Consider the following 72,089-nt stretch of genomic DNA (forward strand, 5'->3'; position numbering starts at 1 on the left):
ATCATGTGGTCCCTGAGCCCCACGACAGAACATCTCCTGTCCCCAGAAGGATACCATGCTCCTCGACCTGTGCGAAACCCTCAGGGTAGGAGAATCCTGCATGGCACGTTAGTAACCAGCACATTCTAAGATCTCCTTGATAATAAACCAGCATTGTGGCCCATATGCCAGAAGTCCCCTTAACTTAAGGTCTTGGTACTTGGCCCCAGAGCCACCAGAACGAAACTGCCATTTTCCTCAGCTGCAATGGTCAACAGAGTATGCTTTCTAGGCATCCATGCTGGAGAGCTCTGCTTCACTAACTTTCCACATGGGGGAACCTAGAGCAAACAAACCAGACTTCACGAGCCAAGTAGAAGGAAACCTTACTGTTTGGAGCAGCTCAACAGGCCTCAGCATATGAACTCCTCCATGGCCTCTTGATGCCACCCTTCCATTGGTTGTTCATCATAGACACAAACACTAGTGTGAGCAAATATCTGACATCCTCCCTTATTCTGGTGCTGGATGTCTCAAATAAACCGCTGCACATTGGAACTGCCTTCCATTTGGCACTGAATTGAACCATAGCTTTTGTTTACAATTCTATCCTCATCCGACTGGTCCCCTCTTGATAGGAGATTCTGGAGTCACAACGCAAAATTCTGCCTTCACCTATAGAGAGAAGCACCTGGTCAGTCTGGTCAGAAACCACACATGAGGATCAATCTGCTTGGCCCTCGAGGGAACCCCAATTTATAGTTTTCCCTAGCCACTAGTGCTGTGTCTGAGAGAGCCTGATCCCGTCCTAGTGTCAGTCACCCGAGAGTGTGCCACAAATCTAGCATTTGGGATTGCCATGACCCAAGTACGTCATCTCTATTTATGCATTTATCTCAGACACCTGTCTCCAGACCTTTGTTGGAATCCCTGCCTATGGCGGAACCTGAAACACAATGGAGAACTCCTCCTTCCCCATGACAGGAGACCTGGTTGTTGGGATGGGCGTCCAAACCCTAAAGTGGGAGCCAGCTACATGGCCAATGAGATCACGGCCACTCCTGAGGGTCGCAGTGCACAAACAGGCATTGTGACCCTCAGCCTGACCATGTTTTCAAACAAGCCCTCTCAGTTGCACCAACATGATTCCACACTGCAGGCCTGGTATGCTCTTAAGCCCTAATTCTAAACCTTGGTGGGATTTTCCAAGGACCCAGATCCAGATCTCATCTCAGGAATCCCTGTTTTTGGCCACCCCTAAGATGGAAAACAACACTCTTCCCTTCCCCAAAAAAGCCACCAAACTATGTAGAGCCTCCAGGATCCAAAGTGAGGTACCGTCTCCCTTGGACAAAAGAGATCACATCTGCATCCAGAGTCCATTTTGGACACACAATCCAGATAGAAAAGTCTCTGTTATCGCCTTCCAGTCACCCTAATTACAGTTCCTGACGAGCTGCACTCCAGGTCTATGCATTGGGCCTGAGTTCATGCTTTCCACTAACCCTAAGCATTTGTGTTTGAAGATTTCTCTCCCAAAATCATGGTTCATATGCTCTCTAGGATAGGGTCTCTGGATCCACACCACAGGACTGTGCCTGCCATCCCCAAGGAAACTGTGCCCGTCAAAGCTGACCAAACCTGCCAGATTATAAGAAACATGCAAGGCCCTGAGCCCACGCCAATATTATAGGCAGCGCTGGAAGCAAATATCAGTATGAAACACCCTGATCACCTACATCCAAGCAGACAGCCAAGTCAATGTTTCTGGGTCAGAAGATTGAACCTGGCATGCCCCTAGGATCTCATTGGAACCCTAGATTAGGTTTTCAGGCATCTGTCTTCAGGGTCCTGTTCTGGAAAACCAACTTAGGATACAACATGTGGTCCCTGAGCCACACAACAGAACATCTCCTGTCCCCAGAAGGACATCGTGCCCTTCGACCTGTGCCAAACCCTCAGGGTTGGAGAATCCTGCACAGCACCTTAGACACCAGCACATACGCTAGTTTTTGTGTTGCTCCAGACCACAAGGATTACATCTGCAGGACAGTCAGGTCCTGTTGAATAGCTCCAGGACATCCCATATGGAAGAACTGGAGAGCAGTGTTCGCAGGATGGATGCCTGTACAGTATACATCACATTCCCATTGGCTATTTGCGACAAGACATGTTAGATCTGCTGGCTCTGGGTTTCTTTCTGCGGGGACAGTTTAGTCCTGTTGGATGGCTCCAGGACGTCCCATTCGGAAGGACTGGAGAGCAGGGTTCGAAGGATGGATGCCTATATATCATAACTTGCATTCCCATTCGCTCTTTCCGACAAAACATGTTAGATCTTCTGGCTCTGGGGCAAGCTACCCAGGGGGCTGAGTTGAAATGGACTCTCCTGAGAATGGGTCGTAATTTGGGATTGTGTCTGTGGAGACCTTGGAATGTGCTGGTGGCTCAGGGGCCTTGCAGAATTCGCCTAACTGAAGGGTTTGATACGGATCCAATAAAAAACTCCCCATATGGAGAGGAGAGAGGTTCCGTTTGGTGCCTCAGAAAAGCCCCATATTCTGGTCTTCAAACTATTTCCAGGAGAGACACCTGGAAAACAAAACTAGGGTTCACATTAGGGCCTAGGTGCCTGTCCGTTTCAATCTTCTGTCTCTGGGGGCACTGTCCGAGTGTCTAAGAGGAGATAGTTGCTCAGCTGGTGTCAGAGTGCCTTTCTTAGTACAAGGCAGCCTACACTATTGGCATGGCCTGGGAGGCCTTGGAGGTTTCTCCTAATCTGTAGGGTTGTGGCCAATGGATTAAGCACAGTTTTCTTGTAGAGGACAGGCAGAGTCCTTCGGTGTGTCTCCATTGGCCCTAGCCTGAAGGGTGTGTGGGTTCAGGCTTTGGGCACAGAAGTCTGAAAACAGAAACTCGGGTTAGGTGTAGCACCGCGGGTATGGCAGGCCAGATCCACAGACCAAGAGGGGAGCTCCTCGGCTTATGAAATAAAGGCCAATTGGAGGCAGTCACACCAGCTTTTGTCTCTGGATGTTGTGTCCACCATAGCCGTGGAATGTAGGGGTGGCCTTAGGGGTATGGAAGAGTCTCCCTCTTTGAGGAGTTGGGCCAGCTCCAAAGATTTTGGGGTCATTTTGTGGGAAGGGTGGAATCCTGTGGTCTAGCTCAGGTGTTTCTCCAGGAGAGGGACTCCAGATCACAAGCCTGGGTATTAGCGACTGGAAAACTCTAACTCTGGTGAGCTTTGAGAGCATAGGAGCTTGGAAAACCCAATATCCAGGCCCTGAGAGGCCTTACTTTGGCATGGGGCTCACGCTGACGGTCACAATGCGAGTTTGTGCCCAAGTCGGCACTCAAATTTGTGCTTGGCCTCAGGGGCCATGAAGGTTTCTCCTACCCTGAAGGTGAGATTCCATGCCATCAGCAAGCTTTACAGCCATGCATATGAAGAGTTCTGATTTGTGCTTCATGTACCCACTTGTGCGGGGATTTGATATAATTTCTAGGTTCAGATGTCTGAAAACCCAGGTTGGGAAGAGATGACGGACTAAGGCCATGACGTGTCCGATGTGCTGGGTGTGCAGCCAGCTGTCTCCTTGTCTGCCAGGATGTCTGGCCTCAGACTATCAGACAGAGCATTAGTCCCCAGGGCAGCCTATCCAATTGGGGTGCGGGTGAGACCCAAACAGGTTGATCCTCATTTGGGGTTTCAGGAGAGCCCCATAGGGCAACGTTTTTCTTCTTGTGGGCTGGCATAGGACTGTGTTGTGGTTTCGGAATTCCCAGTCTGTAGGGATTATTTGCCAGGAGTGTGAGGAAGGAAGTCTGAAACAAAAGCTAGCATTAGGTTTGGGGCCGAGGGCACAGCATGCCCACTCTGTAGAGGCTGAATCGAGATCTCCTGAATCTGAGGTCAGGGCGAGTATCAGACGTTGCCTCAGGCTGGAGTTTGTGTCCATGATGGCCCTTACTGAAGGGGTTGGTGGCGTCATAAGCCAGGGAGGTTTCTGTACGATGGGAGTTGTGAGCTGCTCCAAACCTCAAGGTTTCCTTCTGCAGGACAGTCGAGTCCTATTGGATGGTTCCAGGACGCCCCATACAGAAAGACTCGAGAGCAGATGTCTAAGCATGGATGCCTGGAAATGCCACCTCACATTCCCACTGGCTGCTCAGGGCAAGGCAGGCTCAATCTGCGAGCTCTTGGGCGAGATATCCAGAGAGCTGAGTGGAAATGGACTCCCCTGAGGATGAGTCATAATGTGGGTTGGTGGCCATGGAGACCTTGGAATGGGGCGGTGGCTCAGGGACTCTGCAGGATTCTCCAACCTGAAGGGTTTGACACAGTTCCAAGAAGGAAGCTTCCCATGTGGAGACAAGAGGTGTTATGGTTGGTGCCTCAAGAAAGCCCCATATACTGGTCTTCGAACCCAGGCCTCTGAGGAGTGACACCTGGAAACCAAAGCAAGAGTTGAGATTAGGGCCTAAGGGCCTGTCCAATTCAATCTTGTGGCTCTGGAGACATCTGAGTGTCTGTGTGGAGTTAGTTGCTCATCTTTTGTAAGGATGCCCCTGTTGGTCCAGGGTGACTTACAGTAGTGGGATGTCTTGGGAGCCTTAAGGTTTCTCCTATTTTGTGGGGTTGTGAACAATGGAATGGGCACAGTCTTCTAAGAGTGAGTAGGACAGTCCTGTGGTGTGTCTCCAGGGGCCCCAGCCTGGAGGCTGTGTGTGCCATGGCTGTGGGGACAGATGTCCAAAAACACAAACTCGACTGAGCTCTGGGGCCAAGGTTATTGCAGGAGTGATCTACAGTCCGTGAGGGGAGCTCTTCTCGATTAGAATGGAGGGCGAATGAGAGGCGGTTGTTCAGGTTTATGTCTCCGGATGTTGTATTCACGATGGTCGATTAATGTAGAGGTGGCCTCATGGGCCCTAGAAGAGTCTCCCTCTCTGGTAATTTGCCCAGCTCCCAAGAGATTGGGGTCATTCTGTGGGAAGGGAGGAGTCCTGTTTTCTGCCTCATGCATCCCCCCAGTAGAGGGATTCTATAGCTGAACACTGGGTACTGACAACTGGAATACCCTCCCTCTGGTTATGTCTGGAGGCCTATCGACATGGCAATCTCCATATACGGGCTCTTGGTCCAGCCACTGAGAGGCATTACTTGAATAGTGGACTCACGCTGAGGGTCACAAGGTGTGTTTGTGCCCAAGGCGGCACTCAATCATAAGTGGGGCTTCATTGAGCATGCAGGTTTCTCCTACACTGAACCTTGGACATACCAACCTCAAGGTTTCTTGCAATGGGGAAGGAGGAGTTCTGATTTTTGCATCACGTTCAACCCTGGGCAGTGATTGGAGATAATGTCTAGGTTCTGAAGCCTGAAAACCGAGGTTGGGAAGAGATGACGACCTAGGGCCATGGCGTTCCTGATGTGTTCAGTTTGGGGCCAGTTTTCTAGGTGTTGTTCAGGAGGTCTGCGCTCAGGCTGTGGCAGACAGGGCATTAGTGCACAGACAGGCTGTATAATTGGGGTACAGTCAAGTGGCGTGCAGAAGATAATCATTTGGGGTTTCTCGGTAGCCCCATAGGGCAAATATTTTCTTCTGGAGGGCAGGAAGAGTGCTGCATTCTGGCTTTTGGGCCAGGAGCGTGAGTACGTAAGTCTGAGAACACAAGCTTGGCTTTCTTTTTGGGGCGAGGGCACGGCAGGCACACTCTGCAGAGCTGAATCGAGATCTCGTGCATCTGAAGTCAGGGTGAGGTTCAGACGTTGGCTCAGGTTGAAGTTTCTGTCCATGATGGCCCATCATGAAGGGGAGTCATCAAGAGGACATGGGGGTTTTCTCATGATGGGAGTAGTGAGATGCTCCAAACCACAAGGATTTTCTGTGGGTCAATTGAAACCTGTTGGATGGCTCTAGGACATCCCATATGGAATGACTCCAGAGCAGGGTTCTAAGGATGGATGCCTGGGCAACCCAACTCACATTCCAGTTGCCTCCTAGTGAAGGAAACGTTTAATTTGCTAGCTCTGGCGTAGCAACCGATGGGGCTTAGTTGAAGTGGATTCTCCTCAGGATGGGTCCTAATGTGGGTTTGTGTCCATGGAGATCTTGGAATGGGGTTTTGGCACCGGGGCCCTGAAGGATTCTCCTAACCAGAGGTTTTGACACATCTCCAATGAGCTAGTTTCCCATGGGGAGACAAGATTTGTTCTCATTGGTGCTTCAGTAACCCCCCATATGCCGGCATTAGAAACCAGAACTCTGAGGAGAGATGCCTGAAAACCGAAGCAATGAATATGACTAGGGCCTAGGGTCCTGTCCAGTTTAATCTTCTTCTCTAGGGTCATCTGTCTATGGGTCTGAGTGATGGTAGTTCCTTGGCTGGTGTCAGATCACCCCTGTTTGTCCCGGGCAGTATACACTATTGGGATGGCCTCTGTGACTTTGGAGTTTTCTCCTAATTTACAAGTTTGTGACCAATGAAATGGGCAGAATTCCTTTTGGGAGGGAAGGCACAGTCCTGAGGTGTGGATCCAGGGGCCCAAGCGTGGACGGTGTGTTGGTCATAGCTGTGGGGACAGAAGTCTGAAAACAGAAAGTTGGCTTAGTTTTGGGGACTTAGGTATGGGAGGCCCGATCTACAGATCTTGAGGAGAACGCTTCAGGATATTAACAAAAGGTGAGGGTGAGGTGCTTGGTCAGGCTTTTGTCTCTGGATTTTGTGTCACCGATGGCCATGGAATGTCGGTGTAGCCCATGGGCCATGGACGAGTCTCCCTCTCTGGGGATTTGGCCCGATCCGAAGATTTTGGAGTCATTCTGTGGGATAGGAGGAGTCCTTTCTAATTTTTTACCTCAGGTGTGCAACTAAAAGAGGGATTCCAGAGAGAGCCCTGGGGAGGGGCGAATGGAGAACCTGAACTCTGGTTAAGATTGGGGGCCTAGCGGCATGGCAAGCCCATATGCAGGACCTTGGTCCAGCCAGTGAGAGGTCTTACTTGAATAAAGGGCTCACACTGCATGTGTTTGCCCAACACAGCCTTCAAGCATGGGCAGGGACTCATGGGCTTTGCTGATTTCTCCTACACTAAACTTTGGACAACATGCCAACCACAAGGTTTCTTGCCATGGGGAAGGAGGAATTTTGATTTCTGCATTACATTCACCCCTGGGCAGTGATTGGAGCTAAGGTCTAAATTCTGAATCCTGAAAGCCGAGTTTGGGAAGAGATGGTGACCTAAGGCCATGGCGGGTCCCATGTGCTCAGTGTGTGGTCAGCTGTCTGGGTGTTGGTAAGGAAGTCCGGGCTCAGGCTGTGTCAGACAGTGCATTAGTGCCCAGGTTAGACTATATAATTGGGTACAGTTGAGTGCTGTGTAGGTTTATCCTCATTTAAGATGTCTGGGAAGCTCATTAGGGCTACATTTTTCTTCTGGAGGGCAGGGAGAGAGCTGCCTTGTGGCTCCGGAATTGCCAAACTTGAGGGCTTCAGGGCCAGGGGTGTGAGGACAGAAGTCTGAGAACACAAGCTAGACTTATGTTTCAGGGCGAGGGCACAGCAGGCACACTATGCAGATCTGAATCGAGATCTCGTGCATCTGAACTCAGGACGAGGGTCAGACGTTGGCTCAGGTTGGAGTTTCTGTCCATGATGGCCCCTTCATGAAGGGAGCTGAATCTCTAGGCCATGGAGGTTTTCCCACATTGGGAGTTGTGGGATGCTCCAAACTGCAAGGATGCCTTCTGTGGGACAATTGAGACCTGTTGGATGGCTCCAGGACGTCCCCTTTGGAATGACTCCAGAGCATGGTTCTAAGGATGGATGCCTGGGCATCCTGCCTCGCATTCCAATTGTCTCCTAGCAACAAGAGAGGTGCAATCTGATGTCTCTGCGAGAGAAACTGGACGGGGGGGCTTTGTTGAAATGGACTCTCCTCAGAATGGTTCCTAATGTGTGTGTATGTCCATGAGGACCTCGGAATGGGGTGGTGGCACCAGGACCCTGAACGATTCTCCTAAGCTTTTGACACAGCTTGAACGTACAATTTTTCCTGTGGAGACGAGATTTTTTATGATGGGTGCCTCAGCCAACACCCATATGCTGGTATTGGAAAGCAGGCATCTGAGGAGCCATGCTTGGAAAAAAAAGCAACGGATCCGATTATGGCCTAGGGGCCTGTCTAGTTCTATCTTCTTCTCAAGGGACATCCATCTATGTTCTGAGTGGAGGTAGAGGCTCAGCTGGTGTCACACGACCCTTGTTTGTCCTGGGAGGCCTACACTATTGGGATGGCCTCGGGGACTATGGAGGTTTTTCCTAATTTGTACGATTGTGGACAATGGAATGGGCAGAATTCCCATGGACAGGGAAGCACAGTCCTAATGAGTGGCTCCAGGGCCCCCAGCATGGGGGTGTGTGGGCCAGGACTGTGGGTACAGAAGTCTGAAGACACAAACTCAGCTTAGGTTTGAGGACGTAGGTATGGCAGGCCTGATCTACAGACCGTAAGGAGAACTTTTTGGGATAAGAAGAAAGGGCGAATGTGAGGCACTTATTCAGGCTTTTGTCTCTGGATTTTGTGTCAAAGATGGCGGTAGAATGTCGGGGAGGCCTCTTTGGACATGGACGAGTCTTCCTTTCTGTGGATTTGGCCCGATCCCAATGGTTTTGGATCAATCTGTGGGATGGTAACATTCCTTTCAGTATTGTTACCTCAGGTGTCCCACCAAAAGAGGGATTCCAAAGCAGAGCCCTAGGGAGGGGTGAATGGACAACCTGAACTATGGTTAAAAATTGGGGCCTAGGGGCATGGAAAGCCCAATATGTCATCCCATGGTCAAGCCACTGAGAGGACTTACTTGAGGACTGGGCTCACGCTGAGGGTCACAATGCATGATAGTGCCCGTCACGGCACTCAAACATTACTGGGGCCTCATGGGCCACACTGGTTTCAACTACACTGAACGTTGGACAACATGCTAGCCACAAGATTTCTTGCCATGGGGAGGGAGTTCTGATTTGTGCATCATGTTCAACCCTGGCAGTGATTGGAGATAACGTCTAGTTTCTGAAGCCTGAAAACCGAGGCTGGGAAGAGATGACAACCTAAAGCCATGGCGGGTCCGATGTGCTCACTGTGTGGCAAGCTGGCGGGGTGTGGGTCGGGAGGTCCAGGCTCAGGCTGTGACACAAAGAACATTAGTGTCCAGGGCAACCAGTATAATTGGGGTACAGTCAGTGGCGTGCATGTTGATCCTCATTTGGGGTTTCTGGGTACAATGTTTTCCTTCTGGAGGGCAGGCAAAGTGCTGCATTGTAGTTATGGAATTGCCAAACTGGGTGGCTTGTGGGCCAGGAGTGTGAGGACGGAAACCTGAGAACACAAGCTAGGTTTAGGTTTCTGGGCGAGGGCACGGCAAGCACACTCTGCAGAGATGAATCAAGATCTCGTGCATCAGAAGGCAGGGCTTGGATCAGACGATCACTCAAGTTGGAGTTTCTGTCCCTGATGACCCCTTCATGAAGGGAGGGGGGATCACGAGGCCACGGAGGTTTTCCCACGAAGGGAGTTGTGAGATGCTCCAAATTGCAAAGATTCTTCTGGCGGACCATTGAGAACTCTTGGTTGGCTCCAGGACTTCCCATACAAAAGGATTCCAATCAGGGTTCTAAGCATGGATGGCGGGGCAGCCCGGCTCTCATTCCAATCGTCTCCTAGTGACAAGACAGGTTAGATCTGCTGGATTTGGGGGATCAACCAAGGGGGCTGAGTTGAAATGGACTCTCCTTCAGATGGGACCTAATGTGGGTTTGTGTCCATGGAGACCATGGAATGAGGCGGTGGCACCGGGGCCCTGAAGGGTTCTCCTAACCAGAGGCTGTGACACAGCTCCAACATGTACGTTTCTCACGTGGAGACGAGATTTGTTCTGATAGGTGCCTCAAGAAACAGCCATATGCTGGTATTGGAATCTAGGCCTCTGAGGAGAGATGCCTGGAAACCAAAGCAATGGATCCGTTTAGGGCCTAGGGGCCTGTTCGTGCCAATTTACATCTAGGAACATCTGTCTATGGGTCTGAGTGCAGGTAGGTGCTCAGAGGGGCTCAGATTGCCGCTGCTTGTCTTGGGCAGCCAACACTATTGGGATGGCCTCGGGGAATTTGGATGTTTATCCTATTTGTAGTGTTTTGGCCAAAAGAGTGGGCAGAATTCCCTTGGAGAGGATAGTTACAGTCCTCATGTTTGGCTCCAGGGGTCTGAGCCTGTAGCGTGTGTGGGCCAGGGCTGTGGGGACAGTTTTCTGAAAACACAAACTCGTCTTAGGTTTGGGGTCGTAGGTATGGCAGGACTGATCTACAGACTGTTAGAAGAACTCTTTGGGATATGACCAAAGGGTGAGTGTGAGGTGCTTGGTCAGGCTTTTGTCTCTGGATACTGTGACACCGATGGCCGTGCAATGTCCAGGTGGCCTCATGGGCAATGGACGAATCCTCCTCTCTGGGGACTTGGTGGGATCCCAAGAGTTTGGGGTCATTCTGTGGGATGGGAGGAGTCCACTTTTTTTTTTTTTTTTTTTTTATCTCAGGTGTTCCACCAAAAGAGGAATTCTAGAAGAGAGCCCTGGGGAGTCGTGACTGGACAACCAGAAATCTGGTTAAAAATTGGGGCCTAGGGGCATGGCAAGGCCATTATGACGCCTAATGTTCTAGCCACTGAGAGGACTTACTAGAGGACTGGGCTCACGCTGAGGGTCACAATGCGTGTTTATGCTCTCGCAGCACTCAAGCATGGGTGGGCCCTATGGTGAACACTGGTTTCTCCTACACTGAACGGTGGACAACATGCCAACCACAAGGTTTGTTGCCATGGGTAAGGAGGAGCTCTGATTTCTGCATCACATTCACCCCTTGGCAGGGTTTGGAGTTAAGGTTTAAGTTCTTAATCCTGAAAGTCTAGGTTGGGAAGAGATGACGAACTAAGGCCAGGGCAGGTCCAAAGTGCTCAGTGTGCTGTCAGCTGTCTGGGTGATGGTCAGGAGGTCTGGGCTCAGGCTGTGTCAGTGTATTAGTGCCCATGTTAGACGATATAATTTGGGTACAGTAGAGTGCCGTGTAGGTCTATCCTCATTTGGTGTGTCTGGGAATCTCCATAGGCAACATTTTTCATCTGGAGGGCAGGCAGAGTGCTGCATTGTGGGTCCAGAATTGCCAAACTTGTGGGCTTGGTGGTCAAGAGTGTGAGGACAGAAGTCTGAGAACACAAGCTAGACATAGGTTTCAGGGCGAGGGCAAGGCAGGCACACTCTGCAGAGCTGAATCGAAATCTCGTGCCTCTGAAGTCAGGGCGTGGATCAGACGTTGGCTCAGGTTGGAGTTGCTGTCCATGATTTCTCCTTCATAAAGGGGGGGGGATCACAAAGCCATCGATATTTTCCCACGTTGGGAGTTGTGATATGCTCCAAACCGCAGGTTTCCTTCTGCAAGATATTTGAGACCTGTTGGATGGCTCTGGGACGTCCCATAAAGAATGACGTCAGAGCAAGGTTCTAAGGCGGATGCCTGGGCAGCCCGCCTCGCATTCCAATTGTCTCCTAGTGACAAGACAGGTTGGATCTGCTGGCTCTGGGGGAGCAACCAAGGGGGCTGAGTTGAAATGGAATCTCCTGTGAATGGGTCCTAGTGTGGGTTTGTGTTCATGGAGACCTTGTAATGGGGTGGTGACACCGGGGCCCTGAAGGTTTCTCCTAACCAGAGATTTTGAGTCAGCTCCAAAGAGCAAGTTTCCCATGTGGAGACAAGATTTTTTCTAATTGGTGCCTCAGGAAACCCACATATGCTGATTGGAAACCAGTCAGAAAGGGCATTAGTGCCCAGGGAAGCCTGTATAATTGTGGTATAGTCAAGTGGCGTGCAGGTTGATCCTCATTTGGGGTTTCTGGGTAGGCCCAGAGTGTAATGGTTTTCTTCAGGTGGGCAGGCAGAGTGCAGCATTGTAGTTACGGAATTGCCAAACTGGAGGGCTTGTGGACCCGGAGTGTGAGGAAGGAAATCTGAAAACACAAGCTAGGCTTAGGTTTCTGGTCGAGGGCACAGCAGGCACACTTTGTAGAGCTGAATTGAGATCTCGTGCGTCTGAAGTCAGGGGTGAGGATCAGACGATGGCTCAGCTTGGAGTTTCTGTCCCTGATGGCCCCTTCATGAAGGGGGGTGGATCATCACGAGGCCATGGAGGTTTTCCCACGATGGGAGTTGTGAGATGCTCCAAACCACAAAGATTCTTCTCTGGGACCATTGAGACATTTGGTTGGCTCCAGGACTTCCCACACAGAACTAGCAGGGTTCTATGGATGGATGACTGGGAAGTCCACCTCTCATTCCAACTGTCTCCTAGTGACAAGACAGGTTAGATCTGCTGGATCTGGGGGAGTAACCGAGGGGGCTGAGTTGAAATGGACTCTCCTGTGGATGTGTCCTAATGTGGATTTGTGTCCATGGAGACCATGGAATGAGGTGGTGGCATCGGGTCCGTGAAGGGTTCTCCTAACCAGAAGCTTTAACACAGCTCCAACACGCAAGTTTCCCATGTTGAGACGAGATTTGTTCTGATGGGTGCCTCAAGAAATAGCCATATGCTGGTATGGGAATCCAGGCCTCTGAGGAGAAATGCCTGGAAACCAAAGCAATGGATCTGATTAGGGCCTAGGAGCCTGTTCTTTCCAATTTACCTCTGGGGACTTCTGTCTACAGGTATGAATACATGCAGGTGCTCAGATGGTCTCATATTACCCCTGTTTGTCCGGGGCAGCCAACAGTATTGGGATGACCTTGGAGACTTTGGAGGTTTATCCTATTTGTAGGGTTGTGGCCAATGGGATGGGCAGAATTCCCTTGTAGAGTGCAGGTACAGTCCTCATTTTGGCTCCAGGATCCTGACCCGTAGGGTGTGGGGGCCAGGGCTTTGGGTAAAGTTTTCTGAAAACACAAACTAACCTTAGGTTTCGGTTCGTAAGTATGGCAGGAATGATATACAGACCGTGAGGAGAACTCTTCGGGATATGAACAAAGGGCGAGTATGAGGTGCTGGCTCAGGCTTTTGTCTCCGGATATTGTGTCATTGATGGCCGTGGAATGTCCGGGTGACCTCATGGACAATGGACAAGTCTTCCTCTCTGGGGATTTGGTGGGATACCAAGAGTTTGGGGTCATTCTGTGGGATGGGAGGAATCCGTTTTGTTTTTTTACCTCAGGTTTCCCACAAAAAGAGGAATTCCAGAGCAGAGCCCTTGGGAAGGGCAACAGTACAACCAGAAATCTCATTAAAAATTGGGGTCTAACATCAAAACGCAATGAAAAATGAAATAAGTCTGTATTTGAAGGAAGAGTTTTCCTGGTAGAGGGAACTGCAAATGTAAAGTCCCTGAGATAGGAGTGTGTATGGTGAGTTTGAGAAATAGGAAAAAAAATGCCTGTAAACCTATAATGAAGGGTTTGAATCATGAGAGATAAGGTCAAAGAGTTATCAGGGGATTAAATCATGTAGGGCTTCAAGGACCATAATGGAAACTTGGATTTTACTCTCAATAAGATGGAAAACCACTCGAGAGTTTTGAGTGGAATGACATTATCAGATCATCTGGATTCTGCATAGAGAATAAACTGTAGGGGCAGGGTGGGGAGAAAAGGTGGAATCATCAGGAATTCAAGCAAGAGATGATTGTAGCTCAGATCTGGGTAGTGGTCATGAAGGAGCTATGGAGTTACAGATCCTGGATTGAATATTAAAATAAACTAATTTAAAAAAAAATTGGGGTCTAGGGGCATGGGAAGTCTATTATCACGTCTAATGGTCCAGCAACTGAGAGGACTTCCTAGAGGACAGGACTCAAGCAGAAGGTCACAATGCATGTTTATGCCCTGGCTGCACTCAAGCATGGGCGTAGCCTCATGGTGAGTGCTGGTTTCTCCTACACTGAACGTTGGACAACATGCCAACCACAATGTTTCTTGCCGTGGGTAAGGAGGAGTTCTAATTTCTGCCTCACGTTCACCCGTTAGCAGGTTTTGGAGTTAAGGTCTAAGTTCTGAAGCCTGAAAATCTAGGTTGGGAAGAGATGATGAGCTAAGGCCATGGCGTGTCTGATGTGCTCTGTGGGCGGTCAGCTGTCTGGGTGTTGGTCAGGAGGTCCGGGCTCAGGCTGTGTTGGACAGTGCATTAGTGCCCAGGTTAGAATATATAATTTGGGTACAATAGAGTGCTGTATAGGTCTATCCTCATTTGGGGTGTCTGGGAAGCTCCATAGGGCAACATTTTTCATCTGGAGGGCAGGCAGAGTGCTGCATTATGGGTCCAGAATTGCCAAACTTGAGGGCTTGAGGGCCAGGTGTGGAGGACAGAAGTCTGAGAACACAAGCTAGACATAGGTTTCAGGGCGAGGGAATGGCCACACATTCCGCAGAGCTTAATCGAGATCTCATGCATCTGAAGTCAGGGCGAGAATCAGACGTTGGCTCAGATTGGAGTTCCTGTCCATGATTTCACCTTCATAAAGTGGGGGGATCACAAAGCCATCGAGGTTTTCCCACGTTGGGAGTTGTGAGATGCTCCAAAATGCAAGGATTCCTTCTGCAGGACATTTGAGACCTGTTGGATGGTTCCGGGACATCCCATATGGAACGATGTCAGGGCAGGGTTCTAAGGATGGATGCCTGGGCAGCCCGCCTCGCATTCCAGTTGTCTCCTAGTGACAAGACAGGTTAGATCTGCTGGCTTTGGGGGAGGCAACCAAGGGGGCTGTGTTGAAAAGGAATCTCCTGCGGATAGGTTCTAATGTGGGTTTGTGTCCATGGAGACCTTGGAATAGGGCGGTGGCCCTGGAGCCCTGAAGGATTCTCCTAGCCAGAGATTTTGAGATAGGTCCAAAGAGCAAGTTTCCCATGTGGAGACAAGATTTGTTCATATGGATGCCTCAGGAAACCCTCATATGCTGGTATTAGAAACCAAGCCTCTGAGTAGAGATACCTGGAAACCAAAGCATTGGATCCAATTAGGGCCTATGGGCCTGTCCGGTTCAATCTCCTTCTCTAGGGACATCTTCTATGGTATGAGTGTGGGTAGTTTCTCAGCTGGTGTCAGACCGCCCCTGTTTATCCCCACGGCCTACACTATTGCAATGGCTGCAGGGACTTTGAAGCTTTCTCCTAATTTGTATGATTATGGACAATGGAAGGGGCAGAATTCACGAGGAGTGGGCAGGCAAAGACCTGATGTGTTGTTCAATGGGCCCCAGCCTGGAGGGTGTGTGGGCCAGGATTGTGCGGTCAGATGTCTTAAATCACAAACTCAGCTTAGGATTTGGGATGTAGGTATGGAAGGTCCAATCTACAGACCGTGAGGAGAACTCTTCGGGATATGAACAAAGGGCGTGTGTGAGGCACTTGCTCAGGCTTTTGTCTCTGAATTTTCTTTCAACGATGGCCATGGACTGTAGGGGAGGCCTCATGGTCTATGGACGAGTCTTCCTCTCTTTGGATTTGGCCCCATCCCAATTGTTTTGGGTGAGTCTGTAGGATGGGAGGAGTCCTTTCAGTTTTGTTACCTCAGGTTTCCCAGCAAAAGAGGTATTCTGAGACAGAGCCCTTTGGAAGGTCAAATGGTAAACCCGAACTATGGTTAAAAATTGGGGCCTAGGGGCATGGCAACCCCAATATGCCGTCTCTTGGTCCAGCCCCTGAGAGGCCTTACTTTAGGACTGGGCTCACGCTGAGGGTCACAATATCTGTTTGTGACCAACGCGGACCTCAAGCATGGGTGAGGCCTCATGGCGCATGCTGTTTTCAACTACACTGAATGTTGGACAGCATGTCAACCACAAGATTTCTTGCCATGGGGAAGGAGTTCTGATTTCTGCATCTTGTTCAACCCTGGGCAGTGATTGGAGATAAGGTCTAGGTTCTGAAGCCTGAAAACTGAGGTTGGAAAGACATGACAATGTAAGGCCATGACGGGTCTGATGTGCTCAGTGTGCGGCCAGCTGGCTGGGTGTGGATCAGGAGTTACAGGCTCAGGCTGTGTCATAAAGGGCATTAGAGCCCAGGGCATCCTGTATATTGTGGCATAGTCAAGTGGCGTGCAGGTTGATCCTCATTTGTGGTTTCTGGGTAGCCCCAGAGGGCATTGATTTTCTTCTTGAGGGCAGAGTGCTGCAGTGTAGTTCTGGAATCGCTAAACTGGAGGGCTTGTGGGCCAGGAGTGTGAGGAAGGGAGTCTGAGAACACAAGCTAGGTTTAGGTTTCTGGGCGAGGGCACAGCAGGCATACTCTGCAGAGCTGAATCTAGATCTCGTGCATCTGAAATCAGGGTGAGGATCAGACGATCGCTCAGCTTGGAGTTTCTGTCCCTGATGGCCCCTTCATGAAGGGGGGGGGTGATCACGAGGCCATGGAGATTTTCCCATGATGGGAGTTGTGAGATGCCTCAAACCGCAAAGATTCTTCTGCGGGACCATTGAGACCTGTTGGATGGCTCCAGAACTTCCCATACGGAACGACTCCAAGCATGGTTCTAAGGATGGATGGCTGGGCTGCCCGCCTCTCATTCCAATTGTCTCCTAGTGACAAAACAGGTTGATCTGCTGGATCTGGGGGAGCAACCGAGGGGGCTGAGTTGACATGGACTGTCCTGTGAATGGGTCCTAATGTGGGTTTGTATCCATTGAGACCTTGGAATGAGGCTATGGCACCGGGGCCCTGAAGGCTTCTCCTAACCTGACACTTTGACAAAGCTGCAAGGCACAAGTTTCCCATGTGGAGATGAGATTTGTTCTGATAGGTGCCTCAAGAAACACCATATGCTCGTATTGGAATCCAGTCCTCTGAGGAGAGATGCCTGGAAACCAAAGCAATTGATCTGATTAGGGCCTAGGGGCCTGTTCGTTCCAATTTACCTCTGGGCACATCTGTCTTTGTGTCTGAATGCAGGTAGGTGCTCAGATGGGCTCTGATTGCCCGTTTGTCCGCGTTAGCCAACTCTATTGGGATGGTCTTGGAGTCTTTGGAGGTTTATCCTATTTGTAGGGTTGTGGCCAATGGAATGGGAAGAATTCCCTTGTAGAGCGCAGGTACAGTCCTCAGGTTTGGCTCCAGGGTCCTGAGCCTTTAGGGTGTGGGGGCCAGGGCTTTGGGACAGTTGTCTGAAAACAAAAACTCGGCTTAGGTTTCGGGTCTTATTTGTGGCAGGACTGATCAACAGACCGTGAGAACTCTTCATGATAAGAACAACGGACGAGTGTGAGGAGCTTGCTCAGGCTTTTGTCTCTAGATATTGTGACACCAATGGCCGTGGAATGTCCAGGTGACCCATGGGCAATGAATAAGTCTTTCTCCTCGGGGGATTTGCCCCAATCCCAAGAATTTGGGGTCATTCTTTGGGAAGGAAGAGTCCATTTTGTTTTGTTTTGTTTTGTTTACCTCGGGTGTCCCACCAAAAGAGGAATTCCAGAGCAGAGCCCTGGGGAGTGGCAAATGCCAAACCCACCTCTATTTAAGAATGGGGGCTTGGGGCATGGTAACCCCATATGTGAGCTTTTGGTCCAGCCACTGACAGGTCTTACCTGGGGACAGGACACACGGTGAGGGTCACAGTGCGTTTTTGTGCCCAATGCAGCCCTCAAGCATGGTCGTGGCCTCATGTGCCACGCTGGTTTCTCCTACACTGAATGTTGGACAGCATGCCCACCACAAGATTTCTGGCCAAGGGGAAGGAGGAGTTATGATTTCTACATCATGTTCACCCCTGGGCAGTGATTGGAGATAAGGTATAGGTTCTGAAGCCTGAAAAACGAGGTCGGAAGAGATGACAACTTATGGCCTTGGTGGGTCCTATATGCTCAGTGTGTGGCCAGCTGTCTGGGTGTCGGTCGGGAGGTGTGGGCTCAGGCTGTGTCAGACAGGACATTAGTACCCAGGGTAGACTGTATAATTGAGGTCTATTCGAGTTAAATGCAGGTTGATCCTCATTTGGGGTTTCTGCATAGCCCCATAGGGCAACGTTTTTCTTCTGGAGGGCAGACAGAGTGGTGCATTGTGACTCCGGAACTGTGAAACTGGAAGGCTTGTGGCCCAGGAATGTGAGGAGGAAAGTCCGAAAACAGAAGCTAGGCTTATGTTTCAAGGCGGGTGCATGGTAGGCACACTCTGCAGAGCTGAATCAAGATCTCGTGCTTCTGAATCAGGGTGAGGATCAGACGTTGGCTGAGGTTGGAGTTTCTATCCATGATGGCCCTTTCATGAAAGGGACGGGACATCATGGGGCAAAGGAGGTTATCCCACAATGGGAGATTTGTGATGCTCTATGCAGTAAGGGTTCCTTCTGCGGTATAATTAAGACCTGTTGGATGCCTCCAGGACCTCTCATACGAAATGACTCCAGAGCACGGTTCTAAGGACAGATGCCTGGGCAGCCTGCCTCGCATTCCGATTGTCTTCTTGTGACAAGACAGATTCGATCGGTTGGCTGTGGGGGAGTAAAGAGCATCCTGCAATGGGCTACAATGTGGGTTTGTGTCCATGGAGCCCTTGGAATGAGGCAGTGGCACTGGGGCCCTGAAGGATTCTCCTAACCGGATGTTTTGACACAGCTGCAATGAGCACGTTTCCCATGTGGAGACGAGATGTGTTCTGATGGGTCCCTCTAGAAACCCCCTTATGCTGATATTGGAAACCAGGCCTCTGTGGAGAGATGCCTGGAAACCAAAGCATTGGATTTGATTAGGGCCTAGGAGCATGTCAGGTTCAATATTCTACTCCGGGGACATCTGTCTATGGGTCGGAGTGAAGGTATTTGCTTAGCTGGTGTCAGATCACCCCTGTTTGTCCTGGGCAGCCTACACTATTGGGCTGGCCTCGGGGACTTTGGAGGTTTCTCCTAATTTATATGGTTGTGGCCAATGGAATGGGCAGAATTCCCTTGGAAAGGGCATGCACAGTACTGTGGTGTGGCTCCAGGGGTCCAAGCCTGGACAGTGTGTGGGCCAGGGCTATGGGTACAGAATTCTGAAAACACAAACTCGGCTTAGGTTTTGGGACATAGGTATGGCAGGCCCAATCTATAGACCATGAGGAGAACTCTTTGGGATATGAACAAAGGGCGAGTGTGAGGCGCTTGCTCAGGCTTTTGTCTCTGGATTTTATGTCAATGATAGCCATGCAATGTCAAGGTAGCCTCATGTGACATGGATGTGTCTCCCTCTCGGGGGATTTAGCCCAATCCCAAGAGTTTGGGGTCATTCTGTGTGTTGGGAGGAGTCCGTTCTGGTTTTGTTTTGTTTTCTCTTTACCACAGATGTCCCACCAAAAGAGGAATTCCAGAGCAGAGCCCTGCATGGGGCGACCAGACAACCTGACCTCTAGTTAAGATTGGGGGCCTAGGGGCAGGGCAAGCCCCATATGCGGGCTATTGGTCTAGCCACTGAGGCGTCTTACTTGATGACAGGGATTACGCTGAGTGTCACTATGTGTGTTTGTGCCTAATGCTGCATTCTAGCATGGCAGAGCCTCAAGGGACATGCTGGTCTCTCCTACACTGTTCATTGGACAACATAACAAACACAAGGTTTCTTGCCATGGGGAAGGAGGAGTTCTGATTTCTGCATCACGTTCACCCCTTGGAAGTGTTTGGAGTTAAGGTCTAAGTTCTGAAGCCTGAAAAGCTAGGTTGGGAAGAGATGACAAGCTAAGACCATGGCGGGTCGGATTTGCTCGTGTGTGGTCACCTGTCTGGGTGTCTGTCGGTAGGTCCGGGTTCAAGCTGAGTCATACAGAGCACTAGTGCCCAGGGTGGACTATATAATTGGGGTTCATTCGAGTGGCGTGCAGGTTGATCCTCATTTGGGGTCTCTGGGTAGCCCCAGAGGGCAATGTTTTTCTTCTGGAGATCAGGCAGAGTGCTGCATAATTGCTCCGGATTTGCCAAATGGGAGGGTTTGTGGGCCCAGAGTGTGAGGACTAAAGTCTGAGAACACAAGCAAGGCATAGGTTCGGGCGAGGGCACTGAAGGCACACTCTACAGAGCTGAATCAAGATCTTGTACACCTGAAGTCAGGGCGAGGATTTTCTGTCCAAGGTGGCCCCTTCAGGAAGGGGGGTGGGGCAACACGAGGTTATGGAGTTTTTCCCTCGATGGGAGTTTTGAGATTCTCCAAACCACTAGAATTCCTTCTGTGGGAAGGATGAGAAATGTTGGATGGCTTAAGGATGTCCCATACGGAACTCCAGAACAGTGTTCTAAAATTTGACGCCTGGGAAGGCCACTTCATATTCCAATTTTCTCCTTGGGACAAGAGAAGTTCAATCTGCTGGTTCTGGGGGAGCAACCGAGGGGGGTGTATTGAAATGGACTCTCCTGCGGATGGGTCTTAATATGGGTTTGTGTCCATGGAGACCTTGGAATGGGGCGGTGGCACTGGGGCCCTGAAGGATTCTCCTAACTGGAGGTTTTGACACAGCCCCAACATGCAAGTTTCTAAAGTGGAGATGAGATGTGTTCTGATCGGTGCCTCAGGAATCCCCCGTATACTGGTATTGGAAACCAGTCCTCTGTGGAGATGCCTGGAAATCAAAGCAATGGATCCGATTAGGGCCTAGGGGCGTGTACAATTCAATCTTCTTCACGGGGGACATCTGTCTGAGTTGACACTATTGGGATAGCCTCAGGCACTTTGGAGGCTTCTCGTAATTTGTACGGTTGTGGCCAATGGAATGGGCAGAATACCCTTGGAGAAGGCATGCACAGTCCTGAGGTGTCACTCCAGGGGCCCCAGCCTGGAGGGTGTATGGGCCAGGGCTGTGGGGACAGAAGTCTGAAAACATAAACTTGGCTTAAGTTTGGGGACGTAGGTATGATAAGCAGAATCTACAGACTGTGAGAAGAACTCTTTGGGATATGAACAAAGGGCTGGAGTGAGGCGCTTGCTCAGGCTTTTGTCTCAGGATTTTGTGTCAACAATGGCCGTGGAATGTCGAGGTGGCTTCATTGGGCCATGGATGACTCTCCATCTCTGGGGATTTGGTCCAATGTCAGGAGGTTGGGGTGATTATCTGGGATGGGAGGAGTCCGTTCTGTTTTTTTACCTCAGGTTTCTCACCAAAAGACGGATTCCAGAGCAGATCCCTGGGGAGGGGCAAATGGACAAACCGACCTCTGATTAAGAAAGGGGGACTAGGGCCATGGCAAGCCCCATATGCGGCTCTTGGTCCAGCCACTTACAGGCCTTACTTGAGGACAGGACTCACGCTGAGGGTCACAATGCGTGTTTGTGTCCAATGCAGCTCTCACACAAGGGTGGGGCCTCATGGGCCATGCTGGTTTCTCCTACACTGAACGTTGGAAAACATGCCAACCATTAGGATTCTTGCCACGGGGAAAGAGGAGTTCCGATTTCTGCATCACATTCACCCCTGGGCCTTAATTGGAGCTAAGGTCTAGGTTCTGAAGCCTGAAAAATGAGGTTGGGAAGAGATGACGACCTAAGGCCATGGCGGGTCTGATGTACTCACTGTGCGGCCAGCTGTCTGGATGTCTGCCGGGAAGTCCGGGCTCAGGCTGTGTCAGACAGGGCATTAGTGCTCAGGGTAGACTGTATAATTGGGGTACAGTAGAGTGGCGTGCAGGTTTATCCTCATTTGGTGTTTCTGGGTAGCCCCATAGGGCAACATTTATCTTCTGGAGTGCAGGCAGAGTGCTGCATTGTGGCTCCGGAATTGCCATCCTGAGGGCTTATGGGCCAAGAGTGAGAGGACGTAAGTCAGGCAACACATGTTAGGCGTAGGTTTGGGGGTGAGGGCACGGCAGGCACACTCTGCAGAGCAGAATCGAGATCTTGTGCATCTGAAGTCAGGAAGAGGATCAGACATTGGCTCAGGTTGGAGTTTCTGTCCATGATGGCCCCTTCATGAAGGGGGAGGGCCATCATGAGACCATGGAAGTTTTCCCACGATGGGAGTTGTGAGATACTCCAAACCGCAAGTATTCCTTCTGCAGGACAATTGAGACCTGTTGGATGGCTCCAGGACATCCCATAGGGATGACTCCAGAGCAGCGTTCTAAGAATGGATGCCTTTCTTAGGTTCGATCTGCTGCCTCTGGGAGAGCAACTGAGGGCGCTGAGTTAAAACAGACTCACCTGCGGATGGGTCCTAATGTGGGTGTGTGTCCATGGGGACCTTGGAATGGGGCGGTGCCAGCAGGGTCCTGAAGGTTTCTACTAACCAGAGGTTTTGACACAGCTCCCATGTGCTAGTTATCCATATGGAGACGAGATTTGTTCTGATGAGTGCTGCAGTAAAGCCGCATACATGGCTATTAGAAACCAGGTCTCTGAGGAGAGATGGCTGGAAATCAAAACAATGAATCTGATCAGGTCCTTGGGGCCTGTCCAGTTCAAACTTCTACTCTGGGGATATCTGTCTCTGGGTCTGAGTGGAGGTAGTTGCTCAGCTGGTGGCAGATAGCCCCTATTTGTCCCGGGCAGCCTACACTCTTAGGAAAGCCTTGGGGATGCAAGAGGTTTCTTTTAATTTGTTCTGATTGATGTCACCGCAACATTCCACCGCCATTGTTGACACAAAATCCAGACAAAAACCTCCATGGCCTCGTGATCACCCCCTCCATTCATGAAGGGGCCATAATGGACAGAAACTCCAACCTGAGCCTAAGTCTGAACCTCGCCCTGACTTCAGATGCACGAAATACCGATTCAGATCTGCAGAGGGTGCCTGCCATGCCCTCGCCCCAAAACCTATGCCTAACATGTGTTCTCAGACTTCTGTCCTCACACTCCTCACCCACAAGTCATCCAGTTTAGGAATTCAGGAGCCACAATGCAGCACTCTGCCTGCCCTCCAGAAGAAAAACTTTGCCATTGGGGCTACCCAGAAATGCCAAATGAGGATCAACCTGCACAGCACTCGAATGTACTCCAATTATACAATCTACCCTGGGAACTAATGCCCTGTCTGACAGAGGCTGAGCCTGAACCTCCCCACCAACACCCCGACAGCTGGCTCTACACTGAGCACATCAGACCCGACATGGCCTTAGGTCATCATCTCTTCACAACTTCGGTTTTCAGACTTCAAAACCTAGACCTTAACTCCAATCATTGCCCAGGGGTGAATGAGATGCAGAAATCGGAACTACTACTTCCCCATGTCAAGAATACATGTGGTTGTCATGTTGTCCAATATTCAGTGTAGGAGAAACCAGTGTGCACCATGAGTCCCCACCCATGATAGAGCCTAATGAGTGTATAAACACGCATTGTGACCCTCATCGTGACTTCTGTCCTCAAGGAAGGCCTCTCAGGGGCTGGAAGATTAGAAGGCATATTGGGCTTGCCATGCCCCTAGGCTCCAATTTTTAACCAGATTTCTGGTTGTCCAGTCCCCCCCCCAGGGCTCTGCTCTGAAATCCCTCTTTTGGTGGGACACCTGTGTTAACAAAACTGAAAGGACTCCTCCCATCCCACACATTGACCAAAAACAATTGGAACAGGGCCAAATCCACACAGGGAAAGACTCCTCCAAAGCCCATGAAGCTTCCCCGACATTCCACAGACATCGTTGACACAAAATCCAGAGACAAAAGCCTGAGCAAGTGCCTCACATTCACCATTTTGTCATATCTCAAAGAATTCTCCTCACAGGCTGTAGATCGAGCCTGCCAAACCTACAACCCCAAACCTAAGCTGAGTTTGTGTTTTGAGACATCTGTCCCCACATTCCTGGGCCACACACCCTCCAGGCTGGGGCCTCTGGAGCCACACATCATGTCTGTGCCTGCCTACTCCACAGAAATTCTGCCCATTCCATTCTCCATAATCGTAAAAATTAGGAGAAACCTCCAAAGTCCCTGAGGCCATCCAATAATGTAGGCGAACCAGACAAATAGGGTCGGTCTGACAACAACTGAGCAACTACCTCCACTCATACCATAGAGAGATGTGACCAGAGAAGAAGATTGAAGTGGACAGGCCCCTAGGCCCTAATCGGATCCATTGCTGTGGTTTCCAGGTATCTCTCCTCAGAGGCCTGGTTTCCAATACAAGCATAAGGGAGTTTCCTGAGGCACCAATTAGAACAAATCTTGCCTCCACATGGGAAACATGCCCTTGGGAGCTGTCTCAAAATCTCGGTTAGGAGAATCTTTCAGGGCTCCAGCGCCACCACCCCATTCCAAGGGCCCCATGGACACAAATCCACCTTAGGTCCCATCCACAGGAGATTCCATTTCATCTCAAACCCCTTGGTTGCTCTCCCAGAGCCAGCAGAACAAACCTGTCTTGTCACTAGGAGACAATTGGAATGCGAGGCCGGCTGCCCAGGCATCCATCCTTAGATTTCTGCTCTGGCGATGTAACGTATGGGACATCCTGGAGCCATCCAACAGGTCTCAAATGTCCTACAAAAGTAATCCTTGCATTTTGGAGCATCTCACAACTCCCATCGTGGTAAAACCTCCATGGCTTTGTGATGCCCCCCCCCTCTTTGTGAAGGGGAAATCATGGACTGGAACTCCAACCTGAGCCAACGCCTGATCCTCTCCCTGACTTCAGATGCATGAGATCTCCATTCAGCTCTGCAGAATGTGCCGGCCTTGCCCTCGCCCTGAAACTTATGTTTAGCTTGTGTTCTCAGATTTCCATCCTCACACTCCTGGACCCCAAGCCCTCAAGTTTAGCAATTCTGGACCCACAATGCAGCACTCTGACTGCCCTCTGACTGCATCTCTAGAAGAAAAAGGTTGCCCTATGGAGCTTACCAGACACCCCAAATGAGGATAGACCTACAAGGCACTCTACTGTACCCATATTATATAGTCTTAACTGGGCACTAATTCACTGTCTGGCACAGCCTGAGCCCGGACCTCCTGACCAACACCCAGACAGCTGACCACACACTGAGCACATTGGACCCGCAATGGCCTTAGCTCGTCATCTCATCCCAACCTAGCATTTCAGGATTCAGAACTTAGACCTTAACTCAGAACCCTGCCAAGGGGGGAACATGATGCAGAAATCAGAAGTCCTCCTTACCCATCGCAGAAACCCTGTGGTTGGCATGTTGTCCAATGCTCAGTGTAGGAGAAACCAGTGTTCACCATGAGGCCAGCTCATGCTTGAGTACTGCGAGGGCAAAAACACGCATTGTGACCCCGAGCCTGAGTCCTGTCTTCCAGAAAGTCCTCTCAGTGGCAGGACCATTAGATGTCATAATGGGCTTGCCATGCCCCTAGGCCCCAAATTTCACCAGATTGATACAAAGCGAAGGTCAAGCAAAATTTTATTTTGCGCCAAGCATCAGGAATCAAACGACCAGTCAGAGCTACCTCTTACGAAAAGGCGGTGACGATGATCCCAACAAGGTCACTTCCAAGAAGGCCACTCCGGACGAGGCCGCTCTAGATGACGCTGCTCCACAGATGAGGCCGCTCCATGATTGGAGCTGTTCCCAAGAAGAGGCCACTCCCAAGACAAGGCCACTGCTCAATGAAGTTGATCCCCGGACAAGGCCGCTCCCAAGAAGAGGCCGTTCTGGACAAGACCACTTCCTGGATGAGGCCACTCCCAACGACGAAGAAGCAACGATGACAGCAACAATGACAAGGAGGACAACCCGGATGACACAGACTCTGCTTCCCACGATGCTACTCTGACCAGGCTTCCACCTGGAGGAAGCCACCACTGCTGACAAGGCCACTTGTGGTTCGGGGTGGCGAGGCAATTTGCGGCGAGGCTGCTGGTGTCTAGGGGCCATTGGCATCTCAGGGCTGCTTGCGCCTCGGGACCACTGGCATCTAGGGGCTGTAGGCATTGGGACCACTGACCACTGGACGGCTGGCATCCAGGGGCTGTAGGCGTCGGGACAGCTGGACTGCTGGTGTCTCGGCAGCTTGGGGCTGCTGAAGGCAGGGCCGCCAGAGGCTGCAGGCTCCAGGCGGCAGGTGGCGGCTCGGGGCCGCCAGAGGCGGAACTGCCAGAGGCGGGAACGCTGGAGGCTGGAGGCTGCGGGCAGCGGCTCAGGGATGCTGGAGGCGGGACCGCTGGAAGCTGGAAGCTGCAGGCGGCTGGAGACTGCAGGTGGCAGCTTGGGGCTGCTGGAGGCATGAAGCTGCGGGCAGGGGTTCGGGGCCGCCTGAGGCTGGACCGCCAGAGGCGGTTATAGCTCTTACAAGAGCTGTTACAGCTCTTCTATTCCCCGTTGACTCCCCTGCTCTCCGCCGACTCCACCGCTCTCCGCTGACTCTCCGCTGACTCTCCTGCAGCCGCACCATGACAGCCTGGCAGAGTAACCTTTATGGGGGTGGTTGAGCCCTGTCCCTACACAGGTGGCCAATTGAATTCCAATTTCCCCAGTGGATATACATACACCTCACTGATTGGATGTCTCCACTCAGTCTGTCACAGCCTTACATTCAGGGTCCACAAGCAAGTTCCTCTGGGAGGGGCCGACCCTTACACAGTTACCCCTATCCAGCTACCCAGGGCACTGCTCTGGAATCCCTCTTTTGGTGGGACACTGAGGTAAAAAAAAAAAAAAAAAAACAGATTCAACCCATCGCATGGAATGACCCCAAACTCTTGGGATCGGGCCAAATCCCCAGAGAGGAAGACTCGTCCATTGCCCGTGAGGCCACCCAGACATTCCACAGCCATCGGTGACACAATATCCAGAGACAAAAGCCTGAGCAAGCGCCTCACACTTGCCCTTAGTTCATATCCTGAAGAGATCTTCTCACGGTCTGTAGATCATTCCTGCCATACCTACGACCTGAATCCTAAGACAAATTTGTGTTTTCAGATAACTGTCCCCACAGCCCTCGCCCACACACCCTATAGGCTCAGACCCATGGTGCCAAGCCTGAGGATTGTACAGGCCCTCTCCAAGGGAATTCTGCACATTCCATTGGCTACAACCCTACAAATAGGATAAAACTCCAAATTCCCCGGGGCCATGCCAGTGGCGTAACTTGCCCAGGACAAACAGGGGCAATCTGATCCCATCTGAACACCTACCTGCACTCAGATCCATAGGCAGATGTCACTAGAGGTAAATTGGAATGAACAGGCCCCTAGGCCCTAATCAGATCCATTGTTTTGGTTCCCAGGCATCTCTCCTCAGAGGCCTGGATTCCAATACCAACATATGGCTGTTTCTTGAGGCACCCATCAGAAAAAATCTCGTCTCCACATGGGAAACTTGCTCTTTGGAGCTGTGTCAAAACCTCTGATTAGGAGAATCCTTCAGGACCCCGGTGCCAAAGCCCCATTCCAAGGTCTCCATGGATAAAAACACACATTAGGACCCATCCGCAGGTGATTTCATTTCAACTCAGCCCCCTTGGATGCTCCCCCAGGGCTAGCAGATTGATCTCCTAGCAACAAGAGTTGCTAGGAGACAATTGGAATAAGAGGCGGGCTGCCTAGGCATCCATCCTTAGAACCCTGCTCTGGCTTCGTTCCATATGGGACATCCTGGAGCCATCGAACAGGTCTCAAATGTCCTGTAGAAGGAATCCTTGCTTTTTGGAGCATCTCACCACTCCCAACTTGGGAAAACCTCGATGGCTTTGTGATCCCCCCCTTTTTGAAGGGGAAATCATGGACAGGAACTCCAACCTGAGCCAACGTCTAATCCTCGTCCTGACTTCAGATGCATGAGATCTTGATTCAGATCTGCAGAGTGTGCCTGCCTTGCCTTCGACCTGAAACCTATATCTAGCTTGTGTTCTCTTACTTCCGTCCTCACACTCCTGGCCCCAACTCTTCAAGTTTGACATTTCCGGACCCACAATGTAGCACTCTGCCTGCCCTCCAGAATAAAATGTTGCCCTATGGAGCTTCACAGAAACCCAAATGAGGATAGACCTACACGGCACTATATTGTACCCAAATTATATAGTCTAACCTGGGCACTAATACACTGTCTGACACAGCCTGAGCCCAGATCTCCTAAGCAACACCCAGACAGCTGACCGCACACTGAGCACATCGGACCCGCCATGGCCTTAGCTCATCATCTCTTCCCAACCTAGCTTTTCAGGCTTCAGGACTTAGACCTTAACTGCAAACCCTGTCACGGGGGCAACGTGATGCAAAAATCAGTACTCCTTCTTACCCATGGCAAGAAACCTTGAGGTAGGCATGTCTTCCGAAGTTCAGTTTAGGAGATTCTAGCGTTCTCCATGACACCGGCCCATGCTTGATTTATGCCAGGGCATAAACATGCATTGTGACCCTCAGCGTGAATCCTGTCCTATAGTAGGTACTCTCAGTGGCTGGACCATTAGACATCATAATGGGCTTGCCATGCCCCTAGGTCCCAATTTTTAACAAGATTTCTGGTTGTCCTGTAGCCCCTCCCCAAAGCTCTGCTGTGGAATCCCTCTTTTGGTGGGACACCTGAAGCAATAAAAAAACAAAACTAACTACTTCCATCGCACAGAATGACCCCAAACTTTTGGGATTGGACCAAATCCACAGAAAAGAAGACTCGTCCATGGCCCATGAGACCTATACAACATTCCACGGCCATCGTTGACACAGAATCGAGATAAAAGCCTGAGCAAGCGCCTCACCCTTGCCCTTTCTTCATATTCTGAAGAGTTCTGCTCACGGACTGTAAATTAGTCCTGCCATACTGCCATACCTATGAGCCAAAACCTAAGCCGAGTTTGTGTTTTCAGATACTCTCCCCACAGCGCTGGCCCCCATACCCTACAGGCTCAGGCCCCTGGAGCCAAACCTGAGGACTGTACCTGCCCCTCCAAGGGAATTCTGCCCATTCCATTGGCCACAACCCTACAAATAAGATAAATCTCCAAAGTCCCCGAGGCCATCCCAATAGTGTTGGCTGCCCAGGACAAACAGGCGCAATCTGAGCCCATCTGAGCACCTACCTGGACCCGTAGAAAGATGTCCCCAGAAGTTAATAGGAATGAACAGGCCCCTAAGCCCTAATTGGATCCTTTGTTTTGGTTTCCAGGCATCTCTCCTCAGAGGCCTGGATTCCAATATCAGCATATGGGGGTTTACTGAGACACCCATCAGAACAAATCTCATCTTCACATGGGAAACTTGCGTGTTGGAGCTGTGTCAAAGCCTCTGTTTAGGAGAACCCTTCAGAGTCCCAGTGACACTTCCCCTTCCAAGGTCTCCATGGACACAAACCCACATTAGGACTCATCCACAGGGGAGTTCATTTCAACTCAGCTCCCTCGGTTGCTCTCCTAGAGCCAGAATATCAAACCTGTCTATTCGCTAGGAGACAATTGGAATGCGAGGCGGGCTGCCCAGGCATCCATCCTTAGATCCCTATTCTTGCGTCGTTCTGTATGGGATGTCCTGGAATGATCCAACAGGTCTTCATTGTCGATCAGAAGGAATCCTTGCAGTTTGGAGCATCTAACAACTCCCATCATGGGTAAACTTCCATGGACTTGAGATGCTGACCCCTTCATGAAGGGGCCATAATGGACAGAAACTCCAACCTGACCTAGGTCTGAACCTTGCCCTGACTTCAGATGCACAAAATCCCAATTCAGATCTACAGAGGGAGCCTGCCATGCCTTTGCCCTGAAACCTAGGCCTAACATGTGTTGTCAGACTTGCGTCCTCACACTCCTCGCCCTCGAGGCATCCCGTTTGGGAATGTCGGATCCAAAATGCAGCATTCTGTCTGCCCTCCAGAAGAAAAACTTTGCCCTTGGGGCTACCCAGAATCACCTAATGAGGATAAAACTGCACGCCACATGACTTTACCCCAATAATACAATCTACCCGGGGCACTAAAGCCCTGTCTGACACACCCTGAGCATGAACCTCTCGATCAACACCCAGACAGCTGGCTCTATACTGAACACATCGGACCCAACATGGCCTTAGGTCATTTTCTCTTCCCAACCTCGGTTTTCAGACATCAAATCCTAGGCCTTATCTCCAATCACAACCCAGGGGTGAATGAGATGCATAAATCAGAACTACTACTTCCCCATGGCAAGAATACTTGTGGTAGGCATGTTGTCCCACATTCAGTGTAGGAGAAACCAGCGGGCCCCACAAGTCCCCGCCCATTCTTGAGTTCAACGAGGGCATAAACACGCATTGTGACCCTCAGTGTGAGTTCTGTCCTCAAGGAAGGCCTCTCAGTGGCTGGACCATTAGAATGCATATTGGGCTTGCCAAGCCCCTAGTCCCCAATTTATAACTAGATTTCTGGTTGTCCAGTCACCCCTCCCCAGGACTCTGCTCTGGAATCCATCTTTTGGTGGGAAACCTGAGGTAACAAAACTGAAAGGACTCCTCCCCTCCCACAGATTGACCAAAAACAATTGGGATTGGGCCAAATCCACGGAGAGGGAGACTTGTCCATGTCCCATGTCGCCTCCGCGACATTCCACGGCCATCGTTGACACAAAATCCAGAGACTAAAGCCTGAGCAAACGCCTCACACTCGTCCTTTCTTCATATCCCGAAGAGTTCTCCTTACGGTCTGTAGATTGGGTCTGCCTTACCTACGTCCCCAAACCTAAGTTGAGTTTGTGTTTTCAGAAATCTGTCCCCAGAGTCCTGGCCCACACACCCTCCAGGCTGGGGCTCCTGGAGCCACACATAAGTTCTTTGCCTTCCCATTCCATGGGAATTCTGCCCATTCCATTGTCCGTAATCGTATAAATTAGGAGAAACCTGCAAAGTATCCAAGGCCATCCCAATAGTGTTGGTCGCCTGGAAAAACAGGGGCGGTCTGACACCAGCTGAGCAACTACCTCCACTCATACCATAGACAGATGTCGCCAGAGAAGAAGATTGAACTGGACAGGCCCCTAGGCATTAATCAGATCCATTGCTGTGGTTTCCAGTTATCTCTCCTCAGAGGCCTTCTTTCCCATACCAGCATATGGGGGTTTCCTGAGGCACCAATTAGAACAAATCTTGTCTCCACATGGGAGTCTTGCTCTTTGAAGCTGTCTCAAAACTTCTGGTTAGAAGAAACCTTCAGGGCTCTGGTGCCACCGACCCATTCCAAGGTCTCCATGGACACAAACCCACATTAGGACCCATCCGCAAAAGATTCCATTTCAACTGAGTCCACTTGGATGCTCCCCAAGAGCCAGCAGATCAAACCTGTCTTGTTGCTAGGAGAAAATTGGAATCCAAGGCGTGCTGCCCAGGCATCCATCCTTAGAACTCTGCTCTGGCGTTCTGTATGGGATGTCCTGGAGCCATCCAACAGGTCTCAAATGTCCTGAAGAAGGAATCCTTGCTTTTTGGAGCATCTCAAACTCCCAACGTGGGAAAACCTCGATGGCTTTGTGATCCCCCCCACTTTTTGAAGGGGAAATCATGGACAGGAACTCCAACCTGAGCCAACGACTGATCCTCGCCCTGACTTTAGATGCACGAGATCTTGATTCAGATCTGCAGAGTGTGCCTGTCTTGCTCTCGCCCTGAAACGTAAGTCTAGCTTGTGTTCTCTTACTTCCGTCCTCACACTCCTGGCCACCAAGCCCTCATGTTTGACATTTGCGGACCCACAATGCAGCACTCTGCCTGCCCTCCAGAATAAAATATTGCCCTATGGAGCTTCCCAGACACCCCAAATGAGGATAGACATGCACAGCACTCCACTGTACCCAAATTATGTAGTCTAACCTGGGCACTAATACACTGTCTGACACAATCTGAGTCCAGACCTCCTGACCAGCACCCGGACAGCTGACTGCACACTGAGCACATTGGACCCGCCATGGCCTTAGCTCGTCATCTCTTCCCAACCTAGCTTTTCAGGCTTCAGAACTTAGACCTGCACTCCAAACCTTGCCAAGGGGTGAACTTGATGCAGAAATCAGAACTTCTCCTTAATCATGGCAAGAAACCTTGTGGTGGTACAAAGTTCTGTGTGGGAGAAACCAGCATTCACCATGAGGGCTCGCCCATGATTGAGTGCGGCGAGGGCATAAACAAGCATTGTGACCCTCAGCGTAAGTCCTGTCCTCAAGGAAGTCCTCTCAGGGGCTGGAAGATTAGAAGGCATATTGGGCTTGCCATGCCCCTAGGTCCCAATTTTTAACCAGATTTCTGGTTGTCCAGTCTCCCCTCCCTAGGTCTTTGCTGTGGAATCCCTCTCTCAGTGGGACACCGAAGGTAAAAAAAAAAAAAAAATGGATTCCTCCCACCCCACAGAATGACCCCAAACTCTTGGGTTCGGGCCAAATCTTCAGACAGGAAGAATCGTCCATTTCCCATGAGGACACCCGGACATTCCACAGCCATCGGTGACACAATATCTAGAGACAAAAGCCTGAGCAAGTGCCTCACATTTGCCCTTTGTTCATATCCCAAAAGTTTCTCCTCACAGTCTGTAGTTCAGTCCTGCCAAACCTACGACCTGAAACCTAAGCCAAGGTTCTTTTCAGACAACTGTCCCCACAGCCCTGGCACACACACCCTACAAGCTCAGGTCCCTGGAGCCAAACCAGAGGAATGTACTTTCCCTCTCTAAGGGAATTCTGCCCATTCCATTGGCCACAACCCTACAAACAGGATAAACCTCCGAAGTCCCTGAGGCCATCCCAATAGTGTTGGCTGCCCAGGACAAACAGGGGCAATCTGAGCCCATCTGAGCACCTACCTGCAATCAGATTCGTAGACAGATGTGTCCAGAGGTAATTGGAATGGACAGGCCCCTAGGCCCTATTCGGATCCATTGCTTTGGTTTCCAGGCATCTCTCCTCAGAGGCCTGGATTCCAATACCATCATATGGTGTTTCTTGAGGCACCCATCGGAGCAAATCTCGTCTCCACATGGGAACTTGCACATTGGAGCTCTGTCAAAGCCTCTGGTTAGGAGAACCCTTCAGGGCACTGGGCCACCATCTCATTCCAAGGTATCCATGGACACAAACCCACATTAGGACCCATCCGCAAGAGAGTCCATTTCAACTCATCCCCCTCGGTTGCTCCCCCAGATCCAGCAGATCTAACCTGTCTTGTCACTAGGAGACAATTGGAATGAGAGGCAGGCTGCCCAGCTATCCATCCTTAGAACCCACCTGGGAATCGTTCCATATGGAAATTCCTGGAGCCAACCAACAGGTCTCAATGGTCCCACAGAAGAATCTTGGCGGTTTGGAGAATCTCACAACTTCCATCATGGAAAAACCTCCATGGACTCGTGATCCACCACCCCCTTCATGAAGGGGACATGAGGGACAGAAACTACAAGATGAACCATCGTCGGATCCTCACCCTTGACTTTAGATGCATGAGATCTAGATTCAGCTCTGCAGTGTGAGCCTGCCGTGCCCTCGCCCAGAAATCTATGCCTAGCTTGTGTTCTCAGACTTCCGTCCTCACACTCCTAGCCTACAAGCCACCCAGTTTGGCAATTCCAGAACTCTAATGCTGCACTCTGACTGCCCTCCAGAATAAAAACATTGCCCTTGTGGCTACCCAGAAACCCTAAATGAGGATCAACCTGCATACCACTAGACTTTATCCCAATTATAAAGGGTGCCATGGGAACTAATGCCGTTTTTGACACAGCCTGAGCCTGGACCTCCCGGCCCACACCCAGCCAGCTGGCAGCACATTGAGCTCTATGGACCTGTCATGGCTTTAGGTCGTCATCTCTTCAAAACTTGGTTTTCAGACTTTAGAACCTAGACCTTATCACCAATCACTGCCCATGTTTGAACATGATGCAGAAATCAGAACTCCTTCCCCATGGCAAGAAACCCTGTGTTTGGCACGTTGTCCAACCTTCAGTATAGTTGAAACCAGTGTGGCCCATGAGGCCTCGCCCATGATTGAGGGCCTCCTTGGTTAGAAACATGCATTGTGACCCTCAGCATGAGCCCAGTCCTCAAGTAAGGCCTCTAAGTGGCTGTACCAAGAGACGGCCTATTGGGCTTGCCATGCCACTAGACCCCAATTGTTAACCATAATTCAGGTGGTCCATTCGCCCCTCCCCAGGGCTCTGCTCTGAAATCCCTCTTTTGGTGGGACACCTGAGTTAACAAAACTGAAAGGACTCCTCCCATCCCACAGATTGACCCTAAACAATTGGGATTGTGCCAAATCCACACAGAGGAAGACTCGTCCATGGCCCATGAGGCCTCCCCGTCATTCCACTGCCATTGTTGACACAAAATCCAGAGACAAAAGGCTGAATAAGCGCCTCACCCTCCCTCTTTCTTCATATCCTGAAGAGTTCTCCTCACAGTCTGTAGATTGGGTCTGCCATACCTACGTCCCCAAACCTAAGCTGAGTTTGTGTTTTCAGACTTCTGTCCCCACAGCCCTGGCCCACACAACCTACAGGGTGAAGCCCCTGGAGCCACATATCAAGACTGTGCCTGCCCACTCCACAGGAATTCTACCCATTCCATTGTCTACAATCGTACAAATTAGGGGAAACCTGCAAAGTCCCCAAGGCCATCCTAAGAGTGTAGGCAGTCCGGTACAAACATGAGCGGTCTGACAACAGCTGAGCATCTATCTCCACTCACACCATAGATGGATGTCCCCAGAGAAGAAGATTGAACCGGACATGCCCCTAGGCCCTAATCGGATCCATTGCTTTGGTTTCCAGGTATCTCTCCTCAGAGGCCTGGTTTCCAATATCAGCATATGGGTGTTTCCTGAGGCTTGGTTGCGTGAGTGCTGCGAGGGCAGAAACACGCATTGGGATTCTCAGCGTGAGGCCTGTGCTCAAGTAAGGCCTTTCAGAGTCTAGAACAAGAGACGGCATATTGGACTTGCCATCCCCCTATGCCCCAATATTTAACCAGAGGTCGGGTTTTCCAGTCGCCCCTCACCAGGGTTCTGCTCTGGATTCCTTCTTTTGGTGGGAAACCTGAGGTAACAAAACAGGAATGACTTATCCCATCCCACAGATTTACCCAAAACACGTGGTATCAGGCCAAATCCACAGAGAGGGAGACTGGTCCATGGCCCATGAGGCCACCCCGACATTCCACGGCCATTGTTGACACAAGATCCAGAGACAAAATCCTGAGCAAGCGCCTCACACTCACCATTTGTTCATATCCTGAAGAGTTCTCCTCATGGTCTGTAGATCATGCCTGCCATACCTATGTCCCCAAACCTAAGCCAAGCTTGTGTTTTTAGACTTCTGTCCCCACAGCTATTACCCACACACCCTCCACGCTTAGGCCCTTGGAGCCACACATCAAAACTGTGCCTTCCCTTTCCAAAGGAATTCTGCCCATTCCATTGGAAACAACCTTGCAAATTAAGAGAAACCTCCAAAGACACCGAGGCGATTCCAGTAGTGTAGGCCGCCGAGGACAAACGGGGCGTTCTGCCAACAGCTGAGCAACTACCTCCACTCAGACCCATAAACAGATGTCCACATAAAAAAACGATTGAACTGGAGAGGCCCCTAGGGACATCCCACTACTCTAAGCCACACTGGACAAACAGGGACATTCTGAAACAAGCTGATCAACTATATCTATGCAGACAAGCAGGCAGATGTCTGCAGAGGCAGAAGACTGAACCAGTCAGGTCCCTAGCCTTAATCTGAACTCTTCCTTTCGTTTCCAGGTGTAACTCCTCAGAGGCCTGGGTTCGAAGAACAGCATAATGGGCTTTCCTGAGGCACCAAACAGAACCTCTCTCATCTCCACATGGGGTGCTTTCTTATTGGAGATGTATCAAACCCTTCAGGTAGGCAAATTCTGAAGGGCCCCTGAAACACCAGCACATTCTAAGGTCTCCATTCACACAAACCCACATTATGACCCATCCTCAGTAGAGTCCATTTCAACTCAGCACCCTGGGTAGCTTGCCCCAGAGCCAGCAAATCAAACATGTCTTGTCGCAAATAGTCAATGGGAATGCGAGGTATGCTATACAGGCATCAATCCTTCAAACCCTGCTCTCCAGTCCTTACGTATGGGACATCCTTTTAGCCATCCAAAAGGACTCGACTGTCCTGCAGAAGGAAATGTTGTGGTTTGGAGCAACTCACAAACTCAGTGTGGGAAAACCGCCTTGGCCTCATGAAGCCCCCGCTTCATGAAGGGACCATCACAGACACAAACTCCAGTATCATCCAACGTTGATCATCACCCTGAATCCAGATGCAGGAGATCCCGATTTAGCCTCTGCAGAGTGGGCCTGCTGTTCCCTTTGCCCCAAACCTCAGCCAAGCATGCTTTTTCAGACTTCCTTCCTCACACTCCTGGCCAATAAGCCCTCGAGAATGGGAATTCTGGGGTCACAACGAAGCACTCTACCTGCTCCCCAGAAGAAGAACATTGTCTATACTGTTGCCCAGAGACCCCAAATGAGGATCAAACTGCTTGGACCTCGGCAACACCCTAATTGCATAGGCTACCCTAACCACTAATGCTCTGTCTTACATAGCCCGAGCCCAGACCTTCCAACAGACACCGAGACAGCTGGCTGCAAACCAAGCACATTGGACCCGCCAAGGCCTTAAGCCATCATCCCTGCCCAACTGGGTTTTCAGGCATCGGAACCTAGACCTTATCTCCAGTCCCTGCACAGGGGGGAACCTGACACACAAGTCAGAACTCTTCCTTCCCCATGACAAGAAACCTTGCTTTTGGCAGTGAGTCAAACCTTCAGTGTAGGAGAAAACTGCATGGCCCATGAGTCCACGCCCATGCTTGAGGGCCGCCTTGGGCACAAACACGCATTGTGACCCTCAGCGTCAGTCCCTTAATCAAGTAATGCATCTCAGTGGCTGGAGCAAGAGCCCTCATATGGGGCTTGCCATGCCCATAGGCACCCAGGCCTAACCAGATGGCGGGTATTCCAGTTGTCAGTACCCTCTGCTCTGCTCTAGAATCCCTCTACTTGGGGGACACCTGTGGAAGAAAACAGTACTCTTCCCTTCCTACGGAATGACCCCAAACACTTGGGAGCTTGTCCAATCCCCAGAGAGGGAGACTTCCTCGGCCCATGAGGCAAACCCTACATTAAACGGCCATTGTGGACACAACACCCAGAGACAAAAGCCTGAGTGAATGCCTCTCAATCGCCCTCCTTTCATATCCAGAGGAGCTCCCCTACGGACTGAAGATCAGGCCTGGCATAACCTTGGACCCAAACCTGAGCCAAGTTTGTGTTTTCGGATATCTATCCCCACAGCCCTGACAAACACAGCTTCCAGGTTAGGTCCTCTGGAGCCATACCACAGAACTGTGATTGCTCTCTCCTAAGAAACTGTGCCCATTCCATTGGCCACAACCCTTCAGAAGAGGAGAAATCTCAAGGCCCCTGAGAATATCCCACTACTGTATGCTGCCCTGGACAAAGAGGGGCATTTTGACACAAGCTGAGCAACTACCTCCATGCAGCCATGCAGACAAATGTCCTCAGAGACAGAAGATTGAACCAGACAGGCCCCTAGGACCTAATCTGAACTCTTGCTTTGGTTTCCAGTTGTAACTCCTCAGAAGCCTGTGTTCAAAGTCCAGCATATGGGACTTTCCTGAGGCACCGCACAGAACACCTCTCGTCTCCACATGGGGAGCTTACTTGTTGGAGCTGTGTCAAACCCTTCAGGATGGAGAATCTTGCATAGTCCCTGAGCCACTGCCACATTCGAAGGGCTCCATGGCCATCAACACACATTATAACCTATCCCCAGGAGAGTCCATTTCAAATCAGCCCTTTGGGAAGCTCGCCCAAGAGCACACAGATTGAGCCTGCCTTGTCCCGAATGAACAGTGGGAATGTGAGGTGGCATTTTCAGGCATCCATCCTTAGACCCGTGCTCTCGAGTCTTCCCGTAAGGGGCGTCCTGGAACCATGCAATAGTACTCGACTGTCCTGCATAAGAAAACTTTGAGGTTTGGAGTGGCTCATAACTCCCATCGTAGGGAAACCTCCCTGGCCTCATGAAGTCCCCACCCCCTTCAGGAAGGGGACTTGATGGACACAAACTCTAGCCTGAGGCGACCTCTCATACTTGCCATGTCCTCAGATGCAGGAGATCTCGATTCAGCCTTTGCAGAGTGGGCCTGCCGTGCCCTCGGCCCCAAACCTAATGCTAGCTTGTGTTTTCAGACTTCCTTCCTCACATTACTGGCAAACAATCCCTCTAGACTGGGGATTCTGGAGAAATAATGCAGCCCTCTGCCTACTCACCAGAAGAATAACATAGCCCTATGGGGCTCTCCAGAAAACCCAAATGAGGATCAACCTGTTCAGGCCTCGACCGCACCCCAGTTGGATAGGCTGACCTGGGCACTAATGCTCTGTCTGGCACAGCCTGAGGCCTGACGTCTAGATAGACAAGGAGACAGCTGGGTGCACACCCAGCATAATGGACATACCATGGCCTTAGGCATTGATCTATTCCCAACCTGGGTTTTCAGACATCTGAACCTAGATATTATATCAAATCCCTACACAGTTGGGTACCTGAAGCACAAATAAGAACTCTGCCTTCCCCATGGCTCTAAAGCTTTCTGTTGGCATGGATTCACACCTTCAGGGTAGGAGAAACCTTCATGGCACCTGAGGCCACGTCCAACCTTGAGTGCCGCCTTGGGCACAAACTCGCATTATGACCCTCAGCGTGAGCCCCATGTCGAAGTAAGGCCTCTCGGGGCCTGGACCAAGAGCCCGCATATGGGACTTGCCAAGTCCCTGTGCTCCCAATCCTCACCGGAGTTTGAGTTTTCCAGTTGCCGGTACCTGGGGCTCTGCCCTGGAATCCCTCTATTGTAGAGACACCTGAGCCAAACAACAGGATTCCACCCTTCCCACAAAATGACCCCAAACTCTTGGGAGCTGGGCCAAATCCCAAGAGAGGGTTACTTGTCCATAGCCCCTGAGGCCACCCCTATAATCCATGGCTAACCTGGACAGAACATCCACAGACAAAAGCCTGAGAGAACGCCTCCCACTCACCCTTCTTTCATAGGCTGAGGAGCTTCCATCTTGGTCTGTAGATCTGGCCTACCATCACCTCACGCCACACCTAAGCCGAGTTTGTGTTTTCAGAGTTCTGTGCCCACAGCCTGGTCCCACACACCCTCCAGGATAAGGCCTATGGAGACACACCAAATGACTGTGCCTGTCCTCTCCATGGAAGCTGTGCCCAATCCATTGACCATAACCCTACAGGTTAGGAAAAACCTCCAAGGCCCATGAGGCCAATCCAATAGTGTAGGCTGCCCTGGACTATGAGGTGCACTCTGACACAAGCTGAGCAACTATCTCCACTTAGACACTCAGACAGTGTCCACAGAGACAGAAGATTGAAACGGACAGGCTCCTAGACCCTAATCTGAACCCTAGATTTGGTTTCATGTGTCCCTCCTCAGAGGACTGGTTTCATAGACCAGCATATGTGGCTTTTCTGAGGCACCAAACCGAACCTCTCTAGTCTCCACATGGGGAACTTTCTTTCTTTCTTTCTTTTTTTTTTTTTTTTTTTTACTTTTTATGTATAGTCTTTATTCTTCTGTTCTCAAAACATCAGCCCGCCAAAAATTTATTTAACTTTATGGGGATGAAGAGGTTTTTTTTCTTTTTTTTCCAATTTATTTATTTTCAGAAAAACAGTATTCATTATTTTTTTCACCACACCCAGTGCCCCATGCAAGCCGTGCCCTCTATAATACCCATCACCTGGTACCCCAACCTCCCACGCCCCCGCCACATCAAACCCTTCAGATTGTTTTTCAGAGTCCATACTCTCTCATGGTTCACCTCCCCTTCCAATTTACCCAAAAGCACATACACTCCACAATGTCCATAACTTTACCCCCCTTATCCCAACCCCTCCCCCCAGCAACCCACAGTTTGTTTCGTGAGATTAAGAGTCACTTATGGTTTGTCTCCCTCCCTATGCCATCTTGTTTCATGGATTCTTCTCCTACCCACTTAAGCCCCCATGTTGCATCACCACTTCTTCATATCAGGGAGATCATATGATAGTTGTCTATCTCCGCTTGACTTATTTCGCTAAGCATGAGACGCTCTAGTTCCATCCATGTTGTCGCAAATGGCAAGATTTCGTTTCTTTTGATGGCTGCATAGTATTCCATTGTGTATATATATATCACCTCTTCTTTATCCATTCATCTGTTGATGGACATCTAGGTTCTTTCCATAGTTTGGCTATTGTGGACATTGCTGCTATAAACTTTCGGGTGCACGTGCCCCTCTGGATCACTACATTGTATCTTTAGGGTAAATACCCAGTAGTGCAATTGCTGGGTCATAGGGCAGTTCTATTTTCAACATTTTGAGGAACTTCCATGCTGTTTTCCAGAGTGGTTGCACCAGCTTGCATTCCCACCAACAGTGTAGGAGGGTTCCCCTTTCTCCGCATCCTCGCCAGCATCTGTCATTACCTGACTTGTTGATTTTAGCCATTCTGACTGGTGTGAGGTGATATCTCATTGTGGTTTTGATTTGTATTTCCCTGATGCCCAGTGATATGGAGCACTTTTTCATGTGTCTTTTGGCCATCTGGATGTCTTCTTTGCAGAAATGTCTGTTCATGTCCTCTGCCCATTTCTTGGTTGGATTATTTGTTCTTTGGGTGTTGAGTTTGTTAAGTTCTTTATAGATTTTGGACACTAGTCTTTTATCTGATATGTCGTTTGCAAATATCTTCTCCCATTCTGTCAGTTATCTATTGATTTTGTTAACTGTTTCCCTTGCTGTGCAAAAGCTTTTGATCTTGATGAAATCCCAATAGTTCATTTTTGCCTTTGCTTCCCTTGCCTTTGGCGATGTTCCTAGGAAGATGTTGCTGCGGCTGAGGTCAAAGAGGTTGCTGCCTGTGTTCTCCTCAAGGATTTTGATGGATTCCTTTCTCACATTGAGGGCCTTAATCCATTTTGAGTCTATTTTTGTGTGTGGTGTAAGGAAATGGTCCAATTTCATTTTTCTGCACGTGGCTGTCCAATTTTCCCAACACCATTTATTAGAGAGGCTGTCTTTTTTCCATTGGACATTCTTTCCTGCTTTGTCAAAGATTAGTGGACCATAAAGTTGACGGTCTATTTCTGGGCTCTCTATTCTGTTCCATTGATCTATGTGTCTGTTTTGTGCCAGTGCCATGCTGTCTTGACGATGACAGCTTTGTAATAGAGCTTGAAGTCCAGAATTGTGATGCCACCAACTTTGGCTTTCTTTTTCCATATCACTTTGGCTATTCGAGGTCTTTTCTGGTTCCATATAAATTTTAATATTATTTGTTCCATTTCTTTGAAAAAGATGGATGATACTTTGATAGGAATTGCATTAAATGAGTAGATTGCTTTAGGTAGCATAGACATTTTCACAAAATTTTTTCTTCTAATCCAGGAGTATGGAACATTTTTCCATTTCTTTGTGTCTTCCTCAATTTCTTTCATGAGTACTTTATAGTTTTCTGAGTATAGATTCTTAGCCTCTTTGGTTAGGTTTATTCCTAGGTATCTTGTGGTTTTGGGTGCAATTGTAAATGGGATTGACTCCTTAATTTCTCTTTCTTCTGTCTTGTTGTTGGTGTAGAGAAATGCAACTGATTTCTGTGCATTGATCTTATATCCTGACACTTTACTGAATTCCTGTACAAGTTCTAGCAGTTTTGGAGTGGAGTCTTTTGGGGTTTCCACATAGAGTATCATATCATCTGCGAAGAGTGATAATTTGAGTTCTTCTTTGCCGATTTGGATGCCTTTAATTTCCTTTTGTTGTCTGATTGCTGAGGCTAGGACTTCTAGTACTATGTTGAATAGCAGTGGTGATAATGGACATTTCTCCCATGTTCCTGACCTTAGTGGAAAAGCTTTATGTTTTTCTCCATTGAGAATGATATTTGCAGTGGGCTTTTCATAGATGGCTTTGATGATATTGAGGTATGTGCCCTCTATCCCTACACTTTGAAGAGTTTTGATCAGGAAGGGATGCTGTACTTTGTCAAATACTTTTTTCAGTATCTATTGAGAGTTTCATATGGTTCTTGTTCTTTCTTTTATTGATGTGTTGTATCATATTGACTGATTTGCGGATGTTGAACCAACCTTGCAGCCCTGGGATAAATCCCACTTGGTCGTGGTGAATAATCCTTTTAATGTACTGTTGAATCCTATGGGCTAGTATTTTGGTGAGAATTTTCGCACCTGTGTTCAGCAAGGATATTGGTCTATAGCTCTCTTTTTTGATGGGATCCTTGTCTGGTTTTGGGATCAAGGTGATGCTGTCCTCATACAATGAGTTTGGAAGTTTTCCTTCCATTTCTATTTTTTGGAACAGTTTCAGGAGAATAGGAATTAGTTCTTCTTTAAATGTTTGGTAGAATTCCCCCGGGAATCCATCTGGCCCTGGGCTTTTGTTTGTTTGGAGATTTTTAATGACTTTTTCAATCTCCTTACTGGTTATGGGTCTGTTCAGGTTTTCTATTTCTTCCTGGTTCAGTTGTGGTAGTTTATATGTTTCTAGGAATGCATCCATTTCTTCCAGATTGTCAAATTTCTTGGCGTAGATTTGCTCATAGTATGTTCTTATAATAGTTTGCATTTCTTTGGTGTTAGTTGTGATCTCTCCTCTTTCATTCATGATTTTATTTATTTGGGTCCTTTCTCCTTTCTTTTTGATAAGTCTGGCCAAGTGTTTATCAATTTTATTAATTCTTTCAAAGAACCAGCTCCTAGTTTCGTTGATTTGTTTTATTGTTTTTTGGGTTCTATTTCATTGATTTCTGCTCTGATCTTTATGATTTCTCTTCTCCTGCTGGGCTTAGTGTTTCTTTCTTGTTCTTTCTCCAGCTCCTTTAGGTGTACATTTAGGTTGTGTACCTGAGACCTTTCTTGTTTCTTGAGAAAAGCTTTACCGCTATATATTTTCCTCTCAGGACTGCCTTTGTTGTGTCCCACAGATTTTGAACCTTTGTATTTTCATTATCATTTGTTTCCATGACTTTTTTTCAATTCTTCTTTAATTTCCGGTTGACCCATTCATTCTTTAGAAGGATGCTGATTAGTCTCCATGTATTTGGGTTCTTTCCAAACTTCCTCTTGTGGTTGAGTTCCAGCTTCAGAGCATTTTGGTCTGAAAATATGCAGGAAATGATCCCAATCTTTTGATACCGGTTGAGTCCTGATTTAGGACCGAGTATGTGATCTATTCTGGAGAATGTTCCATGTGAACTAGAGAAGAATGTGTATTCCGTTGCTTTGGGATGAAATGTTCTGAATATATCTGTGATGTCCATCTCATCCAGTGTATCATTTAAGGCCTTTATTTCCCTGTTGATCTTTTGCTTGGATGATCTGTCCATTTCAGTGAGGGGAGTGTTAAAGTCCCCTACTATTATGTCTTATTGTTGGTTTGTTTCTTTGATTTTGTTATTAATTGGTTTATATAGTTGGCTGCTCCTACGTTGGGGGCATAGATATTTAAAATTGTTAGATCTTCTTGTTGGACAGACCCTTTGAGTATGATATAGTGTCCTTCCTCATCTCTTATTATAGTCTTTGGCTTAAAATCTAATTGGTCTGATATAAGGATTGCTACTCCTGCTTTTTTCTGATGTCCATTAGCATGGTAAATTCTTTTCCACCCCCTCACTTTAAATCTGGAGTTGTCTTCGGGCTTAATATGAGTTTCTTGGAGGCAACATATAGATGGGTTTTGATTTTTTATACATTCTGATACCCTGTGTCTTTTAATTGGGGCATTTAGCCCATTAACATTCAGGGTAACTATTGAGAGATATGATTTAGTGCCATTCTATTGCCTGTAAGGTGACTGTTACTGTATATTGTCTCTGTTCCTTTCTGATCTACCACTTGTAGGCTCTCTCTTTGCTTAGAGGACCCCTTTCAGTATTTCCTGTAGAGCTGGTTTGGTGTTTGCAAATTCTTTCAGTTTTTGTTTGTCCTGGAACCTTTTTATCTCTCCTTCTATTTTCAATGATAGCCTAGCTGGATATAGTATTCTTGGCTGCATGTTTTTCTCGTTTAGTGCTCTGAAAATATCATGCCAGCTCCTTCTGGCCTGCCAGGTCTTTGTGGATAAGTCAGCTGCCAATCTAATACTTTTACCATTGTATGTTACAGACTTCTTTTCCCGGGCTACTTTCAGGATTTTCTCTTTGTCACTAAGGCTTGTAAATTTTACTATTAGGTGACGGGGTGTGGGCCTATTCTTACTGATTTTGAGGGGCGTTCTCTGAACCTCCTGAATTTTGATGCTCCTTCCCTTTGCCATATTGGGGAAATTCTCCCCGGTAATTCTCTGCAGTATACCTTCTGCTCCCCTCTCTCTTTCTTCTTCTTCTGGAATTCCAACTATTTTAATGTTGTTTCGTCTTATGGTGTCACTTATCTCTCGAATTCTCCCCTCATGGTCCAGTAGCTGTTTGTCCCTCTTTTGCTCAGCTTCTTTACTCTCTGTCATTTGGTCTTCTATATCGCTAATTCTTTCTTCTGCCTCATTTATCCTAGCAGTGAGAGCCTCCATTTTTTTTATTTTTTCCAATTTATTTATTTTCAGAAAAACAGTATTTATTATTTTTTCACCACACCCAGTACTCTATGCAAGCCGTGCCCTCTATATTTGATTGAATCTCATTAATAGCTTTTTTTTTATTTCTACTTGCTTAGATTTTAGTTCTTTTATTTCTCCAGAAATGGCTTTTATATCTCCGGAGAGTGTTTCTCTAATATCTTCCATGCCTTTTCAAGCCCGGCTAGAACCTTGAGAATTGTCATTTTGAACTCTAGATCTGACATATTACCAATGTCTGTATTGATTATGTCCCTAGCCTTAGGTACTGCCTCTTGTTCTTTTTTTTGTTGTGAATTTTTCCGCCTTGTCATTTTGTTGAGCTAAGAGTATATGAAGGAGCAAGTAAAATACTAAAAGGGTGGCAACAATTCCAGGAAAACATGCTTTAACCAAATCAGAAGAGATCACGATTGAGTGAGGGATCTCCTCTGATTGGGATCTCCCAATCTCTTTTGATTGGGATCTATTCTGATTTGAGGATAAAAAAGAACTTCAAAAAGAAAGAAAGAAAAGAAAAGAAAAAAAAAAGAATTAAAAAAGAGATTGAATTAAAAATTCAATCAAGAATTTAAAAAATCGTTAAAAAAGAGATTGAAGAGATTGGGATCTCTTCTGATTTGGGGATAAAAAGAGGTTCAAAAATAAAGAAAGAAAAAAAGAATTTAAAAAAGAGATTGAATTAAGAATTCAATCAAGATTTAGAAAAAGAATTAAAAAAAGAGATCGAAGAGATTAGGATCTCTTCTGATTTGGGGATAAAAAGAGGTTCAAAAATAAAGAAAGAAAAAAAAAGAGAAAAAAGAATTAAAAAAAGAAAACGAATAAAGAAAATTATAAAAAAGAAATATATATAATATATATATTAGATAAACTAGTTAAAAAACGTTAAAAAAGAAAAGGGTAAAAGTTAAAAAAAATTTTAGCAGAAGAAGAGAAAAAAATGAAAAAGAAAAAAATTAAATTAACTGCAAGACTAAAAAATCACAGGGAGAAAGCCATGAGTTCCGAGGTTTGTTTTCTCCTCCTCCGGAATTCTGCTGCTCTCTTTGATATTGAAACTGCAGTCCTTGGTAGGTGAACTTGGTCTTGCCTGGATTTCTTGTTGGTCTTCTGGGGCAGGGGCCTGTTGTAGTGATTCTCAAGTGTCTTTGCCCCAGGCGGAATTGCACCACCCTTACCAGGGGCCGAGCTGAATGATCCGCTTGGCTTTGCTTTCAGGAGCTTTTGTTCCCTGAGCGCTTTTCATAGAGTTCTGGAGGATGGGAATACAAATGGCAGCCTCCTGTTCTCTGGCCAAGAGGAGCCGTGATCCCGGGGCCCCGCTCCCCAGTGCACCCTCAGCGAACAGCTCCTAGTAACTCCCGTCTTCCTAACCTCCTGCCGTGCTCCGAGCTCACGGAGCATGCGACCAGTTCAAGGCAACACCGAACTGTGAGCTTACTGTCGGCTCTGTCTCTGTAGCCAGCTTTCCTATTCCAATATCCACAAACTCTGCAACAATCAGACACCCCCCATCCTTCTGTGACCCTGCAAGACCTGAGGCCACACCAACCCCGCGTGGGCTTCATCCCGGTTTAGCCTCTGGAGTGGTGTCCCTCAGCAGAACAGACTTTTAAAAGTCCTGATTTTGTGCTCTGTTGCTCCGCTGCTTGCCGGGATCCGGCCCCTCCCCCTGGGGTCTATCTTCCCGTCACTTTGGATTCACTTCTCCGCCAGTCCTACCTTTCAGAAAGTGGTTGTTTTTCTGTTTTTAGAATTGCTGTTCTTCTTCTCTTCGATCTGCCGATGGATTTCCTAGTGTTTGCAATCTTTAGATAAGCTCTCTAGCTGATCTCCTGCTAGCTGAAGTAGTCTCAGGCTGCTACTTCTCCGCCATCTTGACTCCTCCCCAACCCAAGCTACTTTTGAATTCAGTGCCAAAAAAAGGCAATTCCAGTGTGTAGCAGCTGATTGAAATATCCATCACTTGAGTAAGTGCCGATGTCAGTTGATTGCTCATGCTGGAGTTTGTATCTATCATGACCAACAAATGGATGGGTGGCCTCAAGAGGCCATGGAGGATCACCCACTCTCAAGCTTGTGAGATGCTCCATACAGCAAGGTTTCTTTTTATCATACAGGGGAGTCTGGTTTGTTTTTTCCAGGGTTCCCCATGTGGAAAGTTGTTATCAGAGCACTCCTGCTCTGTAAAGTACACCTACATTGACCATGGAGGCTGAGGAATATGGCAGTTTCGTTCTGGTGGCTCTGGGGTGAAGTACCATGCCTTGAGTTGTCAAGGACTCTCATGAAGATGGGTCACAATGCTGGTTTGTTGTCAGGGATATCATAGAATGTGCTGCTTGCCAGGGGGCCTTGCAGGATTCATCTACACAGAGTGCTTGATTCAGGTCCAAGAGCACGGCTTCCTTCTGGGGACAGGAGATGTTCTGTTGTGTGGCTCAGAAACCATGTTGTATCATAAGTTGATATTCAGAACAACCCTCTAGGTACAGATACCTGAAAACCTAATCTAGGGTTCCAATGAATCCTAGAGGCATGTCAGATTCTATCTTCTGTCTCAGGAACATTGACTTGGCTGTCAGCCTGGATTTAGGTGATAGGGTGTGTTAGACCGCATTTGCATCCAGAGTGGCCTCCAATATTGGGGTGGGCTCAGGGGCTTTACAGGTTTCTCCTCATCTAGAGGGTTTGTTCAATAGTGACAGGCACAGTTTCCTAGGGGAAGACAGGTACACTCCCGTGGTGTGGCTCCAGATACCACAACCTGGAGGGCATGTGAGCCATGGTTTGGGAGGGAAGTCTGCAAACACAAACTCGTGTTAGGGTTAGTGTCAAGGTGATCACAGGCCCAATGCATAGACATGGATGGCAGCTCATCAGGAACTGTTAATCAGGTGGCTCAAAGGCGGTAGCATAGGCTTTTCTTTCTGGATTGTGTGTCCAAAATTGCCTCAGAATGCAGGTATGGCCTCATGGGTCCATGGGAGATTTTTCCTCTCTAAGGATCCTGGCGGCTCCCAATAGTTGGTGGCTTTCTTGTGGAAGGGAAGATTTCTGTTTTCCATGATAGAGGTGCCCCAAAATAGGGATTCCAGACATGGGCTCTGGGTCTGTTCCCCTGAAAAATCCCACCAAGTGTTAGGATTTGGGCCTAGTGGCTTACCAGGCCTGCATGCGAGATCCTGGAGGTTCAACTGAGAGGGCTTGTTTGAAAATATGCTCAGGATGAGGGTCAAAATGCCTGCTTGTACCCAGGGTGGCCCTCATGAGTAGGTGTGGTCTCCTTATCCATGCAGATGGCTCCCACTTTGAGGGTTGTACACTCATCCCAACATCAAGAATCCTGCCATGGGGAAAGAGGAGTTCTCCATAGTGCTCTAGGTTCCCCCATTAGTAGAGATTCCAGCAAAGGTCTGGGGACAGATGCCTGAATACCAAGGATGGGTAGAGATGATGGATATGGGCCATGGCCAGTCTCAAATCGTGGATATGGGCCCCGATCCCTGGATGGCTGACACTAGGTCTTGGCTCAGGATCTGACAGACATAGCAGTAGTGCCCAGGGCAGCCTATAAATCGGGGTTCCCTTGAGTGCCGAGCAGATTGATGCTCATGTAGGGTTTCTGGGCAGTCTCACCAGGCCCTTCTTGTTTCTATGGGGAAGGCAGAATGCTACACTGTGGCTCCAGAATTCCCTCTCAAGAGGGCTTGTGGAACAGGAGAATGCAGATGAAATTGTAAACCCAAGCTATGGTTACATTCTGTATCAAGTGAAAGGCACTTCCAGTGTGCAGAGGTTGAATTGAATATCCAGCACCTGAGTAAGGGTGGATGTCAGATATTTGCTCATGCTGGAGTTTGTGTTTATGATGACCCACAAATGGAGGGGCAGTGTCAAGAGGACATGGAGGACTTCCCAGGCTGGGACTTGTGAGATACTCCAAACAGCAAGGTTTCCTTCTACCCAACAGGGGTAGTCTGGTTTCTTTGCTCTAAGGTCCCACATATGGAAAGAATGGGTAGCATAGCTCTTGAGCATGGATGCCTGGAAAGCACACCTCCATTGACCAGTTTTGCTGAGGAACATGGCAGGTTCATTCTGGTGGTTCTGAGGCGAAGTACCAAGTACCAAGGACTGGGTTAGACATGGAATCTCATGACGATAGGTCACAATGCTGGTTTATTACCAGGGATATCTAAAAATGTGCTGGTGGGTAAGGGGCAGTGCATGATTCATCTGCCCTGAGGATTTGACACAGGGCCAAGAGCCCGGATTCCGTCTGGGGACAGCAGATGTTCTGTTGTGTGGCTCAGGGACCATATGTTGTATCATAAGTTGGTATTCCAGAACAGGCCTCTGATGAAAGATGCCTGAAAACCTAATCTAGGGTTCCAAGGAAGTCCTAGGGGCATGTCAGGTTCAATCTTCTTACTCAGGACCATTGCCTCTGGTGTCTCCCTGGAGGGAGGTGATCAGGGTATTTCAGACTGCGCATTTGCTTCCAGAGCGGCATCAAATATTGTGGTGGGCTCATGGCCCTTGCAGTTATTTCCTTATCTGGAGGGTTTTGGCAACTGTGACGGGCACAGTTTCCTTTGGGAAGGCAGGCACAATCCTTTGGTGTTGCTCCAGAGACCCCATCGTGGAGGGCATGTGAGCCATGATTTTGGGAGAGAAGTCTGCAAATACAAACTTGGGTAAGGGTTAGTGGCGAGGTGATCGCAACCCAATGCATAACCTGGAGGACAGCAAGTCTGGAACTGTAAATCAGGTGACTCGAAGGCAGTAGCACAGGCAATTCTATCTGGATTTAATTTCCAGGATGGACTTTAATGCAGGTGTGGTCTCATGGGTCCATGGGAGATTTTTCCTCTCAAGGATCCTGGCGGTTCCCCATAGTTTGGTGGATTTCTCGGGGAAGGGATGAGTGCTATTTTCCAGCTTAGTTGTGCCCCAAAACAAGGAATCCAGAGATGGGCTCTGGTTCTAAGTGCTTGGAAAATCCCACCAAGGATTAGGATTTGGGCCCAGGGCCATACAAGGCCTGCAGTGCGGGATCCTGGAGATGCAGCTGAGAGAGTTTATTTGAACACATGCTCAAGTTGAGGGTCACAATGCCTTCTTTGCCCAGGAGGCCATCAGGAGTGGGTGTTTTCTACTTGGCCATGCATCCAGTTCCCATTCTGAGGTTTGGACACCCATCCAAAAGCCAGGATTCCTGTCATGCGGAAGGAGGAGTTCTCTATTGTGCTTCAGGTTCCCCCATTGGTAGGGATTCCAGCTAAGGTAGAGGGGACAGATTCCTGAATACCAAGAATGGTTAGTAATGCTGGCCCTGGGCCATGGCCGGTCTCACATACTCAATATGGGCCCCACCATCTGGGTGGCTGACACGAGGGGCTCAGGTTCTGTCAGAAACAGCACTTGTGGCCAGGGTAAACTATGAATAGGGGTTCCCTCCTGGACTGAGTATATTGATCCTCATGCACAGTTTTTAGGCAGACTCACCTGGTCCTTCTTTCTATGCAGAAAGCAGAATGGAGCGTTGTGGCTCCAGAATTCCCTATCAAGAGTTATGCCAGACCAGTAGGGTGAGGATGAAATTGTAATCTGAATCTAGGGTTAAATTCAGTGCCAAGCGAAAGGCAGTTCCAGTGTGCAGCGACTGATTCCAATATCAGCACCTGAATATGGGCGGATGTCAGATGTTTGCCCAGGCTGGAGTTTGTGTCTATGATGACTGACAAATGGAGGGGTGGCATCAAGAGGCCATGGAGGTTTTCACACCCTGGGGCTTGTGAGATACTCCAAACTTCAAAGTTTCTTTCTACCGGACAGGAGGAGTCTGCTTTGTTTGCTCCAGTTTCTCATGTGGAAAATTTTCTGTAGCAGAGCAATCCCATATGGAGGCATGGAAAGCAAATATCCCTTGACCATTGAAGCTGAGGAACATGTCATGTTCGTTCTGGTGGCTCTGTGGCGAAGTACCAGGGCCTTGAGTTGACATGGAGCCTCATGAAGATGGGTCACAATGCACGTTTGTTACCAGGGCGTTCTTAGAATGCTCTGGTGGCTAAGGGGCCGTGCAGAAACATATACCCTGAGAGTTAGACAGAGGTCCAAGAGCACGGCTTCCATCTGGGGACAAGAGATTTTCTGTTGTGGGGCTCAGGGACCATATGTTGTATCATAAGTTGGTAGTCCAGGAGAGGCCTCTGAAGACAGATGCCTGAAAAGCTAAACCCTCTTCCAATGAGCTCCTAGTGCCATGTCATATTCAATTATCTGACTCAGGACCATTGACTTGGGTATCTGCCTGGATGGAGGTGATCAAGGTGTTTCAAACTGCGCATTTGCATCCAGAACAGCCTCCAATATTGGAGTGGGCTCAGGTGGCTTGCAGGTTTCTCCTAATCACGAGGTTTTGTGCAACTGTGATGGGCAGAGTTTCCTTGGGGATGGCAGGCACAGTCCTTTGGTGTGACTCCAGAGACCCCATCCTGAAGGGCATGTGAGCCATTGTTTTGGGAGGGAGATCTGCAAACACAAACTCGGGTTAGGATTAGTGGTTAGATGATCACAGGCCCAATGCATAGACCTGGTAGGCAGGACGTCAGGAACTGTAAATCAGGTGATTCGAAGGCAATAGCACAGACTATTATATCTGGATTTTGTATCCACGATGGCTTCGGAATGCAGGTGTTGTCTCATGGGTGCATGGGAGATTTTTTTCTCTGAAGGATCCCGGCAGCTCCCAAAAGTTTGATTGCTTTCTAAGGGAAGCGACGAGTGCTGTTTTCCATCTTAGTGGTGCCCCAAAACAGAGATTCCAGTGACGGACTCTGGGAATGGGCACATGGAAAATCCTACCAAGAGTTAGCATTCAGGTCTAGGTGCATGCCAGTCATGCAATGCCAGATCCTGGAGTTGCAACTGAGAGTGTTTCTTTGAAAGCATTCTCCGACTGAGGGGCACAATGCCTGCTTGTGTTCAGGGCGGCCCTCAGGAGTGGGCGTGGTCTCCTTGACCATGCAGCTGGTTCCCATTCAGAGGGTTTGACATCTATTCCAACAGTCAGGATTCCTGCCATATGGAACGGGGAGTTTTCTATTGTGCTTCAGGTTCCCACGTTGGTAGGGATTTCAGCAAAGGTCTGGGACAGTTGCATGAATACCAAGGATGGGTAGAGATGATGGCCCTGGGCCATGGCTGGTCTCACATGCTGGATATGGACTCCGCACTCTGGGTCGCTGACACGAAGTCAGGGATCAGGCACTGTCAGACACAGCACTAGTGGCCAGGGTAGAGTATAAATCCGGTTCCCTTGAGGGCCAAGTACATTGATCTTCATGGGGAGTTTCTGGGCAGACTCACCAGGCCCTTCTTCATGCTTTCAAACAAGTCCTCTCAGTTACACCACCAGGATCCTGCATTGCAGTTCTGTTACACCCCTAGGCCCAAATCCTAACACTTGGTGAGCTTTTCCAGGTGCCCAGACTCAGAGCCCATCTCTGGAATCCCTGTTTTGGGACACCCTTAAGATGGAAAAGTGCATTTCCCCCTTCCCGAAAATGCCATCAAACTATGGGGAGCCTCCAGAATCCTTAGAGAGGAAAAGTGTCCCATGGACCCATGAGAAAACACCTGCATTACAAGGCTATCCTGGACACAAAATCCTGATAGAAAAGTCTGTGATACCGCCTTCCCGTCACCCCAATTACAGTTTCTGATGAGCTGCCCTCCAGGTCTACACATTAGGCTTGAGACCACCACGCCACTAACCCTAACCTGAATTTGTGTTTGCAGATTTCTCTCCAAAAAACATGGATCACATGCCAAACAGGATGGGGTCTCCGGAACCACACTACAGGACTGTGCTGCTATCCCCAAGAGCTGGGCCTGTCACAGTTTCCCAAAATTTCAGATTAGGAGAAATCTGCTAGGCCCCTGAGCCAACCCTAATATTGGCGCCCAAACTGGACGCAAATGCACAGTCTGAAACAACCTGATCACCTACATCCAGGAAGACAGCCAAGTCAATGTTCCTGAGTTAGAAGAATGAACCTGACATGCCCCTAGGACTGTATTGGAACCCTAGATTAGGATTATAGGCATCTGTGCTTAGAGGCCTGTTCTGGAATACTAAGTTAGGATACATCACGTTGTCCCTGAGCTACACAACAGAACATCGCCTGTCCCAGGAAGGAAATCGTGTTTTTGACCTGTGCCAAACTTCTGTGTACGAGAATCCTGCATGGCACATTAGCCACCAGCACATTCTAAGATCTCCCTCATAACAAACCAGCATTGTGACCAAACTGCAAGTGATTCCTGTCAAATCAAGGCCTGGGTACTTCGTCCCAGAGCCACCAGAACGAACCTCTCATGTTTCCTAAGCTGCAAATGTCAATGGAGTTGTGCATTCCAGGCATCCCAGTTGAAGGGCTCTGCTACCCATACTTTCCACATGGGGGATCCTGGAGCAAACAAACCAGACTCCAACAGTCCTGTAGAAGGAAACCTTGCTGTTCGGAGCATCTCCCAAGTTTGGCGTGGGAAATCCTCCATGGCCTCTTGTTGCCACCCTCAACTGGTCGGTCAAAATAGACACAAATTCAGTGTGAGCAAATATCTGACATCTGCCCTTACTCAGCTGCTGGATATCTTGAATAAGCCGCTGCACATTGGAACTGCTTTCTACTTGGGCTTGTGTTTACAAATCCATCATCACCCTACTAGTCCCCAAGCCCTCAGATAGGGAATACTGGAGCCACAATGCAGCATTCTGACTTACCCATAGAAAGAAGAGGTGCCTGGTGAGTCTGCCCAGAAACGGCACATGAGGATAAATATGCTCGGCCCTCAAGGGAACCCCGATTTATAGACTGCCCTAGCCGCTAGGCTGTGTCTGACAGAGCATGAGTATCAACAGTGTCAGCCACCAAGAGAGTGGGCACCATTACCAGCATGTGAGACCAGCCATGGCCCAAGTACGTCATGTCTACATATCCTTGGTATTCAGGCACCTTTTCCCAGACCTTTGCTGGAAAACCTGCCAATGGGGGTACCTGAAGCACAATAGAGAACTCCTTTTTCCATGGCAGGAAACCTGGCTGTTTCTATGGGTGTCCAACCCTCAAGCGGGAGCCAACTGTAAGGCCAATGAGACCATGCCCTCTCCTGAGGGCCCCCCTGGGCACAAACAGGCATGGTGACCCTCAGCCCGAGCATGCTTTCAAACAAGCCCTCTAAGTTACACCACTAGGTCCTGCATTGCAGGTCTGGAACACCCGTAGGCCCAAATTCTAACACTTGGTGGGATTTTCCAGGTGCCCAGACGCAGAGCCCGTCTCTGGAATCCTTGTTTTGGGGTACCCCTAAGTTGTAAAACAGCACACTTCCCTGTTTTGGGGCACCCCTAAGATGGAAAAGAGCACTCTTTTCTTCTCCAAAAAAGCCACTAATCTAAGGAGAGCCACCAGGATCCTTAGAGAGGAAAAGTCTCCCATTGAACCATGAGACCACACCTATATTCTGAGCCCATCCTGGACACACAATCCATATAGAAAAGCCTGTGCTACCAGCTTCCAGTCACCTTAATTACAGTTCCTGAAGTGTTGCCCTCTAGGTCTATGCATTGGACCTGTGATCACCTCGGCACTATCCCTAATGCAAATTTGTGTTTGCAGACTTTCCTCCAAAAACCATGGCTCTCATGCCTTCCAGGATTGGGTCTCTGGAGACTTACCACAGGCCTGGGCCTGCCATCCCCAAGGAAACTGTGCCCATCACAGTTCCCCAAAGCCTCCAAGTTAGGAGAAACCTGTAAGGTCCCTGAGCCCACCCCAATATTCCAATATTGGAAGTGGCTCTGGATGCAAATGCACAGTCTGAAATACCCTGATCACCTACATCCAGGCTGACACCCAAGTCAATGTTCCCTAGTCAGAAAATTGAACCTGACGTGCACCTAGAACATCATTGGAACCCTAGATTAGGTTTCAAGAATCTCTCCTAAGAGGCCTGTTCTTGAATACTAAGTTAGGATACAACATATGTACCCTGAACCAAAAACAGAACATCTCTTCTCCCAAGAAGGGAACTATGCACATCGTCCTGTGCCAAACCCTCAGGGTAGGAGAAGCCTTCATGGCCCCTTAGCAACCATCACATTTTAAGGACTCCCTTATATATATATAAAAAAAAAACAGTATTGGGACACCTCTGCAAGAGATTCCAAGTCAACTCAAGGCCTTGGTACTTGGCCCCAGATCCACCAAAATGAACCTGTCATGTTCCTCAGCTGCAATGATCATTGGACGTGTGCTTTCCAGTCATCCATGTGGGAGGGCTCTGCTACCCAAACTTTCCACATGGGGAACCCTGGTGGAAACAAACCAGACTCCTCATTTCCATTAGAAGGAAACTTCATTGTTTGGAGCAGCTCAAAATACTAAGCGTGGGTAATCCTCCATGGCCTCTTGAAGCTACCCCTCCATTTGTTGGCCATCATAGACACAAACTCCAGTGTGAGCAAACATTTGACATCTGCCCTTGCACAGGTGCTGGATATCTCATATAAGCTGCTGCACATTGGAACTGAGTTACGCTTGGCACTCAATTTATTCATAGCTGGTGTTTGCAATGGCATTCTGACCCTACTTGTCCCCAAGCCATCTTGATAGGGAATTCTGGAGCCACCATGCAGCATTTTGCCTGCCCCATAGAAAGAAGAAGTGCTTTGTGAGTCTGCACAGACACCCCACATGAGGATCATTCAGCTCGGCCCTCGAGGGAATCCCTATTTATAGCCTTCTCTGGCCACTAGTGCTGTGTCTGACAGAGCCTGAGTGAAGACCTCATGTCTGCCAACCAGAGAGTGGGGCCCGTATCCCAAAATCTGTCATCTCTATGCATCCTTGGTATTCAGTCATATGTCACCAGACCTTGGCTGGAATCCCTGCCAATGGGGGAAACTGTAGCAAAATATATAACTCCTCCTTCCCCATGGCTGGAAAACTGGCCATTGGAATGGGTGTCCATCACTCAGGGTGGGAGCCAGCACATGGGCAATGGGACCTTGCCTATTCATGAGGGCCGCCCTGGTTACAAACATGCATTGTGATGCTCAGCCTGAGCATGCTTTCAAACAAGCCCTCTCGGTTACACTACCAGGATCCCGCACTGCAGGCCTGGTATGCCCGTAGACCCAAATCCTAACACTTGGTGGGATTTTCCAGGCACCCAGACCCAGAGCCTGTCTCTGGAATCCCTGTTTTGGGGCACCCCTAAGATCGAAAATAGCACTCTTCCCATCCTGAAAAGCCATCAAACTATTGGGAGCCGCCAGTATCCTTAGAGAGGAAAAATGTCCCATGGACCCATGAGAACACAGCTGCATTCTGAGGCCATCCTGGAAACACAATCCAGATATAAAAGCCTGTACTTCCACCTTCGAGTCACTCGAGTTACTATTCCTGACGCATAGCCCTCCAGGTCTACATATTGCCGTGCGATAACCTCGCCATTAACCCTAAACCGAGTTTGTGTTTGCAGACTTCTCTCCCAAAACCATGGCACACATGCCCTCTAGGATGGGGTCTCTGGAGCCACAAAACAGGACTGTGCCTGCCATCCCCATGGAAATTGCATCTGTTACAGTTACCCAAACCCTCCAGAGTAGGTTGAAACATGCAAGCCCTCTAAGGCCACCCCAATATTGGAGGCTACTCTAGACACAAGTGTGCAGTCTGAAACACCCTGATCACCTACATCCAGGCAGATACCCAAGTCAACTGTCCTGAGTCTGAAGATTGAAACTCTCATGCTCCTGAGAACTCATTGGAACCCTAGATTATGTTGTCAGGCATCTGTATTCAGAGGCCTGTTCTGGAATACGAACTTATGATACAACATGTGGTCCCTGAGCCACACAACACTACATCTCCTGTCCCCAGAAGGAAACCTTGCACTTCGACCTGTGTTAAACCCTCAGGGTAGGAGAATCATGCATGGCACCTTAGCCATCAACACATTCTAAGATCTACCTGATAATAAACCAGCATTGTGTCCCATCTGTAAGAGATTCCTTGTCAACTCAAGGCCTTGGTACTTTGCCCCAGAGCCACCCTAAAGAACCTGCCATGTTCCACAGCTGCATTGGTCAATGGAGGTGTGCTTTCCAGGCATCCATGCGGAAGAGCACTGCTGCCCATACTTTTCACATGGGGACCCTGGATCAAACAAACCAGGCTCCACCTGTCCAGTAGAAAAAGAAATCTTGCTGTTTGGAACATCTCACATTCATCAGCATGGGGAATCCTCCATGGCCTCTTGATGCCACTCCTCCGTTTCTCGGTCATCATAGACACATTTCCAATGTGAGCAAACATCTGACATCCACCCTGACTCAGGTTCTGGATATTTTGTTGGTTGGCCATCACAGATACATCTCCATCATGAGCAGACATCTGACTCTCACCCGTACTTAGGTGTTGGAGATCTCGAAACAACCACTGCACATTGGAATGGCCATGTACTCGGCACTGAGCTTAACCATATCTTGTGTTTTCAGCCTTCTGTTCTCACACTCCTTGCCCTCAAGCCCTCCATATTGGGAATTTGGGAGCCAAAGTGCAGACTTCGGTCTGCACACCAGAAAGAAGTGCCCTATGGGTATGCATGAAAACCCACATGAGGATCCACCTGCACGGCCCTCTATGGCACCCCAATATCATAGGCCACCTTGTGCACTAATGCTCTGTCTGACACAGCCCGAGCCCTGACATCCTGGCAGCCACCCAGATAGCGGGATCTGGGAGGTGTGACCTGCCTTGACCTGAGTCCTTCATCTCTAACCAACCTGAGTATTCACGTACCTGTCCCAGAACATAGCTCAAATTCCTGTCCATGGGGGGAAACTGAAGCACAAAAGAGTACTCCTTCTTCCCCACCGCAGGAAAACTAAATGTTGTGATGGTGGTAGAACTGTTAGATTGGGATCCAGGTGCATGGAACAAGAGACAACGCCCACTCAGGATGGGCAGCTGGGCACAAACAGGCATTGTGACCCCCACTCTGAGACCCATTTACAACAAGTCCCCATGGGAGCTGGACCAGGGCCCCACAGAGAGGGACTGTCATGCCCCTAAGCCCAAATCCTAAGCCTTTATGGGGATATCCAGGCACAAGGACCCAGAACCCATCTCTGGAATCCCTGTTTTGACAGGAACCCTGACAAGGTGAACCGCGCTCTCTACTTCCCCCAGTAAGACACCAAACTCTTGGGTGCTAGGCAGAATGACCAGAGAGGTAGAATATCCCATGGACACATGAGGACACCCCACCATTCCGAGGCCATCCTAGACACAAGCCAGACAGAAAAGCCTTTGCTCCTGCCTCCCAGCCTCACAAATTTCAAATCCCGAGGAGCTGCCCTAGGGTATGCAGATCGGGCCTGCCATCTTCTCGCCCCTAAATCTTACCCAATTTTGTGTATGAAGACTTTGATCCCAGAGCCCTTAACCACATGGCCTCCAGGATGGTGCCACCAGAACCACACTACATCACTGGGCCTGTTCTCTGAAGGAAACTCTGCCATCTCAGTTGCCCATACCGTCCAGATTAAGAGAAACCTGCAAGGCCCCTGAGCCCACCCCAATTTCATAGGCCACTCTAGAAAAAATGCACAGTCTCACACAGCCTCAGCACCTACCTCCAGGAAGACACGAAGGTTGAAGGCCCTGAGTCCAAAGGTCGAATATGACATGCCCCTACAACTCATCAGAACCCTAGACTAGGTATTCAAGCCTCAGTGCCCAGAGGCTTGTTCTTGAAATCCTACATATGATCCAACATGTGGTCTCCGAGCCATACAAGAGAACTCCTCCTGTCCCGAGAAGGGAACCTGGCTCCTGGGAACTGGGTCTAACCCTCAGGTAGGAGAATCCTGCAGGGCCGCAGACCCACCGCTACATTCTAAGGTCTCCCTGGACACCAAGCAGCATTGTAACTCATTGGACTGAGAACATCCGTCAACTCAAATCATTTGGAAATTGGAACCAGAACCAGCGGATCAAGCCTGCCATATTTTTCGGCTGCTATAGTATTGCAAGGAAGGCTTCCCAGGCTTTCATTCAGAGACCTCTGCTATCGAATCTTTCCATATGGGGGACCCTGGAGCCCTCTAAGCAAACTTGCCCTGTCCCGCAGTAGGACATCTTGCTGTTTGAAGAAGCTCACAAGGTCCTGTTGGGAAAACCTCCAAGAATTCTTGAGGCCACCCCACAATTCATTGACCATCATGGATACAAACTCCAGCATGAGCAGACATTTGACCCTCGCCCATACTCAGTTGCTGGATATCTCAAAACTACTGCACTTTGGAATGGCCATGTGTTCGGCACAGAGATTATCCGTGGCTTCTGTTTTCAGACTTCTGTGCTCACACTCCTCACCTGAAAGCCCTCCATATTGGGAATTCTGGAGCCACAACACAGCCTTCTGCCTGCCCACCAGAAAGAAGAATTTCCCTATGGGTCTTCGCCGAAACCCACATGAGGATCCTCCTTCATGGCTCTCAAGGGCACCCCAATATAATAGGCTAACCTCTGCACAAATGCTCTGTATGACACAGCCCAATTCCCGACCTCCTGTCAGCCACCCAGATAGTGGACCCCATATCCTTCAGGTGGGTCCAGCCTTTGCCTGAGGCCATCATCTCGAACCAACGTGGGTCCCAGACTTACCTCAAATTCCTGTCCATAGGGGAACCTGAAGCACAAAAGTGTAATCCTCCTTCCCCATGGCCAGAAAACTGAATGTTGAGATGGCTGTCCAACCATCAGAATGGGAGCCAAGTGCGTGGTCCATGAGACCACGCCCACACAGGATGGGCAGCTAGGCACAAACAGAAATTGTGACCCTCAGAATGAGACCCCTGTCTAAAGAGGCGCCTTGGGAGCTGGACCAGGATCCCACAGAGAGGGTCTGTCATGCCCCTAGGCCCAAAATGGAAGCCGTGGGTGGGTTTCCAGGTGCCTGTACCCAGAACCCATCTCTGGAATCTCTGTTTGGCAGGACCTTTGAGATGGAAAACAGCGTTTTCCTCTTCCCCAGAAAGACATCATACTCTTGGGTGCCAAGCAGAATCCCCAGAGTGGAAGAATATCCCATGGACCCATGAGGTCACCCCTCCATTTTGTGACCATTCTACACACACAATCCAGACAGAAAAGCCTGTGTTCCTCCCTCCCAGCCACCTGAATTTCAAATCCTGAGGAGCTTCCCTCAGGGTCTGCAAATCGGGACTGCCATCACCTCGCTCCTAACTCTTACCCAAGTTTGTGTCTGAAGTCTTTGTTCCCAAAGTCTTGACCCACATGCCTTCCAGGATGGGGCCTCAAGAACCACACATCACCGGGCCTGCTCTCCCAAGGAAACTCTGGCCGTCTCAGTTTCCCAAAATGTCCATATTAAGAGAAAACTGCAAGGCCCCTGAGTGCATCCCAATTTCATAGGCCACTCTGGAAAAAATGCACAGCCTGACACAGCCTTATTACCTACCTCCAGGATGACACACAGGTCAATGTCACTGAGTCCGAAGATTGAATCTACCATGTCTCTACAACCTCATCAGAACCCTAGCTTAGGTTTTGAGGCCTCTCTCCCCAGAGGCCTATTCTGGAAATTCAACATATGGTCCAACCTGTGGTCTGTGAGCCATACAAGAGAACACCTACTGTCCCGAGAAGGAAACCTGGCTCCTTGGTACTGGGTCTAATCCTCAGGATAGAGAATCCTGCATGGCCTGAGAGCTGCCACTACATTCTAAGATCTCCCTGGACACCAAGCAGCATAGTGACCCGTTAGACTGAGAACTTCCGTCAACGCACATCATTAAGAACTTGGAATCAGTGTCATTGGATCAAGCCTGCCCTACTCTTCAGCTGCAATGGTAACGCGAGATGGGCTTTCAAGGCCTCCATTCAGAGAGCTCTGCTATTGAATCTTCCATATGGGGGACCTGGAGCCCTGTAAGTGGACTTCTCCTGTCCCACAGTAGGACACCTTGATGTTTGGAGTAGCTCATAAGCTCAAGCTTGGAAAAACCTCCAAGAATTCTTGAGGCCTCCCCACCATTCCTTGGCCATCATGGATACAAACTCCAGCATGAGCAGACATCTGATACTCGCCCAGGTGCTGGAGATCTCAAAACAAATGCTGTACATTGGAATGGACATGTGCTCAGCACTGAACTTCTCCTGTCCCGCAGTAGGACACCTTGATGTTTAGAGTAGCTCATAAGCTCAAGCTTGGAAAAACCTCCAAGAATTCTTGAGGCCCCCCCACCATTCCTTGGCCATCATGGATACAAACTCCAGCGTGAACAGACATCTGATCCTCACCCAGGTGCTGGATATCTCAAAAAAAATGCTGTACATTGGAATGGACATGTGCTCAGCACTGAACTTAACCGTAACTTGTGTTTTCAGAACTCTGTCCTCACACTCCTTGCCTGCAAGACCTCAAACTTGGGTATTCTGGAGCCATAATGCAGCCATTTGCCTGCTCACCAGAATGAAGAAGTGCCTTAAGGGTCTGCACAGAAACCCCACATGAGGATCCAGTTGCACAGCTCTCAACAGCACCCCAATATCATATGCCACCCTCTGCATAAATTCTCTGTCTGACACAGCTCGAGCCCGACCTCCTGTCAGCCACCCAGACAGTGGGTCCCATTTCCTGCAGGTGAGTCCTGCCTTGGCCTGAGGATCTCATCTCGAAGCAACCTGGGTATTCAGGTACCTGTCCCAGAACTTAGCTCAAACTCCTGCCCATGGGGGACACTGAGGCACAAAAAATTACACCTCTTTCCCATGGCAGGAAAACTGAATGTTGAGATGGCTGTCTAACCCTCAGAGTGGGACCCAAGTGCATGGCCCGTGAAACCACTTTTACTCAGCATTGGCATCTGGGCACAAACAGGCATTGTGACCCTCAGCCTGGGACCCATTTCCAACAAGCCCCCGCAGGAGCTGTACCAGGAGAACATAGAGCGGGCCTGTCATGCCCCTAGGCCCAAATCCTAAGCCTTGTTGGGGTGATCCAGTCTCCCAGACCCAGAACCCATCTCTGAATGCCTGTTTGGACGGGACTCCTGACAAGGAAAACCGTGCTCCCACCATCCCCCAGAAAGACACCAAACTCTAGGGTGCCAGGCAGAATTCCCAGAGAGGTAGAATCTCACATGAACCCATGAGGCCACCCCTACATTTCGTGGCCATCTTAGAAAACAGGTCAGACAGAAAAGCCTGTTTTATTCCCTCTCAGCCACCTGAATTTCAAATCCTGAGGAGCTGGCCTCAGGGTCTGCAGATCGGGTCTGCCATCACCTCACCCAAACTCTTACCTGAGTTTGTGTCTGAAGACTTTGGACCCAAAGTCCTGACCCATATGCCCTCCAGGATGGGGCCTCCAGGACCACACAACATCACTGTGCCTGCTCTCCTGAGGACTCTCAGCTTATCTCAGTTTCCCAAACCCACCAGATAAGGAGAAACCTACTAGGCCCCTAAGCCCACCCCAATTTCATAGGCCACTGTGGAAAAATGCACAGTCTGACATAGCCTCAGAACATACCTCCAGGAAGACACACAGGTCAATGGGATGGGATGAATGGCCTAAGACCATGGCGGGCCCAATGTGCTGGGTATGCAGCCAGCTGTCTAGGTGTCTGTCGGAAAGTCTGGGCTCAGGCTATGTAAGACAGAGTATTAGAGCTTAGGGTAGCTTATGCTATTGGGGTGTTGCCTAGGGCCAACCAGGTTGATTTGCATTTGGGGTTTCTGAGCAATCCCATAGTAAATGTTTTTCTTCTTGGGAGACAGACAGACTGCTTCATTGTAGCCACAGAATTCCCAATAGGGAGGGCTTGTGGCCCAGAAGTGAGAGGACGGAAGTCTGAAAACACAAGCTAGGGTGAGGTTTGGAGCCAAGGGCACAACAGGCCCACTCTGCAGAGGCTGAATCGAAATCTCCTGCATCTGAAGTCAGGGTGAGGAACAGACGTTGGCTGAGCCTGGAGTTTATGTCCATGATGGTACCTTCATGAAGCGGGGGCCTCGTGAGGCCAATGAAAGCAGGAGTGGCAATCCTTATATCAGATCAATTAGATTTTAAGCCAAAGACTATAATAAGAGATGAGGAAGGACACTATATCATACTAAAAGGGTCTGTCCAACAAGAAGATCTAACAATTTTAAATGTCTATGCCCCCAACGTGGGAGCAGCCAACTATATAAACCAATTAATAACAAAATCAAAGAAACACATCAACAATAAGACATAATAGTAGGGGACTTTAACGCTGCCCTCACTGAAATGGACAGATCATCCAAGCAAAAGATCAACAGGTAAATAAAGGCCTTATGATACACTGGATGAGATGGACATCACAGATATATTCAGAACATTTCATCCCAAAGCAACAGAATACACATTCTTCTCTAGTGCACATGGAACATTCTCCAGAATAGATCACATCCTCGGTCCTAAATCAAGACTCAACCGGTATCAAAAGACTGGGATCATTCCCTGCATATTTTCAGACCATAATGCTCTGAAGCTGGAACTGAACCACAAGAAGAAGTTTGGAAAGAACCCAAATACATGGAGACTAATCAGCATCCTTCTAAAGAATGAATGGGTCAATCGGAAATTAAAGAAGTATTGAAAAAAATCATGGAAACAAATGATAATGAAAATACAACGGTTCAAAATCTGTGGGACACAACAAAGGCAGTCCTGAGAGGAAAATATATAGCGGTACAAGCTTTTCTCAAGAAACAAGAAAGGTCTCAGGTAAACAACCTAACCGTACACCTAAAGGAGCTGGAGAAAGAACAAGAAAGAAACCCTAAGCCCAGCAGGAGAAGAGAAATCATAAAGATCAGAGCAGATATCAATGAAATAGAAACCAAAAAAAAAAAAAAAAAACAATAGAACAAATCAAAGAAACTAGGAGCTGGTTTTTTGAAAGAATTAATAAAATTGATAAACCCTTGCCCAGACTTATCAAAAAGAAAAGAGAAAGGACCCAAATAAATAAAATCATGAATGAAAGAGGAGAGATCACAACTAACACCAAAGAAATACATACTATTATAAGAACATACTATGAGCAACTCTACGCCAAGAAATTTGACAATCTGGAAGAAATGGATGCATTCCTAGAAACATATAAACTACCAAAATTGAACCAGGAAGAAATAGAAAGCCTGAACAGAACCATAACCAGTAAGGAGATTGAAAAAGTCATTAAAAATCTCCAAACAAACAAAAGCCCAGGGCAAGACGGCTTCCCGGGGGAATTCTACCAAACATTTAAAGAAGAACCAATTCCTATTCTCCTGAAAGTGTTCCAAAAAATAGAAATGGAAGGAAAACTTCCAAACTCATTTTATGAGGCCAGCATCACCTTGATCCCAAAACCAGAAAAGCATCCCATCAAAAAAGAGAGCTATAGACCAATATCCTTGATGAACACAGATGCGAAAATTCTCACCAAAATACTAGCCAATAGGATTCAACAGTACATTAAAAGGATTATTCACCACGAACAAGTGGGATTTATCCCAGGGCTGCAAGGTTGGTTCAACACCCGCAAATCAAGCAGTGTGATACAACACATCAATAAAAGAAAGAACAAGAATCATATGATACTCTCAATAGATGCTGAAAATGCATTTGACAAAGTACAGCATCCCTTCCTGATCAAAACTCTTCAAAGTGTAAGGATAGAGGGCACATACCTCAATATCATCAAAGCCTTCTATGAAAAGCCCACCGCAAACATCATTCTCAATGGAGAAAAAATGAAAGCTTTTCCACTAAGGTCAGGAACACGGCAGGGATGTCCATTATCACCACTGCTATTCAACATATTACTAGAAGTCCTAGCCTCAGCAATCAGACAACAAAAGGAAATTAAAGGCATCCAAATCGGCAAAAAATAAGTCAAACTATCACTTTCGCAGATGATACGATACTCTATGTAGAAAACCCAAAAGACTCCACTCCAAAACTGCGAGAACATGTACAGGAATTCAGTAAAGTGTCAGGATATAAGATCAATGCACAGAAATCAGTTGCATTTCTCTATACCAACAACAAGACAGAAGAAAGAGAAATTAAGTAGTCAATCCCATTTACAATTGCACTCCAAACCATAAGATACCTAGGAATAAATTTACCCAAAGAGGCTAAGAATCTATACCTAGAAAACTATAACGTACTCATGAAAGAAATTGAGGAAGACACAAAGAAATGGAAAAATGTTCCATGCTCCTGGATTAGAAGAACAAATTTTGTGAAAATGTCTATGCTACCTAAAGCAATCTACTCATGTAATGCAATTCCTATCAAAGTACCATCCATCTTTTTCAAAGAAATGGAACAAATAATATTAAAATTTATATGGAACCAGAAAAGACCTCGAATAGCCAAAGGGATATGGAAAAAGAAAGCCAAAGTTGGTGGCATCACAATTCTGGACTTCAAGCTCTATTACAAAGCTGTCATCGTCAAGACAGCATGGCACTGGCACAAAACAGACACATAGATCAATGGAACAGAATAGAGAGCCCAGAAATAGACCCTCAACTCTATGGTCCACTAATCTTTGACAAAGCAGGAAAGAATGTCCAATGGAAAAAAGACAGCCTCTCTAATAAATGGTGTTGGGAAAATTGGACAGCCACGTGCAGAAAAATGAAATTGGACTATTTCCTTACACCACACACAAAAATAGACTCAAAATGGATTAAGGCCCTCAATGTGAGAAAGGAATCCATCAAAATCCTTGAGGAGAACACAGGCAGCAACCTCTTTGACCTCAGCCGCAGCAACATCTTCCTAGGAACATCGCCAAAGGCAAGGGAAGCAAAGGCAAAAATGAACTATTGGGATTTCATCAAGATCAAAAGCTTTTGCACAGCAAAGGAAACAGTTAACAAAATCAATAGATAACTGACAGAATGGGAGAAGATATTTGCAACGACATATCAGATAAAAGACTAGTGTCCAAAATCTATAAAGAACTTAACAAACTCAACACCCAAAGAACAAATAATCCAATCAAGAAATGGGCAGAGGACATGAACAGACGTTTCTGCAAAGAAGACATCCAGATGGCCAACAGACACTTGAAAAAGTGCTCCATATCACTCGGCATCAGGGAAATACAAATCCAAACCACAATGAGATATCACCTCACACCAGTCAGAATGGCTAAAATCAACAAGTCAGGAAATGACAGATGCTGGCGAGGATGCGGAGAAAGGGGAACCCTCCTACACTGTTGGTGGGAATGCAAGCTGGTGCAACCACTCTGGAAAACAGCATGGAGGTTCCTCAAAATGTTGAAAATAGAACTGCCCTATGACCCAGCAATTGCACTACTGGGTATTTACCCTAAAGATACAAACGTAGTGATCCAGAGGGGCACGTGCTCCCAAATGTTTATAGCAGCAATGTCCACAATAGCCAAACTATGGAAAGAACCTAGATGTCCATCAACAGATGAATGGATAAGGAAGATGTGGTATATATACACAATGGAATACTATGCAGCCATCAAAAGAAACAAGATCTTGCCATTTGCGACAACATGGATGGAACTAGAGCGTATCATGCTTAGCCAAATAAGTCAAGCGGAGAAAGACAACTATCATATGATCTCCCTGATATGAGGAAGTGGTGATGCAACATGGGGGCTTAAGTGGGTAGGAGAAGAATCCATGAAACAAGATATGATAGAGAGGGAGACAAACCATAAGTGACTCTTAATCTCACGAAACAAACTGTGGGTTGCTGGGGGAGGGGGGTTGACAGAAGGGGGGTAGAGTTATGGACATTGGGGAGGGTATGTGCTTTTTGGTAATTTGGAAAGGGAGGTGAACCATGAGAGACTATCGACTTTGAAAAACAATCTGAGGGGTTTGAAGTGGCGGGGGGGGTTGTGAGTTTGGGGTACCAGGTGGTGGGTATTATAGAGGGCACGGCTTGCATGGAGCACTGGGTGTGGTGAAAAAAATAATGAATACTGTTTTTCTGAAAATAAATAAATTGGAAAAAAAAAGTAGCTTGGGTTTACAATTCTATCCTCACCCTACTGGTCTGCAAGCCCTTTTGATAGGGAATTATGCAGCCTCAACGCAGCATTCTGCCTTCTCCATAGAAAGAAGAAGGGCCTGGTGAGTCTGCCTAGAAACACTACATGAGGATAATTCTACTCGACCCTCGAGGGAACCCCGATTTATAGGTTGCCCTGGCCAATATTGCTGTGTCTGACAGAACCTCATCTCTGACCTCGTGTCAGGACGCATATGGTGGGGCCCATCTCCAGAATATGAGACTGGCCATTGCACAGGTCTGTCATCTCTACCCATTCTTGGTTCAGGCATCTGTCCCCAGACCTTTGCTGGAATCCCTGCCAATGGAGGAACCTGAAGCACAATAGAGAAATCCTCCTTCCCCATGACAGGAATCCTGGCTGTTGGGATGGGTGTCCAAACCTCAGAGTGTTAACCAGCTGAATGGCCAAGGAGACCCTGCCCACTCACGAGGGCCACCCTGGACACAAGCAGACATTGTGACCCCCAACCTGAGCATGCTTTCAAACAAACACTCTCAGTTGCATCTCCAGGATCCCACACTGCAGGCCTGATATGTCACTAAGCCTAATTCCTAACCCATGGAGGGATTTTTCAGGCACCCAGAACAACAGGCCACCTCTGGAATCCCTCTTTTGGGGCACCCTTAAGATGGAAAATAGCACTCTACCCTTCGCTGAGAAAGTCACCATAGTATAGGGAGCTTCCAGGATCGTTGAGAGGAAAAATCTCCCATGGATCCATGAGACCACACTTGCATTCTGAGGCCATCCTGGACACATAAGCCAGATACAAAACCCTGTGCTACCGCCTTCGAGGCACCTGATTTAAAGTTTCTGACGAGCTGCCCTCCAGGTCTATGCATTGGGCCTGTGATCACCTCACCGCTAACCTTAACCTGAGTTTGTGTTTGCAGACTTCTCTCCCAAAACCATGGCTTATATGTCCTCCAGTTTTGGGTCTCTGGTGCCACACCACAGGACTGTGCCTTCCATCCCCAAGGAAAATTTGTCCATTACAGTTGCCCAAACTCTTGAGATAAGGAGAAACCTGCAAGGCCCCTGAGCCCACCCCAATATTGGAGGCTGCTCTGGACACAAATGTGCAGTCTGAAACACGCTGATCACCTGAATCCAGGAAGACACCAGAGTCAATGGTCCCGAGTCAGAAGATTAAACCTGACATACCCCTATGACCTCATTGTAACCCTAGATTAGGTTTTCAGGCATCTGTAATCAGAGACCTGTTCTGGAGTACCACCTTATGATACAACATACCGTTGTATTAGGGGGTCCCAAAACAGAACATCTCCTTTCCCAGATGGAAGCCGTGCTCTTGGACCTGTGTCAAACCCTCAGAGTAGATGAATCCTACTCGGCCCATAGCCACCAGCAGATTCTTAGGTCGCACTGGTAAAAAGCCAGCACTGTGAGCCATCTTCATTAGATTTCATGTCAACTCAAGGTCTTGGTACTTCGCCCAGTACTTCCAGAATGAACCTGCCATGTTCCTCAACTGCAATGTTCAATGGAGGTGTGCTTTCCAGGCATCCATGTGGGAGTGCTCTGCCACCCAAACTTTCCACATGTGGGACTCTCGAGCAAACAAACCAGACTGCTCCTGTCCAATAGAAGGAAACCTTCCTGTTTTGGAGCATATCACAAGCCCAAGTGTGGGAAATCCTCTATGGCTCTTGTCACCTCCCCTCCATTTGTTGGTCATCATAGCCACAAACTCCAGCATGAGCAAACATCTGACTTTTGCCCTTACTCTGGTGCTGGATATTCGAATCAGCTACTGCACACTGGAAATGCCATTCGCTTGTCACTGAATTTATCCATGGCTTGGGTTTACAATTCCATCCTCACCCTACTGGTCTGCAGGCCCTTATGATAGGGAATTCTGAAGCCACAACTCAGCATTCTGCCTTCCCCATAGAAAGAAGAAGGGCCTAGTGAGTCTGCCCAGAAACTCACATGAGGGTCAATCTACTCGGCCCTCGAGGGAACCCTGAATTTTAGACCTGACCCCTAGTGCTGTGTCTGACAGAGCCTGACCTCGTGTCAGCCACCTGATCTCGTGTCAGCCACCCAGAGTGCGGGCCCAATATCCAACATGTGAGACAGGCCAAGGACCAGGGCCGTCATCTCTACCCATCCTTGGTATTCAGGCATCTGTCCCCAGACCTTTCCTGAAATCCCTACCAATGGGGGAACCAGAATCACAATAGAGAAATCCTCCTTCCTCATGGCAGGGTTCCTGGAAGTTGGGAAGGGTGTCCAACACTCAGAGTGGTAGCCTACTGGCATGGCCATTGAGACCACACCCACTCCTGAGGGCCATCCTGGGAAAAAGCTGGCATAGTGACCCTCAGCCTGAGCATGCTTTCAAACAAATGCTATCAGTTTTTACTCCAGGATTTGCACTGGAGGCCTGGTAAGCCCCTAGGCCCAAATCATAACCCTTGGTGGGTATTTCCAGGTGCCCAGAGCCAGAGAACTTCTCTGCAATCCCTGTTATGGGACTCCCCTAATATGGAAAACAGAATTCTTCCCTCTCCGAGAAAGCCAACAAACTATAGGGAGCCGCCAGGATACCTGAGGGGAAAAATCACCCATGGAACCCTAAGACCACACCTGCATTCCTAGTCCATCGTGGATACACAATCCAGATTCAAAAGCCTGTGCTACCACCTTTGAGGCATGCAATTTACCGTTGCTGATGAGCTGCCCTCCAGGTCTATGCATTCGGCCTATGATCACCTTGCCACTAAACCTAACCCATGTTTGTGTTTGCAGACTTCTCTCCCAAAACCATGGCTCACATGCCCCCCAGGATGGGGTCTCTGGAGCCACACCACAGGACTGTACCCACCATTGGCAAGGAAACTGCCCATTTAAGTTGCCCAAAATTTCCAGATTCGGAGAAACCTGCAAGGCCCCAGAGCACACCCCAATACTGGTTGCCTGTCTGTACACAAATTCACAGTCTGGAACACCTTGATTATCTACATCTAGGTAGACATTTAAGTCAATGTTCCTGAGTCAGAGGATTGAACCTGACATTCCCCTAGGATTTTATTAGAACACTAGATTAAATTTTCAGTCATCTGTCGTCAGAGGACTGTTCTGGAATACCAACTTATGATACAACATGTAGTCCGTGAGCCCCATAACAGTACATCTCCAGTTCCAGAAGGAAACCATGCACTTCGACCGGTTTCAAACCCTAAGGATAGATGAATCCTAAATGATCCCTTAGCCACCAGCATATTGTAAGATCTACCTGGTAACAAACCTGCATTGTTACCAATTTTCATGAGACTCCATGCCAACTCCAGCCTTGGTACTTCATTCCAGAGCCACAAAAACCAACCAGCCATGTTCCTCAGCTGTAATTGTCAATGGAGGTTGGCTTTTCAGGCATCCATGCGGGAATGCTCTACTACCCAAATTTTCCACATGGGGGACCCTGGAGCAAATAAGCCAGACTCCCCCTGTCTGGTAGAATGAAGTCTTGCTGTTTGGAACATCTCACATGCCCCAGCGTGTGAAATGTGTGAAACGTGTGAAATCCTCCATGGCCTCTTGACGCCACCCCTCAATTTGTCGGTCATCATAGACAATAACTCCAGCATGAGCAAACATCTGACATCCACCTTTACTCTGGTGCTGGATATCTGGAATCAGACACTGCACACTGGAACTGCATTTATCTTGGCACTGAATTGAACCATAGCTTGGGTTTACAATTCCATCCTCACCCTACTGGTCACGAAGCCCTCTTGATAGGGAATTCTGGAGCCACAATGCAGCTTTTTGCCTTCCCCTTAGAAAGAAGAAGGGCCTGGTGATTCTCTACATGAAGATCAATCTGCTGGGCCCTCGAGAGATCCCCAATTTATAGTCAGCCCTGGCCACTAGTTCTGTGTCTGACAGAACCTGAGCACTCAACTCATGTCATCCACTCAGAGAGTCGGGCCCATATCCAACATGTGAGACCGGCCATGTCTCAGGTCCCTCATCTCTACCCATCCTTGGGATTCAGGCATCTGTCCCCAGACATTTGCTAGAATCCCTAACAATGGGGGAACCTGAAGCACAATTCCTTCTCCATTGCAGGAATCCTGGTAGTTGGAATGGGTGTCCAACCTTAAAGTGGGAGCCAGCTGCATGGCCAAGGAGACAAGGCCCACTCATGAGGGCCACCCTAGGCATATCAGGCATTGTGACACTCAGATTAGCATGCATTAAAAAAAACGCTCTCATTTGCACCTCCAGGTCGTGCATTGCAGGCCTGGTACTCCCATAGGCCCAAATGATAACCCTGGTGGGAATTTCCAAGCACCCAGACCCACAGCCCGTCTTTGGAATCCATGTTTGGAGAACCTCTAAGGTGGAAAACAGCACTCTTCTCTTCAACGAGAAAGCCACCATACTATTTGGAGCTGCTAGGATCCTTAGAGAAGAAATGTCTCCCATGGACCCATTAGACCATACCTACATTCCGAGGCCATTATGGACACACAATCCAGATACAAAAGCCAGTGCTACCGCCTTCGAGCCACCTGATTTACAATTCCTGATGATCTGCCCTCCAGGTCTATGCATTGGGCCTACGATTACCTTGCCACTAATCCTAACCTGAGTTTTTGTTTGCAGACTTCCCTCCCAAAACCATGGCTCACATGCCCTCCAGGATGAGGTCTCTGGAGCCACACCACAGGACTGTGCCCGCCATCCCCAACGAAACTGTGCCAGTCAAAGTTGCCCAATCCTTCCAGATTAAGAGAAACCTGCAAGGTCCCTGAGCCCACCACATTATTGGAGGTCGCTCTGTACACAAATGCAGTCGGAAACACTCTGACTGCCTAAATCTGGGCAGACACCAAAGTCAATGGTCCTGAATCAGATGATTGAAACTGACATTCCCCTAGGACTTCATTGGAAGCCTAGATGAAATTTTCAGGCAACTGTCCTCAGAGGCCTGTTCTGGAATACCAACTTATGATACAACATTTGGTCCGTGAGCCCCACAACAGAATGTTTCTGATCCCCAGAAAGAAACCATGTTCTTCTACCGGTGTGAAACTCTCAGGATAGATGATCCTACATGGCCTCTTAGCCATCAGCACACAGTAAGATCTCCCTGGGAACAAACCGGCATTGTGACCCATCTTCATGAGACTCCATGTCAACTCCAGGCCTTTGTTCTTCACCGAGAGCAACCAGAACGAACCTGCCATGTTCCTCAGCTGCAATGGTCAATGGAGGTCTGCATTTCAGACATCCACGTGGGAGTGCTATGCTACCCAAACTTTTCACATGGGGGAACCGGGCATAAACAAACCAGACTT

The sequence above is a fragment of the Neovison vison genome, chromosome 7 (genome assembly GCF_020171115.1).
Source record: "Neovison vison isolate M4711 chromosome 7, ASM_NN_V1, whole genome shotgun sequence".
NCBI classification, from domain to species: Eukaryota; Metazoa; Chordata; class Mammalia; order Carnivora; family Mustelidae; genus Neogale; species Neogale vison.